The sequence below is a fragment of the Thermobia domestica genome, chromosome 2 (genome assembly GCF_964235325.1).
Source record: "Thermobia domestica chromosome 2, izTheDome1.hap1.1, whole genome shotgun sequence".
In the NCBI taxonomy this organism is placed as follows: domain Eukaryota; kingdom Metazoa; phylum Arthropoda; class Insecta; order Zygentoma; family Lepismatidae; genus Thermobia; species Thermobia domestica.
The window spans coordinates 368,083,103-368,155,191 of NC_137455.1; positions in this window are offsets into that span (position 1 = coordinate 368,083,103).

Sequence of the window (72,089 nt, forward strand, 5' to 3'; positions counted from 1 at the left end):
GAACGGAAAACCGTCGAGAAATACATTAAGCGTAATTCGTCAATATTCCAGTCTTCATTAGTTTCTAGTAATACGAATGTTGACCCGATGAATACGCATTCTTGCTCTCAGCCTACCACACAGTCCAGAGCTGTTGAGAAAATTTCTGCTCAGAAAAATGCTGACGCGCATGTAAACTCTCAGGTCCCTGACTCCAATGCATTGCAGCAAATACAGCAACAGTTAGAGAAACTTTCTTTAAATATTACGTCTTTCACTGCAAATCAAGGTCAATCGACCAACACAGGAAGTGCAAGTTCATCTTTTCGTGGTAATAATAGAGGAAGAAGAGGCCGACGTAGAGGCGGAAACCAAGTCCGCTACAACAACAACTATGCTCAAAATCAAGGGAGTAATGGTGACAGGGGTAACGCAATTGACAATTACTCGAGTGACCAGTGTTCAAGCCCCACTGTACAACGACTCACCAAAGGTAGTCATCAATCTGGTTCGGCTAATAATATAAGAAGATTTTGAGTGGTAGTAATTGTTTACACTTTATAATATCTTCCGTGATTACATTTACTAGTATTCTCACCTTTTATATTGAAATTACAAAACGATGATACGTATTAAACAATTTTATTCGTTGATACTCTTTTAACGAATATGCACATAGACTGTATTATAATCGTACATGTTTGTTAGGTATCTATCAACAACACCATAGCAACTAATTATACAATAATCACCATCTCTTATATATTAAAAACATTCTTCTTTTGTTATATTTAAATTAACATTCTATTAGGTATAGTGCTTGTGTATGAGCACTTTCTGCCCAAGGTACAAATAATTATTAAACGATACAAAGTATCTCGTTGTATAAAAATGTCGCCCGACGATGGGACTGAATATAAAAGTTACAAGATAGCTTGACTTTTATATTTAAGAACCACTGGTCCGTTTATAACAATGATATTCTATTAATGGTATTTATTACATTTTGATCGACCCTCGTATATAACTTTATTACGTTTCATATATATAAATACATTTACAATAAATCTTTTATCTAATTAATATTTATCTTTTATTATTAAAAACGTCGTCGTTTACTAATATCATCAACAAAGGGTACGAAGTCAAAATCGTAAGAGGCAATTACATTTTAAAACATAAATCAGAATAATCCACAGTATCAATCATCATTAAACGGTGATGTTAAGAAAAAAATGTTTGATCAATCCAGGGCGCATTATATAATAACTACATTAGATGACATTTTAAAATATACATTGTACCAATAAGGCGTCAAAAAAAAAAACAGAACAATCTTATGTGATTAACATATAAGTTGGCGCATGAAGACAGTCGTCGTATAATTAGCTCAATAGAATGAACATTATTCTTAACATAATCTTTGACAACAAATTTTCAACACAAATCCATATAATATAAATAATCTTTGCTTTTAATCAATTATGAATCGAATTATAATTCTTCACATTAACAAGAGAGAATTAAAATCATTTGAAAATTATCATTGGTTAATGAGAATTAAAGAAAATTAAATTGAATAAAAATAAGATAAATGTGCATGAGAATCTATAGCTGATATGAGTTTAACCCTTACTTCATCAACTGTAGTCAACTTAAATTCGTACTTGCATATGATTCTAATAAAGTACATTGTACTGCACAATCGTTATTATGTCTCACACTATTTTGTACATGAATTGCGTCATGACTGATTTTGATATGAAGTGCCCTCTCTCGCACTACGGTTATGTCTATCCCTAGGATTTATAGCATTCCTAGAATTTCGCCATGTACTTCTATAATAAAGTTAATGACTACGAACTCAACTATACTGAGAAGTGGTAGAATAATCACAAGAAAAATGAACGGTGAGGCAATAGAGAAAGAAACCAGTGACAGTGGTAATGACCAACAAAGTGCAGCACCAGGAATGACATTAGAAGACAGAATCCTGCTAGCTTTACAGCGTCAAGAACAATGCCGAAAAGACGATTCGGAAGCCATGAAGCGATTGGAACAAAATTTGGTTCAGATGTCCAACGAATCCAGCAGACAATATGAGGAATTAAAGCAGACGATGGAGCAGAAGTCCGAGGAATCCAACAAGCAATATGAGGAATTAAGTAGACGATTGGAGCAGAAGTCAGAAGAGACGAAACAATCAATTATCCAGGCGATGAATGACATCACCTCGCAGTTCGATGAAAAGTTAAAAAGAATATCTGAGGATTGCCAGGATAATCACCCCCTGCTTGGTCAGGATTTCTTATCATCCCATAATGTTTTCCCGGATTTTCAGAACAATATTTTTTCAGTGAATAGATTTGGGAAACCACCTCTAAACCAGCTTCCACGTAATAACAATGAGGGTGTAACTTCTGAAACTTTAAAAGAGAAATAAGCGTCTCTTTCTAAAGCAATTTACACACTTTCTGAACGAATAGTGTTTCCAGCGAAAACGCATTCTCGAGTTACTCTCAATAAACGTTACGAAATAGGAGGGAATAAAAACCTTTTAGTGCAAATATTTCTTTGAAGAATAAATTAGAAATTTTTATTCCTTTTTGTGTGTTGTCACCATCTCAGTCTTGTGTATGGATTTCGAATCCTACTATTAAAGGCATAACCTTTTAACGAGGGGCAAGCAATATTGTTAGCCGAAGAATTTGAAGAAATATCAGAGGAAGACTCTGCTTATCTAGTAGGTCAAAATCAGGAGGGATTGTCACCCGAAATTTTAGAAAAAAGAAAACTGTTTGACAGGTTACAAATTCAGGTTAACCCCAACCTTTCTGAAAGTGATAAAGAGAAATTTTATGATCTCGCTTATCGTTATAGTGATATTTTTATGTGGCACGATCAAGATTTGTCTTTTGCTAAGGATTATGAATATCAAATCCAGCTCAAAGACCACAAGCCTATTTGCAAAACAGCCCTACCTATACTGTATCATTTGCGCGCTGTAGTTAAAAAACAGCTGGACAATTTATTACAAAGAGGGATCATTTCGAGAACTATATCGCCATGGAACTCACCCATTCTCTTAGTTAAAAAACGAACAGGTGATTATCGTTTTGTTTCTGATTTTCGAGCTGTCAATGTTCAGTGTAGGGTGGATTATTATCCGATTCCTAGCATGGAGGACGTGTTAAGAGTCGGCGGGACTCAAGTGCCCTTGACAAATCGAAGATATCAGCTTTCTCAGTTTCTCTTGCAGTATAAAGTGTTTTCTTATTTTGGCAACAGATGGGGTTGTTGCTGAAATGCCGTCAAAGCAAATGGCACCCCTCCTTTTCCTTCTTTTCCCCTGCATGCGGTCAAAGTTGGACAGCGCAGGAGGGGGGTGGTTACGGTTGCAAATGGGACAGAAGAGTGAAATTCCTCGCTTTGGCTAAACGAGAAACTGAATTGAAGAAAAAATAAAGAGGGACCAATATGATATCAGCCCTCAGCCCCTTGTCTAGAGAACCACTCAAATATCTACAGCGATCGCAAACATACCATAGAGAACTAAAGCACTTGTCACCTGTCTCTTTCTCAAAGGATTCCACCTATGGTAAATAACAGAATAATGCGGGAAGAGTCTGATACAAAATGAAGAACCATGCCAATATTTAAACAAAACACGGGAGAGTCTATATTTTAATTTATTTAGAGCCTTCGTGGTTTAAAAAAACTTGGAATTGAAAGGCAGGAAACCCAGGCAAAGATCTGAAATGTATTGACAATGCGACTCTTTTTTAGTGGAATCCATTTCCTAATTTTTTTCAAAATATGACCACCAGGTCTACTCTCTCACCTTCACATTCGAATGGTTCTGGATTCTATACCAGTGGCTGACAATCCTCAGTTTTTTTCCTATTACAACAGGAAAGGGCAATGTTACATTCAGCCTTGGGAACCGGCTTAGAAGAACAGGAGGGAGCATATGCCCTGCTTGCTGTTGGTTTTTATTTGGGGAAATAGACCACTTCATTAACAATAGAATTAAAAGATGTGTCACCTTCTTCAGGAAGGTACACTCATGTCCAAAATTATTGTCGCATATATATAAATATGTTGTTGTAGGAATATAATTTGATAACGAATTCATCCGGTATTTTTTATAATGTTAGTGTGTGTAGAATCGGCAGAGACATGTATGTGGCAAATTTCATGTCAAAAAAGCAGTAAATAAGAACAATAAAACGAAAATAAAACTTTCGTGTACATTTAGCAACATTCCGTTTTACTCTTTCTAATTTTCGTATTTATAAATATTTTCCTATGAAATTTACCACATATACATTTCCCAATTGTACACATAGTATCAGTATTAAAAGTACGCAACAAAATCATTATTACATTATACTCTTACAAGAAGACAGCTATAGATATGCGACAATCATTTTGGACATGAGTGTACAATGACGTAACAGGTGTTTGTTTCAAACATTGAATAAGTGTTCGTATAAATTGAACTTATTTCCTAACGTCATAGAACTAAGAACTGTTGCAGAGCGACGTAAGTCTGGTGACAATACAACATTCCATTGTTACTTTCATACTTTGCAATATATCTATTTTAAAAGCAAATTTTAATATGTTTTTATTTTCAACTTCTTTATCCTAAAATAAATAATAGTTTTTAAGCAGCCCTGGTTTCCCTGGTTGCATATCACTTTAGGATTTGAAAAATGTGTCCAACAATAAAAAATGATAAAGCACCTTTTAAAGACATTCTTTTGTTAATCAATTCGCACTAAAAAGTTAAAAATAATTTTCTTTATGCAAGACTAAACAAAAAGAATGGGGCGCGTCATTTTAAGAATTTATAAACTAACTTTAAGCCTATATTAGAGTGCATCTCTTTTTTTTAGTCATGCATAAACAAAATTGTTTTTTACTTTTAAGTGCGACTTGATTAATGAAAGAATTTCTTTAAAATGTTTATTATTATCTTTCTTGTTATTGTTAATGTTTCTATCCTTGGCATAGGGTGTTTATTTTGGTAAGGTACCGTATGATGCGTTTCTATACTACTAGGATAGGCCTATATTAAAATTTAGTTTCCTATGCATTACTACATACATTAAACAGCACTTTTTTTAAGAATTACTACCGAATATAGAGTGTTTCTCCGCTAATAAGAGGGAGACAGATTGAGGGTACCAAACACCCCTACCGTTGATTGTGAAATATTTAGGTGTCGAAACTGATGAGCAACATCTACATTTGAATTTGGATGTTTTATGGGCTTTAGACAATTTATTCAGACCGGGATACATGGGGGACGAAATGTTGGAAGCAAGTAGTGCAGTCCCTAGTTTGAATACCTGGAATGAGTAAGGACTCTTCCCCCCTTGGTAAAACCTGCCAGAATTGGAAGCAATATCAAAGAAACACTGCTTCGAAAAGAGAGAGAGCAAACATGCATAAATAGATACTCAGAGTTAGATTTAGGTTTAGTGGGGCCCCATGCTGTTTAAGGTAATGGGACCCTTTATGTGTCCAGATGAACATAGGCACCCTACATACAGAAATAAAGAAACTAGAGATAATTTAGGAAGCAGACTAGCAGAAGAAGCCCCATTAATTACATGAATGTAGGCTACACCACAGGAAGCACTGTTGCTACGTATATTTAAATATAATTTTATTTTTTAGTTTTCTTATATTGTAGAAATGTGTATCCAGTTTTTCTTTAGATTTTGGAGCCCCTAAGAGAGCGGGGCCCTAAGCTATAGCTTGTTTATCTTATACGTAAATCCGGCATTGTAAATAGTATACATATACAGGCGCGGATCCAAGAGTGGCTATAGAGGCTATAGCAGCCCCTTCCCTTGACACTCAGGTATACACTGGATAAAATGGGCTTCGATTCTGTTTACTCTGGATAAAGAGGCAAACTATGGTTTAGCTCCTCCCTTGATCATATTCTGGATCCGCCACTGTATATATATATATATATATATATATATATATATATCAAGATCGGCCTTGGGCCGATTGCTCCCAATCGGGCCCCGCGCTAGAGTCGTCTACACTACTGTCCAGTCTAATCTACTCTCCAGTGCCGTTTTAACAGTATATTAGGCCCAAAGCAAACAAGTGTGTTGTGGTCCCTATGACTAAATTTTGCTCCTAATACATGCCATTATGTTCGCGAGGCCCCCAATCAAGTGAATTTGTTCTACTCTCGGTTATCAAGTACACACAAAAGCATATTACAATACAGGTATGTCCATGGACTCCACAAGGGAAGGTATTGCATCTCCCTAACAAGTAAATGAATAATTTATATTATGTTTCCGGACATGAGCAAATATTTTCTGACTTTAATGCTGCAGTAGTTTCTTTAGTATTTTTTGTTTATAACTTCTGTTGTAAAAATAGATATTATGTCTAGGGAGTATCTTGCACACCTTAACACTCCTCTAAATTTCCTTACACACATCTCTGGGCGTAAAAATATTGTTTTCTTTGAGTTTGTGTAAAACTGTATATTATTATTCTGGGTGCACACCCTTTTTATTTTCAACACCCCACTAAGTAAAAGTTCCTGGCATTTTTACCGATTACGTCATGTGATACTACCGAGATGGTATGAAATAAATCAGCCTCAGTGCGAGCTCTTTGCATATATTTTCTCTTATTATATTTATATTAAAAATTCGAAACCATAAGACAAACCTCTCCTGCGAAAAATCCCGTGGATTTTTTTTCTTTTGAAAAATGAAGTCAGGAAAAGCGAATGTATACTAGTGCATACTGAATAGGTGGCTGCTTATGAAGGTTTCTGTTCTAACTAGAAGAATCCAATGGAAAATATGTCATTCATCTGGAATCAGTTCCTTGAAGTTTGTAATCCTCTCATCACCATTTCATTTTGTCTACATTCGATGACGATTTCAAGGTGATTATACCTTTCATATGTACTGTAGCTACCCACGATGTTCTCACTAGCGTACATTAGGTTTTCCTGACTTCAATTGTTTTCAAAAAGATACAGCTGTTAACAGTGGCGTAGGGAAGGGGGCAGAGGGGCCGGATCCCCTCCAAAGAGGTCCAACAATGTACTTTGGAACTTTGATGTTTGTAATTTTTTATATATTTTTATATGTATATATTTTTTGTTTGTAATTTTTCTATATGTACCTGTAAAACCACTTGCCCCCCCAAACATACATCCTGGCTACGCTACTGGCTGTTAAGGAATCTTTGAACCAACTAATTTATATCAATGTGTATTTCAGTATGTCTTACAAATATAAACTTATGGAAACATATTCTGCACCACTTTATTTCTAATAAAGTCAATTATATATATAACATGTGACCACCTTCCTATTGAAAAGAAAATAGAAGTTAAGTGAGATACAAGATGGCAGCCATGATAAGCATACCCTCAAATAGATGTCTACTTCCCCCGGTGTCGGGTAATGTGGTTTTGGTTTTCATCCGTTTACCCGTTTTACAAATAACACGAAATTTTTAAATTTAAAACGCATTGTTATGGCTTGTTCTGGTCAGTCAGGTTTTTTGCCACTGCGGCCATCTTTATGGACAGAAGCACTTTAAATTTTGCTTACGCTCGTTTCTTGATATTCTACATTTCTCTGCCAAGTTGGTCAAGAAACTAGATTTCCACATCGATAAGTTTACTTGTAAGAGATGAAAACTATGAAATACTGGCACAGAACCTTCTTAAAAAATTGCGAAGCACAATGGTGAAACATGTATTTTAAAAATTCATTCACTATATGTATTGACAATAAGGTTAGACCCTATATATATATATATATATATATATATATATATATATATATATATATATATATATATATATGGTTCTACAGACCTTGGTGCAAATTAGTTATAAATCCGGTGCCACAAAATGTTCCCAATCGGGCCCTGCACCACCTAAGGCCGGTCTTAATTTGTGTCTAGTATTGTACGATGGAAGCTGATGAAAGAGCTCTATATTATTCTTGATTTTTTTAACGGGTAAACAAAGAATATTTCGGGGATTAATCTACCCTAAAGATTATAATAATGTATCTTATCTTTTCTCTTGCATGTATATTCTCAGTCCTGCAGGAAGTTATCATTTCTTTCTTGGAATACATAAACGAAGACTTTGGTTCGGCTTCTCCTTCACAAATCTTTGTCGAAAAGTTGATTTCCTAAATTACGTCTTCTCATAGAAACCATCTAGAAATACACTGTACTGCTGAAACAGAAACCATCAACTAAATAAGTCATAAATTTTGCCATTCCTCGTGTTTGAAGTTCGCGTTCTTCACGATGATTTCCTTTGTCCCGCCCCTGCTAAGAAGTTCAAAGTAGAACTGGCTCCCGCTGAGAAGAAAAGTGGGATGAGGAATGACTATAGTGTTATCTAGCAGTTAGACGGCCAAGTACGAGAACACGAAAAACTCTGATTTCTGATTTGTGTAGATTCAATGATGAAGGATATAATTTCTCATCGATTGTGTAACGGATGTATTTGGAAACAGCGAAAAAAATAGTACAGTAGCGCACAAATACAAAAATAGTATTCCGTTCTCAAAAAAGTCCGAAGTTTTTAGCTCTTTTCCTTACTGTAAAAAAACAGAAGACTTTTCCCTCTAATTTTGATCATTTTCTTATGGGAATTATTTTTGGATTATAATTATCTGTATTTATAAGAAGAAAATATCACGCACAGAGTTCAAATTGCATCTTTAAAATGAGATGCATCATATGGAGTGAGCTATTGAGACTTTTTGGAAAACAACGAAATGAAACTATGATTTGCCTAAAAATGGTTGAGATCCCATGTTAAATTGAACACCAATATTTCGGCCGCTGTTGCTCACTCCTTCTCCCTCTTAAACCGTGTTTCTGGAAAGAAATTCATTAGAACGTGTGATCAAAAAGATGCTTTCTTCCAAATTCGCATCACAGAAGATACCAAACCAATCACAGCATTCTCTGTTCCGGAGGAGGGATCCTTTCATTATAATGTGGTTCCCCAGGGATTACTTTGTTCTTCTGCGGCGTTGAACCGGCTCATAAAACTGACATTACCCGATATTCCATCGCCCAATATATTGATTTATCTAGATGACTATTTTATAGTAGCCGATACCATACCGGAAATGTTAGAATTATGCACATTACTTTTTGATGCTTTTCGCAAGCGAGGTTTAAAACTGTGTCCAAAGAAAACCAACTTTGCACAGACTTCTGTAGTCGTTCTTGGACATAAAGTAAATAAATATGGTATTTCTGTGTCTGACAAAGTGATTGACACTATAAAATGTTACAAACGTCCAAAAGCTAAAAAACAACTCATGTCATTTTTCGGCACTTGTAGTTTTGTGAGACGCTTTGTAAAAAATTTTAGTGACATTTCAGCTCCTCTCTTACAATTACTTAAGCGTGATGCTCAATATAGCTGGAAAAAGCCACAACAAGATGCTTTTGAAAAACTCAAAGAGGCAATAATAAATTCACCAACTTTAATGAACTATCAGCCCAACAGACCATTATTTCTGTACACGGACGGATGTAAATCTGGGGTGGGGGCGGTTGCTAAGCAAACAATTGATGATAACCCTGACAGTGAATAAGTTCATATTGTGTATTGTTCCCGGTCTCTAGACGCCACAGTAAAAAGTTACTCAATATATGAGATTGAACTTCTTGGAGTGCTGTATGCACTACGTTCTTTTCGTTACTGGCTCATCGGAAGACATTTTTTCTAAAAACAGACTGTAGAGTGATTACGTTCTGAAACAATCTAAAAACGTTAGTGGCAAGCTAGCTCGGTGGCTTTCTCAAATGGAACAATTTGACTTTTCAATATCCCATGTCTCCGGAACCGCCAATATAGAAGCTGATTATAACAGACGTTTTGCTCCCAACAAAAGAGATCTCGAAGATGAAAAGTTAAGTTTAGAGGACCCCTGTGTTTTTTTCTAGAAGATAACACCGACGTTAATATTAGCGAAGCTCAGAGAAAAGATAATGTTCTTAAGCACATTATTGACTGGCTTGAGGGCAAATCTAAAGACAATCAGTATGAAAGACAAGCTTTCTGTTACGAATTGCGCAATAACATTCTTTACAGAAAAAAACAAAACACCTATGGGTATGACCTACTTGCTTGCCATTCCTTTGTCATTGCGGGAAACCGTTTTTAAGAAGTGTCATGAGGAGATTTTGCTAGCCAATCACTCTGCTTTTAGTAAAACATATAAATTATTAGTTAACAGTGTATATTTTCCTGACATGAAAGGTTTTATATATAAACGATGTAGAGAATACCTTCACTGCCAAATGTTAAAGAAAAGAGTTGGTTTGAGTTATGGTAAGCTGCAAACTCATCCTAGTGTTATGCCCTTTTACCGCCTTTATTTGGATGTAGCTGGGTCTTATTGCACTAACAATATTTTGAAACACAAATATTTCGTAGTCTGTGTGGATGAAGCCACAAGATTTTGCATAACAGCTAGTATTCCAGACACTACTGCCAATACGTTGGCATCATTCCTTTCTAATAACGTCATTTTAAAATATGAGTTATTTTATGAACTTTGCCTAGATAGGGCAGCTGCTTTTGCAAGCGCCATATTTAAGGAATTGTGCAATATTTGTGGTGTTACGTTGAAATTTGCAGACGTGAAAGCACATTTTTCTATTGGGCTTGCTGAGGCAACAATACGTAAATTGGAACAAAAATTGAAGCCCAACATTGACCCAGATAATTCAGGAAACTGGGTGGAGTTACTTCCCAAGGTTACATTTAGAAAAAATATTTCTATTAACACAAGTATGGGATACTTCAGTTTTGAATTACTCCATGGTTTCAAACCAAGGTTAATACATCAAGCTATGTTTAACACACAATGTCAATTTCAAGACAACGCAGTCAGGCTATCTCATCTTAATGATATTCGAGAGCAGGCTGCTGAAAAATTATTCAAAAGGTTCCAAACTTCTGCAAAATAATATGACAAGCGTCATAAAAAAAAACTGCAATTTCAGAAGGGAGATCTTGTTTGGATATATGTAGATAACATGAAACGTGGCGAGACACGTGCTTTCATTGGGAAATACATTGGACCAGGTCAGATACAGGGCAAGAATAACGAAAATAGTTACTTCGTTAAATTCACTACTGGCACAGGAAGACAGAAAATAGACTCCATTACGGTTAACCGTCTTAAGAAATATTACCCTCCTTCGCCTTTGGACGAGTTACAAGATCACGACCATCAACGCAAGAAGCCTCCCACCAGTGACGTTACAGAAGCCAGAGACTCAGCCATTCAAGGAGAGAACGTACCCCTTGAAGGGAACTGTGCAGAAGATTAGGAGGAACGGAATCAGCGGAATAACGAAGACGAAACAGGCTTACCAACATCTAGGTTTATTATTGAATTGACTGGAAGGAAAGAGGGAGAGGAAGAAAAAGGTGATCAAACTGACAATTTCACGTGCCTAAATATCGTTAATGCCATTTCTATGCTTCATTTACCGGCCTGGGATGTCACAGCGAGACGAACGCTACATAATGCATCTAAAGTTCCTTCAAAATTTGGTGTGAACACTGAGATCAATTCTAAAGTAGCTTTGTACCATGGAAGCATTGTAGAACTCCAGGGTGATGCCATTGTAAACCAAAGCAACACGGATTTATTACCCATAGGAGGCGCAGACAGGGCGATACACTTAGCAGCAGGGCCACAATTAACTCAAGAATGTGCACGCATTGGGAAATTAAAATAAGGTTCGTGCATAATTACAGAAGGCTTCAATCTTCCAGCTAAACACGTAATACACACTTGTGGACCTAAAGGTGAAAATAGTAAATCATTACAGTCTTGTTACGAGAAAATCTTATTTAGTGTTTTAAGCAATGATTTTCGTACAGTTGCATTGCCCACCATTTCAACAGGTGCATTTTTATATCCTAAAACACCAGCTTGTCACATAGCCTTAAGAACTGTGAGAAATTTCTTGGAGGAAAATTTGGATTCAATAGATAAAATTATTTTTTGTGTTTACCATGTACAGAATAAACGAATCTATGAACATTTGATGCATGAATATCTTCCTGTGTAAAGAAAAAAAGCGAGCTTGAGCATATGAGTGAATAAGCTAATCTTATTATTACGATACATTAGTAATGTATAGTGAAGAATTGATACTCTATTTTTGATAATTTTGAAACTACTTTTTAGTTTCTATGGGATATTTTTATAATCCTTTCATTTGAGTATTATTTATTGCGTATGAGTAGTGGGTTGCATGACAAGTGTTCTTGAATATGCTTCATGTTCTTTCTTGACCTTTTTGTTGGTCGTTTTTTTTCACTGTCAATGAACCTTCAAGATAACATGAAAATAAAAAAAATAAAAATATATGTACATATTAGACAAAAATAATGAATGAAAATGAGGGAAAAAGCACTCAAATGCTTCTAGTGCTGTATATAGTAGATAATTTTAATATTGTTTTATTATTACTCATAGCTCTTCACCATGAAGTTAGGAAGTAAACACAGGAGTACTGCTTCAAATCTATATTTCATTGTAGAAATAGGCATCATTTCTATTCACTTGGCGTATCTAATGTTCCACTTTTCTCACTTTGTTGCCGGCAAAATATCTCATTCTGCTTTTTATGACGATAACTGCTGTCACTACAGTATCAACTTTAGAATTCAGTATTTCATCTGGATTTTATTTTAAAAAGTTAAGTAATATGGTCACCTATCAACACTCAGTACCATTAACTTTCAATATTAGTTTTGTGTTCCCGGAGAAATTAAACTCTTCTACGTTGTATAAATTTTTACACTGCAATACACAACAGTATTATCGCATTGATGTATACAAAGCCGCAGATACGCTTAAGCAATTACATGATCACATTTTGATTTTTTTTTTTTTTGCATATACCGAAACCTATGTCTCAAAAGCCGGCAACTAGGAAATCTAAGAGAGCGTTATTGGGTTTTATTGGCAATCTTCTAGGATATTGTTGTGATGTAGCTGAATCATCAACTGTAGTTGCTTTGCATCAAAAGGAAGAAAAGTTAGAAGAAACTGTATTGCAAGTTCAGAAACAATTAATGACAATTACATATTTTTACAGAATTCATGTCTAGAACTTTCAAATTTTCAGGCTTAAATTCAAAACGACTTCCAGAGAATTAGAAATTTTCCCCAACACATTGTAGAACAAGAAAAAAGATTAGGCAAATCTCTTAACACGCTAGATTCTAAAGTGACGGCTGAATCGTATGCTTTTATCTCCGAATTTAATGAAATCACTGCATAATTTTCGAAATTTTTGGAAATTTATAAATATGAGTTATTAGTAGAAAGCTGTAGAGATGGCAAACTCAATGCCAATACCATACCATATGATGTTCTTGATGCACAACTATTAGCTTTAGAATCTACTCTTATTAAATCTGTTAATTAAAATAAAACCTGTTAGTATGAGGTTGGATGATTGTGATGCCCATTGATATCGATGAGAATGAAACTGAGATGGGACAAGTTTCTTAAGTTTCTTAAAGGTCTATGAACTAGATTTCTGTCCAAGTCACTAATTCTTTTCTTTTTTTTCAATATTAATTTTGCATTATATGCATATTTTATGATTTCTTAAATTTGATAACTAATTAAAATATATATATATAACGCAATTTAGTGTTCATGAAGCTAGGGATATTTGAATAGGTTGAAGAATAAATCAGTTGATTAAAATAATGCCGATAAAAGTTCAGTTTATTTCAAAGAAAAGGCCCCAAATAAATCAATGAGCTAAAGCGTTATGGCTTAAGAGCGGACCGAGTGCCAAATTTTGTCGCGAGCAAGTTTTATCCAGGCCACGAATAAAAATGAATTTTCTTCACTCAACACGTAAGGTCAACAAGTAAGGGTGAAGAATATAGCTGGTCGTCTTAGTAAATGTTAATCGTGATTAGACCAATGGCTGTTTTGGCCGGTACCGTGGGCTGGCCTAGGTCCCACAGTTTTTTTAGTACGTACCTAAAATTAGACATTATTAATATATTTTTGAAAGTTATTGTAAACTCATGATATACCTATCATAATCTGGGTTTTGGCTACCAAATTCCCCCATTTTTTACCTTCTAGAACCGCTCCTGGATTAGAGTTTAACTCTAAAAAAATCTCTAAGATTTTTAGTTACCAAGAACACTCAGCAAGGCAAATTTATTTGCCGTTGATCCCATATTTAGTAAATTGTAGATTTCATAATCATTTTCGAATGGAACTTAAAAACACATTTTCCAGAAGTAATTTTTAATTTTCTAGAGTTTTTATAAATGTCGAATATCTTTTCCAGAAAAGTATGTACTTTAATTAAAATAATGTTATACATAATAAAGGAACTTTTTTCGGTTTCTTTATATCAGATGTTTAATATTGTAAGGTTCCGCATGTCTTCACATCATCCTCTAACAATGTGTGTACTACAAGTGTTGGCAGTAAACAAATACAACGCAGAAGACAATACCGAAGAGCAGTCGCCCACAATCGCCAGCAGTCGGCAAGACAAAGATCACTGAAGGTAGCCGACATTTTAGGATAAAAGTCAGCAGCACGCCTCAAGAAGCATCAATCTCTACAGGTTGATCAAACCACCAAAAGCCCTAAGGAGCCTGGCCATTAGGAACATTTAACCCTCTCACGACGCTTGGTCAATTAAGAGATACCTATCCTTAAACCCCTAGGACGCTTGGTCATTGGGTTCCCTTTTCTCTCTCAGGACGCCCGATCACCGAGAGACACGTAATTACACAAACTCATTCCCTTTCACGACGCCTAGTCAAAGAGAGTAACCTCAACTACAAAAGGTTATTAGGGGTTTCTTCCATTTTCTTACCTAAGATATTAGAGAAAACTAACTATTGTAATATATTTCAGTATTCAAGATGATCTTTTATAATAAAAGGTGTTGGGAAAGTCCAATCTCCTGAGTATGATAATTGCTCTACCTTACATACTCTGAGAGAATTTTACAATATATATAGTATACATTGTATATACGCTTTTAATGTTTAGATATTTATATCCTATTATTACAATAGTTCAAACCTGGATCCAACTCACTTTTAACGACAATATTATAAGTAATAACGATAAATTAATAACAATTTTTCATATCATCATTGCCAACCGGATAGCATTACTAATCCCACTTAACGGAATTATTCCCTAATTTATTAAAGAAAACTAACTAAAATTATTTTCAATATTTAATTTTTATGCATAGCGCCATCTATAGACAAGGAAATTCATATCATACTTATTATCATTTGATAACAATTCATTGAACTATCAGAAATTTTAAATTAATTCCTTTCATATATGAATATTTTAGTTATCAAAAAATTCATTTCTATAAGGGAAATTATACTATAAGGGAAATTAGGACATTGCTATTTATTAACATAGAAATGTTGGGAAATGGCTTACAACCTACTAATAGAATACATATTTTCCATGCATGTGCATTCATTTCTTTTAACAAAAAATTTTCTTTCTAAGCCGACAGTTCCACAATCTGAACAATTTTCTTCACTGATCGATCTACTATAGTTTCATCTAAATCAATTAGAGTAACCCATGGTGTTAAGATCACTACAAAGTACAGTAATTATAATTTAGTCATTAAATCTATCAAACAAACAACAGAAGAGGACGAGATCATCAAAGCTTACTTTGAATTGACATATTGTTACTTGCATTTAATTATAAATTACCATGCTTTTCAAATGTTATAATTATTAATTACTACATAGACAGTTGACGTGAGAAAGATCATTAAAACAAGGAGTTTACAGAAATTAAAGTTTACTAAGAATGTGCGGGAAGAATAAATATACCTCTAAAGTCGGAAACACACTTAATTGTTTGTATACTTCCGCAAAACATAGAAACACCAAATTTTCCATACTTGTTCATCATGTGATGTGAGGAATGGGAAAATTCCGATATCATGAAAAAAGCGACATTTTCCATGTAAATGAAGTGTCGAAATTTTTCGTCGTTTCGAAATGCTGGTTTTTAGAGTAGTTCCACACATGATAGAAACGTCATACTTTGTCAGACAGTGAAGATAGGAACATAGTTTATGCTAGAAAAAAGAGCATTAAAATTATTTTTGGTTTGGCGGCGCAAATCGAAAAAAATGTGAAATTTGTAATGGCTGTGTCTGGGACGTTGAAATACCGAGGTGGTGTTTATTCTGATGCGTAGTTTACGAATCCGCCCTTAAATTTGAAAATAATAGTAATTTTCGGTGTAAGATATAAAGGAATCACGAAATTGGGTTCAAGTGTGTAGATTACAGCCTAAGTAAGGGGAAAAATCGGACATGTTGGAAAAGTCGTTATCTTCGATTCAAGATTGCAAAATATCTCTCTCCCCTTTTATGTCCCTCGTTAAGATACATGCGTATACCAAATTTGAAGTGAATACCACAAGTGGAAAGTATAAAATATTAATTTTAAGGAAATACACACACACACAGGGACGTACGCAGGGGATGGGTCCTGGGGGTCCGGACCACCTCCGAAATTCCAACTTTTGTGTAAATTTAGCCTAATTTTAGGGACAAGTTTAGGAATTTCAATATGAAATACCCTGATATTGAGTTTGGACCCCTCCCGAAATAAATTCCTGCGTACGCTACTGCACACACAAGCTAATACACACACACAAATGAGCACCTCTTGAAAATTGTCTCGTCCGCAGCGTACATAGTTATAATATATAAGATACGTGAAAAAGTGCCCCTTTCGATTTAATAGTTTTAGTTGCGGGTCCGGTTGAAATGGAATGCCGTGTATAAGAGAGTCAAGCTTATTTTTAATCACCTATGCTATAAAAATAAACTTTCAAAGAAAGAAAAAGTAAGAGAAAAACTTCTTGGGAATCGAACCCAGGTCTCCTGCCCAGTAGACTTACGTCGTTCCTCTACACTGCTCAATTCCTTAGATTTTCGACTTCCTACTTACTGCTCACATAGTACTGGTACGTAGCAGGCCCGCGTCTGTGGAATTATATACCTCTAAAGTCGGAAACACACTTAATTGTTTGTATACTTTCGCAAAACATAGAAACACCAAGTTTTGCATACTTGTTCGTCATGTGATGTGAGGAATGGGAAAATTCCGATATCATTTAAAAAGGCGACATTTTCCATGTAAATGAAGTGTCAAAATTTTCCGTCGTTTCGAAATGCTGGTTTTTAGAGTAGTTCCACACATCATAGAAACGTCATACTTTGTCAGACAGTGAAGATAGGAACATAGTTTAACAGCATTAAAATTATTTTTGGTTTGGCGGCGCAAATCGAAAAAAATGTGAACTTTGTAATGGCTGTGTCTGGGACGTTGAAATTCCGAGGTGATGTTTATTCTGATGCGTAGTTTACGAATCCGCCCTTAAATTTGAAAATAATAGTAATTTTCGGTGTAAGAAAGTGCTAGGAATGTAATAAGGGCGCGTCTAATTCTGGACAACTTGTAGATATGGAGGAGTCACGAAATTGAGTTCAAGTGTGTAGATTACAGCCTAAGTAAGGGGAAAAATCGGACATGTTGGAAAAGTCGTTATCTTCGATTCAAGATGGCGGTTCAAAAGTTTGTAACCATGAAAATTGTAAGTTATTCTGACGAAAGGACAGTCATGTTTTGGTATACTCTTAAGGATGAAGGGCAGTTTCAATGGAGAAACAAATCATTAGAGAAGTCGCCATCTTGAATGCAAAGTTGCCATGTTGTTGAATTGGCTTGATCTGCCTTGTTATGAGCTATTTTAAGCATAATAGAACAAACAGAAATCAACGTATGAGCATGGCTCAGAGGTAATGTGTAAGCTTTCTAATTAGCAGGTCGGGGTTCTATTCCCGACTAAAAGGGTTGTATTTTTTCTTATCTCCATTTCCTCGTATTAGCAAACTACTTTCGGTTCGTATTGCGGGAACAAAATATTTTCATTATTAGATACGCAGAGGAAAAATATATATTTACACGGCAACTTTTCAGATGGTCCCGAAACGAGGCAGTATGTTCGTGTAAAGTTTCGAGACGATACTGAAGTATTTAAAATCAAACATATGTAGCTTTGGAAATGGAGTATCACCACTGTCTCTTTCGGACGCAGTGTTCGGGGGGAGGGATTATTAGCCCGGGGGCACTGCTGATAACATTCTATTTGTTATTGTATTATAAACGTATTATTTTGATCTCGCCAGGGCGATCTGAGGAGGCAGTGTCCCCGAAAAAGAGTCTGACAGAAACATTGGGCATCATTTCCACGATATAGTGTCCATACAAGACAACAATACATTTTGTCTCGCGACAACAGGGTCTGTTTCAAACCGGAAACGATTGCAAAATATATCTCTCCCCTTTTATGTCCCTCGTTAAGATACATGCGTATACCAAATTTGAAGTGAATACCACAAGTGGAAAGTATAAAATATTAATTTTAAGGAAATACACACACACACAGGGACGTACGCAGGGGGTGGGTCCTGGGGGTCCGGACCACCTCCGAAATTCCAACTTTTGTGTAAATTTAGCCTAATTTTAGGGACAAGTTCAGGAATGTCAATATGAAATACCCTGATATTGAGTTTGGACCCCTCCCGAAATAAATTCCTGCGTACGCTACTGCACACACACGCTCATACACACACACACACACACAAATGAGCACCGCTTGAAAATTGTCTCGTCCGCAGCGTACATAGTTATAATATATAAGATACGTGGAAAAGTGCCCCTTTCGATTTAATAGTTTTAGTTGCGGGTCAGGTTGAAATGGAATGCCGTGTATAAGAGAGTCAAGCTTATTTTCAATCACCTATGCTATTATTATATTCCCAAAATCATTAAACGATGAAAAGTTTAAAATTATTAAACACTCATATACTTCGTGATTTCTCCTTGTAAAAATTCTATTTAAGATCAAGATTAACAATACGATACAACCACGAAAAACAACACGTCCTACGCAAACGGTTTTTTCAGTGGCATCAAAATATAAAAACCTTCAAAGTGACAATATTAGCTTATTCAAGGTGATGGTGTCAAAACATATAAGTTAAAATCTTTCAAGGTGTCTATTTTAAATTGAAAAAACATATTTTCCAGCATAAACAGTGCCTTGCTAAAACTAAAACAGTTTTTGTGATACTATAAAACCAGGCATTTTTAAAAATTATTATCATTCGACCTACACCTGCTAAGAGTGTGGTATGGCATATTCATTCTGCATCCAAAGGAACCACCCAGGACTGACAGCGGTGAAGGAAGGCCTGTCTTTGTGAGTATATGCTTTGCGCTGATGAACTTTTGCATGACATAAATGTCGTGAAGGGAGGACTACGTGACATTAAGAACACACGAGAGTATCAGGGATTTCTCCTTGATAGACCCCAACCATTGTACTACTTATATTTCACATCATGATTTTGTAAATATTGTTATTATCTATATCGTTTGCTTTTATGGTGACGGTTTTAATAAATACCACAAATGTATGACACTTGTCCTTTTATTAGCATTCTGATTACTTAACGTGACAATTGATTGTTGCTATATTTAGTAACATATTAGTATCATATTATGGCTCCCCCAGAGGAATCTCTGTCGTGTGGTTCTTAGTGTTTGTGTTCCTCTTTTCACACATATAAGGCACTTTTTGCTTTGTTAACTCCATTGTGATCATTTCATTTCTCACATTCTCTTGTCATGCCCACGACTCGCAGCCAGGCTTCTTTCATTCCCTTAAACACACATCAAGTTCAAAATTCAAACAGTATGGCAGGCATTTCTTCCATCATTCCCGATATATACAGTGCGTCCAAGGAACAAAGCGCGGATTAATTTTTACAAAATTTCTTGAAGGTCGCACTGGTCAATAACTGGGATGACTCAAAATGCATAAAGATTTTCGAAAAGTCCGTTTCTGGACCCACTCAACATTGGTTCTCCACCCAAAATTTGTCTACCCTTCCCTGGTCAACCGTCCAACAAAAATTCCTATAACAATTTGGCGACGAGGAGGTTCCACGATCTCGCATTCATCGGTATAGGGCTCGAGTTCACCTCCCTAATGAACCAGATTCCATGTCACTGGTTCTCATGAACAGTTGACCATTGTACTTTATTAAAAGGGGGATTATTATATTCCCAAAATCATTAAACGATGAAAAGTTTAAAATTATTAAACACTCATGTACTTCGTGATTTCTCCTTGTAAAAATTCTATTTAAGATCAAGATTAACAATACGATACAACCACGAAAAACAATACGTCCTGCGCAAACGGTTTTTTCAGTGGCATCAAAATATAAAAACCTTCAAAGTGATAATATCAAGCTTATTCAAGGTGATGGTGTCAAAACATATAAGTTAAAATCTTTCAAAGTGTCTATTTTAAGTTGAAAAACATTTTCCAGCATAAACAGTGCCTTGCTAAAACTAAAACAGTTTTTGTGATACTATAAAACCAGGCATTTTTAAAAATTATTATCATTCGACCTACACCTGCTAAGAGTGTGGTATGGTATATTCATTCTGCATCCAAAGGAACCACCCAGGACTGACAGCGGTGATGGAAGGCCTGTGTTTGTGAGTATATGCTTTGCGCTGATGAACTTTTGCATGACATAAATGTCGTGAAGGGAGGACTACGTGACATTAAGAACACACGAGAGTATCAGGGATTTCTCCTTGATAGACCCCAACCATTGTACTACTTATATTTCACATCATGATTTTGTAAATATTGTTATTATCTATATCGTTTGCTTTTATGGTGACGGTTTTAATAAATACCACAAATGTATGACACTTGTCCTTTTATTAGCATTCTGATTACTTAACGTGTCAATTGATTGTTGCTATATTTAGTAACATATTAGTATCATATTACTATAAAAATAAACTTTCAAAGAAAGAAAAAGTAAGAGAACAACTTCTTGGGAATCGAACCCAGGTCTCCTGCCCACTAGAATTACGTCGTTCCCCTACACTGCTCAATTCCTTAGATTTTCGACTTCCTACTTACTGCTCACATAGTACTGGTACGTAGCAGGCCCGCGTCTATGGAATTACACCTCTAAAATCGGAATAGTAATCGTGTTATATGTGTGTTTTTTTAGGATGATTAAATAAATGATGTCTTGTTATTTGTTTGTAATAATAAATGAGAAAGACACGATTCTAATACACTGTTCTACTACAATGCAGAAAGTGGTATTGTTTAAGATGTTATAAACAATTTCTTAAAAGCCTCCAATAATATTGATATTCTAAATTACCTAGTAAATATTCGTCTTCATTGAAAATATAAGATTAAAGATACAGGAAGACTTTATGTAATTCTTCAGTATAAATAAACATTTCAATAAGTCTTGCTGCCCAATAATTACTTTTGTACCAAAGGACAGCATTGTAATACAGTGTACTACGTTACTGTGCAAAAACTGGTGTTCAATCAAATGTTATGAACTAATGTTTAAAAAGCCTTAACAAACTTCATATTTGTAAATCACCTACAAATTATAGTCTTCATTGAAAATACAAGAATAAATATACAGGGAGACTGCACGAATGTGTGCAGTATATATGAAACTGTTCAAGAAGTCTTGCTGAGGTAATATGTACAACTATGCCCAAGGTTTCCCTTATAATCCACTGTACTACATTATAGAACAAAACTAGTGTTCACTCAAATGCTATGAAAAAAATTTAAACAATCTCCAACAATATTCATATTTGTAAATTATCTAGCAAATTGTAGTCTTCATTGTAAATACGAGAATAAATGTGCAGGAAGCCTGAAATATTTTCCCACCCTTATATCACAGATATGAATTACTTTTCCTGCAGGTAATATGTACAATTAACTACAACGACACTATTATAATACAGTGTTCTAAATTACACTGCAAAACATAATATTAAAATAATGCTACGAATAAATATTTAAAAGGCTGCAAAAAACACATTTGTAAATAGTGAGTGTTTTCACAAAATGCAAGGTTTAATAGGTAGGCTATTGGAAGACAGTGTCCGCTGTTTATGTTTCAGAAAATAAATTCTGTTGTTGTCTCTAACATGTATAGATGTGCGCAAAGTGTACATAATAAGCAATGTACATGAATGCCAGAGTAGAAGTAGTAATAGAGTTCTTTCTAATAAATTGTGTGCTTGTTTTTCAAAGTTACATGGAAGGAATAATACCGGTTGAATTGAAGTATGCCTTGGTAAGAGGTGTCTCCTGTAAAGGGAAGTGAATTCCTGAAGGAATAGTTTCGTAGAACATGACACCTCATGGCAAAGGCATGACCGGTGGTCTGGTGAGCTTTAGTAAGTTTAGTTATAGTGGCATATTAAATCAGAATATGAATATAATAATTTTGTTGTACATTATTTGTTAATTATGACCTTCGGTGAGATACTAATGTTTGAGATGATGTATGTATGTAACATGATATTTCTAGGTTTTTTTTTCAATTTCCTTCAGCTATATTTTAATATTACTTGTGTTTAATTTTCAGGATATGAATATATGGCTAGAAAAAGTATGTTGCCCTAAGAAACTGGATTTTAGAAAAGACTAGGGCAAAAATATAAATCCTGTAATTATAAATTCCTTCACAACTGCTGCCCTCCGATTCGGGCGTTCGCTGGTTGATGCAACAATACAGTACGTAAATGCTCTTTTTTCGATACTCGTCACATATGAAAAAGTTTATTTAAGATTATAGTAGGGGAGCTTAAGGCACAAAAAGAGCCCAACTCTGCAGTTTGTGTTAAAAAGGTGCCACTCGGATATGTTGTTCCCCTGATCCAGCTAAGCAGGAATCGAAGTGCACCCCACACCGACAGGTGGACAGAATTCCATATGGCGGCTATCAAGCATGGCCGCCTCTGCGAATTCATAGTGTTGGTTTAGTGGCCTATATCTCCTTAACTAATAGTCCAATCATCACGATTCAAAAACTAAACGACGTAGAAGATAACAGGGTCTAATAAATTAGCAAAAGGTTTAATCTAACACTGAAATACCACCTACAGAAATTATTTAATTTGGAATTTTGCCTTTCTTATGATGTAGTTTACTCATATTTTGTTTAAATAACAAGTAAACGGCTGCGATTATCGAAAAAGATGTCGTATAACTTTTTACAAAGTGTTAAATTATCTTTCGTTTGGTGTATAGTTCATTCAGATTGGTTAATAAACAACGGAGTTGTGGCAATTTAAAGATTCACGTTGAGTCGATTGATTTTCCCAAATTTCGAACGAAAATTTATTTACCGTAATAAAACATCACTGATGGATGCTGGACTGTACGAAACAAATCATTCTCTTGTGATGTGAGAATGGTTCGGAATTATACAAAAAGGCGAAGTTTCAGGTGCTTACGCAAATCTTTTGTTACCAAGAAGTCGCCGATTAGCTTATTGTTTTGTCTCGATGAGTGGACTCACATCTACGATTGCGGTCAGATTAACTTCGTTGACGATAGTGAGTGTGTTGAAACTGCATTTGATCAGTACAAAGAAGTGACAAGTAAAGCTGTTCCTTCCTATTCCAGCTCTAATGGAATGGTTATTCAGGTAAGTTTTATCACTGCATATAATACAGATTGTTATTATCTAATGTACCGGTAATTAAGATTTCTTTTACTTTGTATGATTTCTTTATGCTTGGTGACTGAAAACGTCATTGGAGATACATACACTGAGTGGAGATTGAACCCGGCGTTTCACAAACAAACTCATTTTTTTTAGTATTGAAAGTGGAAGCACCAAGTAGTGTTGTTAAGATGCTTCGAAAAGATATGGGAAACCACAAGAGTCATTTTGTAGGAAAATTTCAGAATCACTGCTAGGAAGATTCTGTTCCTCCTTCACAAATAGCTGCTATTAACATGTCACTTTATGGTTCATCTGTCACCCCTGATAGCAACGCAAGTCAAGCAACTTCGATTATTAGTCAACATATATTTTATAACTTCCATCAGAAAGCAGGCGATATTGAAACAGAAGCAGCAAGGCATAAACGTAATCGCGAGCCACCTCTTCCTCTCTATGTTGGGCTGAGCGTGTTTGCTAAAACTCGTAAAAAATCTCTCATAAATGAATTCCATTCACTAGGCATTTGTATATCGTATATACGTGTACAGGAAATATCTTCAAGTCTTTCTCAGTGCTTGATAAATCAAAGTGACGAAATGGTGTGTCCTTCCACTCTTCGTCGAGGTATTTTAACCGTTGCAGCATTAGATAATATTGACTACAATCTTTCTAGCACGACAAAGGATTCTTTTTACGGTACGAGCATTTCTATTTCCCAGCATCCTTCTAAGGATAACCCTGGCATTCGACGTGGCCATGTCTCACTGGATAATGTGAATATAAAAATGAGAACTGCTCCTGCTCTCCCCGATAATTATGCTCTAGTACATCGTGTTTATATCACTAATAAGGAACCCGTTTTAACTGAAGAGAACCCGTAGTTTGTAGAGAAAGTTCTTTCAGGAAGTTGATTTTTGGCAGAAGAAAGAGAAAAAAAGAGGGGTGTTGTCTTGAAGCATCCTTAAAAACTGACACTACTTGCACTTGGTCTGTACACCATGCCTCAAAAACTAAAAACTCTGCAGGAATGCCAAGTATATGCTGCCTGCTTCCGTTGTTTAAGAAAGACCCTAAATCTGTTGCTATGATACGGCACGGAATGAATGTTGTACGAGAACTTACAAACTCCACAAATTACAAATTCCGAATCTTGTAATGGATTTACCACTATTTGCCTTGGGGAAACGAATTCAATGGAATTCGCCAGATTTAAATGGCGAAGATAATCAAATTCTGATGCTGGGAGGGATACACATCGAACAAGCCTTCCTGCGTCTTATAGGAAATGGTTAGATGGAAGTGGTCGGGTAGAAATGTTATGCAAGTCAGATGCAGCAACATCAGGAACCGCTGACAGTTTATTGAAAGCAAGTCACATTACGAAAGTTCGTTTTGCTCATGAGATTACTCTGACAGTTTTACATCATTTGATGCATGATACATGTCAGAATTCTTCATCAGAGCAATCTTTCAATGACTGGTAAACTGAAAATGAATCTTAGTGCCCAACGTTTAAGTTCTGGATAATATATTACCGTCTCGTGATTTTACTCTTAATTTACATCAGAGCCATACGTCAAGAAAATTTTAAGCTCTACGTTGAAACACTTAAACTAATGGCAGAATGGTTTTTCGCAGTGGACCACCTAAACTATGGTCATTGGCATCCCGCTCACATTTTAGATTTGAAGAAGTTGGAAGAAACATGCCCTGAGATTATGAATGCTTTAGAAATGGGTTACTTATTGATAAGAAATACATTAAGATCTTTCTCTGCAATAGTCAGGGAAGCCTGAGAATTCCCCACTTCTAAATTTTGACTTCCCTGTCTCTAGACTTAATTCAGTCTTCTCAGCCTGGGAAGATATTTTTCCACTCTCTTAAGCTATATACTGTTTTGAAGTACAATGATTCATGTTTTAGTAGCGATTCTTTATTTTTTTCAGTGTTTATTGTCTCTAGCTATTGTTGGTCATGTTTATTGTTGATCTTGTTTATAAAATTGCTTCCTGAAGAATTGTTCATAAAATTACTTTCAGTTTCTTCTGCAGAAAGTAAGAGAGGCTTTTCCAACTTAAACTTACACCATACCGACGCTAGAAACCATTTTTCTGTAAAAACCCTCGAATCCCTTCTTTCCATAAACGTTAATGGGCCAGACATTACTTCTTTCAATGCAGAAAAGTATGCCTTCAGCTATATAAAAAGTGGGCATCATGCTGCTACCGACAAACCAACTGAACAGGACGGTATCCGATGTAAACCAACCTCCTATTGCTTCACTATTCTAAAGTGAGATACGCTGTGAAAATATTGTTAATTTCCAAAGATACTGTTAGATAACAAGCCGTAAGTCATGCTTCAACACACTTAACTCAATCGGCAGTCAATCATTTCTTGTGATTTTGTTGTAAAAACTGTAAATATTGTAGGCTATACTGGCTGTTTCAATTTCGAGAGTAAAAGTTAAAGAAAAGGTAAAGTATATTTTTCCTAGGTAGCATCATATTGGTAATTGTTTAATACATGCTCATGATTCTTCGGAGACCAGATTACAGTCTTTGTTCAATTGTGGATTCGTTTTAATATCAGTATGTTTTGTTGAACAGAAGTTTATTTTCAACAGAACAATGCTAGGGTCACACACCCCTGAATCTAATTTTATTAAGTAGAAGGAGCAAGTGCCAAAACTCATTTATGATATGAGGAATGTCATTTAATACCGTCTTTCCCTTCTATTTAAAAAAATCAGTTTCAAGTGTATGTGCACCTATCATCGTTCTGCCCAAAGTAAACTCTTACCTTTTATCGTATTTATTGTTCGGGCGAGGAATTTGGGTTTCAAAGACCAAATTGGAAAGGACTAAAGAATTATTTCTCATAACAAAACTGTTTTACGTGGGAGAGCGACACTTGTTACGACAAGTTGTGCGGATTGCAATGTAACTATAGGGCTTTTACTGGATGCTGCACCCTTGTCTTCAGCAGTAGGACGAAAAGTAGCAAGGTAAGACATGTAAACTAATCTAACAAAATCTTATCTAACGTACCTACCCGTATTTATCATAAACTTGTTTTTAAAAGGTGAAAAAATGAGAAACTTGGTAACTGCCTATCAAGCTAATACCATAATTTTAAAGTAGGTAGGTTTAAAAATAACGTTGTCCCAACCCGACTTTAAAGTTGTTCTGTTACACGGAACACAATCTTGCATAAACATTCCCCCCTTCTACAAAATCCATAAATAAATCACTGACAATAGCTATAGATCAGGCTCACGAACAGAATAACAAAATTATAAAAGGGGATGGTGGGGCGATTGGTTTCTTACACGACGACAATGCTCTTGTCAAATGAATGACAGCGGGACCAGAAATTAGTAGACTAATTAATGAATTCAAAATGTCATATAATGAATATGATCCTGATAATAAGCACCATGAAGATTACTCGTCGATGCCAGAAAGATTTAAATCGTTTGTTGAAAACATGAAAAAAGTTTTCATCGAATTGTGGAATTCATTTGAAGAAAATAGTGGACCTCCAACATGGACATCCATTCCAGTTGTATACGAAGCATGTAGGAAACTCTTTTTGAAATGTCCCTGCAAGACATATACCACCAGATGTCCGTGTAAAAAATGCAAACGTCCCGTGCTGCTTTTTGTGTTCTGTGTGTAGGGGAACATGTGGAAAGGTGATAGAAACTGAAAGAGAAGCTCCAGACCAATAAAACCTTCATGTAAGTAGCACTCATTCTTTTTGAAAATTCAGTTGATCCACAGTACATTTACACCACGTTGGAAACATGCAAATAAATAGATAAACTGAAATGTATGATGCTTTTTGGAATAGCTTTTAACAAAGTAACATTAACTGTTCGTCGAAATCATAAAACTGTTTGTACACGTAGAAAATCCAAAAGATATATTATGAATTTCCAACTATCGAACCAAGTGTTTGTGTTTCTGTTCTTACAATACGAAAGAAATTATTTACTTTCTAATTTATAACGGTATATTGCTTTATGTAATTTCCTTATAATATTGTAGAAGATATAGAGCCAATGTCTATGGTTTAAAGATATAAACTTACTTCTTAGTCTTTCTGTGCAATTCTCGTTCAATTTAGATGAAACCATAAAGCTTCTCTATCGTGAAGCTACGCACGTAATTTCTTAAGATATTCTTAAACTTGATCCATGTGTAAAAGTGAATGGTAACAAAGTAGGTGACATTACTTTGTCTGTATTCGTTTACAAATCTAGATACTCGGGTCAATATTACGAAAGAAAATAATCTTTAAGGATCATAATTAATGGCCGCCATATTGAATTCATAACCTGGCTTGGTTAGGCTACTTTGTGCTTCTGGTGAAAGCGGGATTTATGAAGAACACAAAAGAATGATTTGTTTCGTACAATGCAGCATCCATCAGTGATGTTTTATTACGGTAAATGAATTCTCGTTCGAAATTTGAGAAATATAATGGACAAAACGTAAATCTTTAAATTGGCATAACTTTGTTCTTTATTAACCAATCTGAATGAACTATACACCAAACGAAAGATAATTTAACACTCTGTAAAACGTTATACGACATCTTTTTCGATAATCCCAGCCGTTCACTTGTTATTTTAAAAAAATATGAGTAAACTCAATCATAAGAAATGCAAAGTTCCAAATTAAATAATTTCTGTAGGTAATATTTCAGTGTTAGATAAAACCTTTTGCTGATTTATTAGATCCTGTTATCGTCTACGTCGTTTAGTTTTTGAATCGTTTTTGAACTATTAGTTAAGGAGATATAGGCCTCTAAAACCAACACTATGGTTCGCAGAGGCGGCCATTTTTGATAGCCGCCATATTGGATTCTGTCCACCTGTCGGAGTGGGGCCACTTCGATTCCTGCTTAGTTGGATCAGGGGAACAACATATCCGACTGGCACCTTTTTAACAAAAAGTGCAGTATACTTCCCGAAAGTTCCCCTACTATTATCAACAGGCAAGAAATAAATGCCATCACACCAAAAGGTATCGATATATAATTTGACTAAAATTATTTGAATAATTTTTACGTCTTCTCTCTACCATGCGTTTTTTCCTTTAGTTTATCAGACCATGATTATGTCTGAGGCTAAGGTTCGGTGCTGATGATGAGATAGAAATAGTGAACTTATGAAAATGGGGGGAAATGGAGACCCGCGAGAAGAACCAGTATTTGCCCACCACAAAGTCCACCTACTTGGTGCAAGCTGGGATCGAACCAGAGATTTAGACATTATCGCTCTACCATTGATACACCGTGGTCGACTGTGCGTTGTGTTTCTTTCGAAGCCGTTATCGCAGTGGGTTATTGGTAACGGCTGTAGAACTTGGTATGAGAAGAAACTGGTTAGGTTGCCTAAAAGATAAATTTAGGAATGGAATACATAAAATTAGTTTGGCCACCCCTCGAGATTTTGATGAAAATGATCCGACATGGCTAAGTCGGTATTTTATCATGTCCCAAATTCATATTTATTGAAGAACATTTTAACAATTATTATTATTATTATTATTATTATTATTATTATTATTATTATTATTATTATTTAGTTTTCATATTATTCAGAGCCTTTAAAATAAGAGGAAACTTCACAACATTGGGAGGTTGGTAACAATGTGCTTGGCAACATAAAGTCTCAGCTCATTTTGTTAGTGGTAAAAATTGGCTTCTCAAATGTGGGCAGCAGGAGTAAACCTGGGAGAGGAAGCAGCTGAAGGAGTATCAATTGTAAATAGTACTGTTTCTGCAACAAAATTTTAGAAAGTCTTGATAATTAACTATTTATATTTATAACTATTTATTTTTTAAAACTTGGGATGTGTTTAGATACCTAGTATGTAGGTTTATAGATAAACTATACACTGCTTTAATTTGTCCACATATTTATTATGGAATATAGTTTATACGGTCTCTATATGGTTTCAATTGTCTCACTTTTGTTTTATGATTTGAATATATATAGTACGCGCGTACGCGCCTTTGGCATGGGAGTTCCGGGTTCCATTCCCGGCGGGAAGTCATGTGGTTCGGATACTACGTTAATGAGTAGGTCCCGTTTTATATAGCTTCGCTGTTGAAAGGGAAGTTTAACCCAAAATCAACTCAACTCTTTCAGTTTTAAAGTTTTATTGGCATATAATTCGTGTACTGGACGTTGATAGATTTTATAACAATAGGAATAAGAAAAAATGATTAATAAAATGAAAAAAAATCTAATTTGAATTTGCCTGTTGGTGGTCATAGGTCTTAATACAAAAAATCAAGATTTTCATCAGGAACTTCTTATCGATATCGTGTTTCTGGTTTCACGGATGGACATTTCTGACTACTTCCAATGTACCACAATCAATTGAACTTCCCTCTGCAATAACAAGGGAAGTGAGAAATGGAGGATCTGAGTTATAAAGCTTATAAACTTAAAGTCCAACGTCTAATTAACAGGAGTAAATCTGTGTATATATGCTCATGGAGAAAAGTTATGTTGTACCTAATCTGTGTTTTGGATCATAAAATGGCGAATAGTGAAAATGAGGAATAATGAAAAATGAAGGTGGAGAAGTGAGCATTTACATTGTTATTGCATAACCTAAATTAACGATGGATAGAAAAATGACAGTAGGATCACATAACGACGTGTGTGACAACGCAACACACGAGAATACAAAATATTAGTAATACAAGCGTTGTAGGCAACAAAATCTGGAAACTTCAAGATCCTGAGTCCATTTTACATTGAGAATCCGGGAGCACATATACAAATAATAATAACAATAATCGGCTGTGTTCCATTTGTTCTCCTAAAACTGCTGCTTGGCAATAGTAGCAAATCAGAGCGGAGCATCCATATCCTTCATTGGATTCTTAATTCCTAGCTTGGCTTTTTATTGAGAATAACATTGTGGTGTCCAGTGTCGGTGCCTGCACTCACTAAGCTTTTTCTCCTACACAATTAGTACGATATTTACGAAACTGAAACAGATCTATGTAGGGGTTTCATCCACTTCCCCCTTGCCCGATTTACTAGTAACAACAAAAACCGGATTCGGGTTAGATATCCGCTTTAGAAATCATGACTTTTGATTTTGAAAACTCAAATCTGAAATCCAAATTTAAATCTCAATCCGGAATTCGAATTTTTCAAAACCCGAACATTTCAATAACCGGATATTTTAAGAGCACTGTTTCAATGTTCATATTAGCATGGAAGAAAAAAACAAAACCCTGCATTTCGCCCTGATTTTGCTATATTCTTTTTGTTAGAGTTTACGATTTATATTTCTATTTCATCCCTTTCACTTCTGTAATTCTGATTCAACTCCTTCGATTTTGTGCATTTCAAAACAAAATGGTCAAGTATGTGTTCGTACCAGTCCTTTCACTTGAACCGATCCTTGGAATCAAGGTTACAGGCATGTCGCGTCGCCTCCTCGCATCTACCAGTGCTTGCTTCACTAACCACACATAGAAGCGCCCTCTGTTATCCGCATTCGGAAATGGTGGCTTGATGGAGATTAATAGTTTTTTTTTCTCACAACAGATGATTCAAATATAAAACTTAACCTTGTTGTTGCAGAGAGCCATTCAATTACATTTAATCTAGCTACACTCCTCGGCATTAAAATTGCAGAAGGAGATGAGGTAGAAATGTGAAACTTTGCAAACACAGAGGTACTAATAACCGAAGAAAATTATTATACTTACAGGTCGGTGATGTGATTTGTGTCGCAAGGTTCCAGAACCTCTAGGAGTTAGTAGTGCGTAGGTCATCGACGGAGTGTGTAGAGCCATAACTGCTGCAACACGATAAGGCATGGGGAGAATGAGTCCGTCGACGCCTGCTTTATGTCCACTGATGAAGGAGACTTTCGGTGCAGGAAACCTGTGTTGAGAGAGCCGGTGTCCCACCATGGAGCACATGTTCAAGCGGCGGGAGATCAGGGGAAGAGCGGGCCGCGGAAGCAGGGACAACTTCAGAAATACGAAGACATTGCTTTCGATATTGGGTTGCGCGTTATTCTGCTGTTTATTTTCATTTAGAGTTAAGTGCCGTATCGCCGGAAGAATTTTAGGAAATTTACAGGGTCAATCGGAGAATTTATTTAAGTTTGTGTGGAGGTATGAGTGAAAGTGAGATAGGTGAAAAAGATAAAGTGAAGAAAGTTGTTTTGTTGGTTGTTTTTGATGTTGTAAGCAGCACAGTATGTGGAGGCGGAAGGGCTATTTCGCAGAGAGGTACATTTCTTATGATATAGTAGCACGAAAGGCATGGCGTTGGGGAAGTAGGAAGAGCATTTCGAGGGTTATTTACCGAAATATTTATTTAAGGAAAAGAAACCCGAGGACATTCTTTTACACCATTTTCTTCCTGAAATTGAAAAAGTTTACAATCCTTTTGAAGGTAAGTGACTTCTAACTGAACGGAATTGTATTCCTGCACAGTGTACAGAAGCTGTAGTGTATGTTAACAAGTGAAGCGTTGCAACTAAGAAATCATGACAAGTGCTATGGAAATCTTTATGATAGCCAAAATCCACATGTTGTCATTACCCACGTTTACGCGTATACCCACCGTTGCTGACGCGCATGCTTCCTTCGGACAAACCCCCTCTTTCTTCTGCGCTCCTGCTACGCTCTGATGTGCTCCTGCTCTGACTCGGTTGGATAGCATTCGTGATTTTGGTGACCACCTAGCAGAGGTTGCTTTGTGTTTTTGGACTAGTTTATATGCCCCGAACGTAAAGTAACGTCATATATCGTAACTTAATGTAATCCAACAGAATATAACCAAATGCAGTAAATATTGTGCTTTTTTCAGTTTTCAAAGTGGTCCGGCGATTCGGCACTAATGCCTTCATTTAGGCAGTATATCTACTACATTTTGGTGGTCATATTTTAATGTATTTAACGGTAGTATCATTCAACTTAAATACTTCAAAATTACTCCGTAACTAATCTTTCTTTCAATAAGTAACAAATTTTTGTCATTGTCTGCATTAGGATAAAACAGATGTTCACCAGGGTGCACATTATTCTGAAATATACAAAATTAATGCCAGGTGGTATTTTGCTCTACATTATTTCAAATACTTTGAAAGGAAAATTTGTAAATCTTAAAGTAATCCTTAAAAATGAAACTACCATAGCTCATGCACATAAAAGAAGGTAATAAGTTGTCAATATTTTAGTCGATCCGATAAAATTACTGTAGCCTTTTAGTAGAAAACAGTGTCAACAGCACAAGTTGTATATTCACAAAAATATCAAGAAAAATACAGACATTTCTTTGAGAAAAGTATTACATACAAGTACTATACCTGTAGTATATTGTTCCTAGCACTTCCAACCTTCTCCATGTTGTAAACGTGACAATTACCTAGTATTATTATGATTGGTTCATAAACTCCGGACATTTCCCGAATTTAAACCGTTTTGCAGTAGTTATACTGACTGGAAATAAAACATAACTTGCTCGAAAACTACGTTTACGTGTTGCTAGGGTTGTAACTCTCAATTATTCGCCGCAAACTTGCATAAATTCATATTCATAATCGTTCGGAATAATATAAATCAGTCCTTATATTCCATAAAAAAAAGTGCGAGAAACTGGCCTATCTCAACTCAGAGCATTTTTTAAACTTACTAACCATAAAATGTTTCAAAATTACAAAATTTAAAAATTGTGCTCTTCAAATTAGCGAGAAATTAGATGAATCATTGCTAAAAATGTGCTTCCAGAAAAGCATCAAAACAAAAAATGTGCTCAATTCTTTACCATAGAATCAGGGTTGAAAATTAAGGGAATAGTGTGAAGCTAGCCTCGTCCACCCAAGAGGTGGCCACCAAATAAATGTGCTATAAATGTGCTCCCAGAGAAGCGTCAAAACAAAAACATGTGTTTTAATTACTTAGCGTAGAAACAAGGTTGAAAAATTGAAGGGGAACCTGAAGATAGCGCTGCCCACCCAAGGGGGCTCCCAAAGTAGTTCCAATTAATAGTTCTAACATTACGCTACCAGAAAATAATCAAAACAAAAACTGCTCAATTATTTTCCGTTCAAAAAGGTTTCAGCCCTGTTTGTTGACAGTCCTGACAACCTTGTTTCGACGGTAAATAATTGAGCACATTTTTCGTTTTCATGCTTTTAACAGAGCATGAACATTTTTTAGCACTAGTAGTTGGTACAAGTTAAGGGCCCCCACCATTGGGTGTGTAAGGCTAGTTTCACACCAGCCACCAAATTCGCAACCAGTTTCTGCGGTAAATAATTGACCACATTTTTTCTTTTGTGATGAACTTCTGGGAGCACATTTTTAGCACCATTATTTCGCACTAGTTTGGTTTACCCCCAATGAGTGTGGGAGCTAGCTTCCCGCTGGCCCCCAACTTGGCACTACTATTTCTACTGTAAGTGAGCATTTTTTGTTGTTGTTTTGATGCTTTTCTAGGAGCACGTTTTTAGCACCAATATTTGGCACTCGTTAAGTGCGTCCCCCAACCTGGCAAGTGGGTTGAGTTACCTACACCCAGTCCCCAGCTTGAAAACCCTGTTTCTACGATAATCACAGTTCTGCGACCAAAATAGTTCACGGGGCACTTTGGTCGTTTCTTATGGATTTTAGATTATTGAGTCTGAAAAAAGTCAGAGTTTTAGCATCATGTCTCATAGATTTTCACGTTGGAACCTCTGGCGACGTCCTTAATTGTCACAGGGGTAGAAGTTATACCTTATGGGAAATCTTGTAGAACACACATTCCAACGACGTATAATTCATGCCCCTCTATTCCATATCCTTAGAGGAAGGGGAAGAAAAATATTGTCTCCCTTGGGTGTTTCTACTTTTAGGCTCTTTCAACACTGATCATTGGAGTACACACGCAAACAATTCTTACATGTAGATCAGACATAGTGACCATTACATAAAAAAAATAAAAGGCGTAGGTTCAATAGCAAAGAAGAAAAATTCGGAACCTCGATCTTACTATGGTCACCATGTTTTCCCCCGTTTGGCACCCTTGACAACGCCAATAATTGTCACAGGGACATGAATCATACCTCGTTGGTAAGGTTATAGAACGCGGATTGCTGCAAAGTATCGCTTATGTCTCGTCGTCCCATGCCCTTATAAAAGTAGAACAAACCCGTAAAGTAGTGGTGCCAATGATAAAAAAATACAGTTTTGAAAAATATTTTTCTTCTTCTTCTAAGAGTATGGGACTAGAGGAATGAGTAATATCTCGCTGGAATCTGTGTTCCATAAGCTTTCCAACAAGGTATTATTAATGTCCTTGTAACAACTTGGAATGTCGCCAGGGCTTCCAACGTGAAAGTCTACTTCGTTTTGAAATTCCTATTCGGTGTCTAGGATAGCAGTATTAATGATAGTCTTTTTAGGCAAACGTGACGAGATAGCAAATTGTGAATTTACTTTTCGACCTCAACGCTGCAAAGCGTATAAGAAACGACCAACATAGGATAGACTACCCCAACTGAAATGGAGAAAAATAATTTTGTGGGAACCAATAATAAAATCGGTAGAGCCAGCTTTCTGATAATATCAGTTTTCCTTCATGCTTATCAGTATAAGCAATCATGACAATTGTTGACGAAACTGCTTTAATTTAGTTTTAACTCGTAGCAACTGAAACAGCTTCGGTGATCCATTTCTATCATTACTTGCTGGTAAATGTTGTCAGTCCGTATTGTGAAACGTTTAAGTGCGCCATGGCAAGAAGAATATGTGTTCATTCACCAAACAATTTCTGTTACAGCTGCGGTGAGTATGTATTGAAGAAGCAAAAGGGAAATGTATCGGGATTTTGTGATAAAAGTTATACTTTACTTATTTCAGTATAAAACCGGAGATCCAAGACTTGCCTTGGGCACCTCATAAAATGTGTAAATGTTGCGTTGAAAATCTGCAACTCTGGTTGAAAGCTGGTAATCGTGTCTTTCGATTTGGAGTGCCAATGGTGTGGCATGAACAGGAAAACTATAGTTCTGACTGTTATTTTTGTACATGTGTTGGGACAGGATTCGGTAAATAGAACAATAAATCTATCGTCTATCTGAACCTTTCCTCTGCAATACGACCAGTTGCCCTCAGTGCTAATATACCTGTGCACTAGTACTGACATACCTGTACACTGATGTTCTTCTAATCTATGAAGAAATGACGCAAGCAAAACACTTCCTTACACCCAGTGTACGAATTAGCTAATTTATACTTGGGGGGAGTAAAATTAAGCCAACAGGATGTAGCGTCTGAAAGTGCAATAATCCTAAATGAGAGAATAATGCATACCCCCCCCCCACACACATATACACACACTTACAAAAATATGACATGTGATCTGTAATAAATAAAAGATTTCTTAATTCAACAATCTACCAACAATGACTATGTAGAACCGACAATGTGTCTGACGTGCCCGCACAATACCTAACCTTTCTTAACTTGTTTCTATGTTGTACTCACTCGTGTGCCCGCTACTCTCTAAGGTTTATTTCCTTAATAGTTCAGCCCATTTAGTTACCTAGCCGTTTGTGTACACCCAATGCAAAATTTTCGTTCTAGTTTGCTGTAATAAGCATAGTATTTACGTTTTTTAATGTTATGCCTTGCTATGCTGTATGCAAAGTTTGTGGAAGTGTGAATCGGATATGCCTGTAGAAATAGCTATTCAGCAAATTCTTCAAATAAAGAAAATAATTGGCACAGACATGTCAGTTCGAAGTGCCTGAATAAGATGATTATGATGTACGGGCACATTCCATATGGGTGCCCGTAATAATTGTGCATCGCAACCAAACAACGTAGCTACCCATTATAATTACTGTGCCAATTACGACAAATTAAATGAAACGTTTAAGTTGCGTAGACGCAAACAAGGGAATGAGGACCATTGCTACCAAAAATACACTGGAAAATAAAATATAACAAGCATTAAAACAAGATGATAATTGATACAAATGTAGAGATTGAATACGACATGTCCGATCTTCGCCAACCCTAGTAGCAAGAAAACTTTCGGCCAGTGGACGCGTGCGTCGCTTTTGGCTTTCTACGCTTGCACTTGAAACAAATGCTTACATATAACCTGCCTTTTGTTGTAATACTTGTAAGCGATGCTTTAGATCCTTCATAGAGCGTCATAACATAACCTTCCGTATCTTGGATATTGACTTGACTTGTTTTGTAAAACGCTTGTCTCAAGCTTGAATGGAACACTGAATTCAAGGTTGCCCCCATGGAACTTCGTTACTGGAATCCAGTTTGAAACATGCTTGCACGTTTTCCAACCAAGCTGGATGCCAGCTTGGCCGACTTGCAAATCAAGCTTACAACAAACTGTTTGCTGCTACTAGGGAAGTTGTTTTCGGTCATAGCTAAAAGTATTTATAAATCTTTATGTGACTGTTATGCGCAATTAATACATTCAAAGTCCTAAAGAATGACGAACTGAAGGGTATGAACATACGTTTGCAAGTAACAACTGTAGGCAGAATAACCCCATACAGTAAACGTCGCCAAAGTAGCCCCCTCGCCGGTAAATGTCAATTGTCGATATAGCGACGTGTCGAAGGATAGCAGCAAATTTGCCACTGGCGGCAGGGTTTTGTCTTGTTGAAACATATATCTAGAGTCGGGGTATTGAAGTTACCACCGCGTAGCAGCAAGGACTTCATTTTGGTCCGCGCTCCTTGGATTCGTCGCTGAGAATCGTGAAGCGACCAATACGAACTATCGAGATTCAAGTACATGAGGTTATTGTTACGGGATATGAGGTAAGGACAAGTTAGGACAAGTTCTTTATTTTATGTGGAAATTCAACCAGCCATCAATGGAAGCCAAGCAGCCTTCAAGAGTTCACTCCCTGATGTTATTAACACCAATATTCTGTTGTACGTCGTTAGCTGACTTTACATTGAAAGGTTAATTAACTATTGCTTTGCTGTTATTGAGGAAGTTCTTTTACTTATAATTTGTATTAAGCACTGGTAGGAACTTCCTATTACCTTTTGCCTACCAAACAGTCTCACACGCGACGCTTTTAATTTGCTTTGTTAGATCAATTGCTTCTCTCAATTGGCTCGACCTCATTGGCCCCTCATAGTCAGGCTACTACAAGACATTGTCCGTTTCGTTCGTTTACCCACGACACGATGTTACAACAAGGAAGTAATAAATACAGAAGTAAGTACCTTGAATCAGGTGAGTCTCTTCTTCGTTCATTTACCTGTCAACGTTAGCAGTCTCAGAAGCTAGTTTGAGAACTTTGTGTTGAGTCGACGACATGTAGAAACATGGACTTGTTCAATGCCAGTTTTGGGTATTCGACCACGCAAGGAAACTCTGTGGTGTCACAATCATCTCATTCTGACGTCAAAGGGACAGTCAGGTCAAAAGCAATTGAGAGCATGATCTGGGTCTTTGGATCTCAACCACGAGGCGAGACACATCGGAATCTTCCTGCCTTTGGGACCAGCATTCAATGCCATGCTTGTTTGTCGGACAAGGTTTCATCATGGACTTCATCAAGACAACCCAACCTGGAGGTCACTCGAACTTCGAAGACAGCGCCTAAACATCACCTATGAGTAAGAGGGAGGAGATTAGAACTACTTCGAATTAGGGTGAGACTGTTCAAAATTATTTGCTATTCCTTTGCTCTACCATCTATTCCTTGAAGCACTTATTGCTAACAATTCTCAATGAAAATCCATTGGTTATTTTCAAATTATTTTAACACTAAATTCATATTCGTTACCCTGTCTAATTTTGCTCATGGTTCTAGTCGCTTAAGGCTAGTGGTGGGGACGCCCCCATTTAGCATGTGCTTTACTGCTATAAATTTGGTATTTTTATCTAGCACCTTGTAGGTGCCTCTCGTTTCTATCCCGATATTTAAGTTGTGACGGAACATTATTATTATCCAGTATATTATTTTTTCCTCATGAATCTTTCCTAAAGTGAGCTCCGGGGGTCAATAGTAACCTCTGCCTCTACACCATGAAGTGAAAAATCTTGAGATGAGTGCGAATAATTGTATGAATTTAAATGGCAACTGTCATCAATCATTAGAAACTGCATTTCGAAGAACTATGAAATAAAGTAAATAGATGCGTGTCATTTTGTTACAGAGTTACATAGGGAACGCATGTTATCTGATCCCAAACGGTTATCGTCGAACATACACGGTTAAGGAGGTACTCTGATTCACCAAACTAAAAAGATCTCAACGATTTATCCCTCTGCCAGCAAGGTTTTCTTCAATGCCTCCGTGGCTTAGTCAGAAGAATACGGGCATACTAATCGTAAATTTCGTGGTTCCCGCCCACTTCGGGGTCCTTTTTTTGTACTTCTTTGAGTGTTTTTTAGACTCACTTTAATGTAAACAAATCACACATATAGACGATTTAATTCATTTTAGGCGAGTAATTTTTTGTGGTTCCTTAGCGTTTCGTCCCATCTCTGCCGCTGGTGGTATAATTTTCAACACGGAAGTGGGGCCACTGCGGATCGCGCTGCGGGGCCAATAATTTTTGGAGAGGGGTCACAAGTTACCCATTGGTTGTCCACCGCCGCTTGCAGCATGGGGAATATAGTTCAACTGAACAACAATGAAATAGTGGGGAAATTAGAAATGACCAAAACTAAAAAGTTTACATCGCTCATTTCGAAATACAGCTAGCAGATTAAATTTACAAGGAATGACAAAAGTTAGTGAAATTTGCACTATACAAAGCATAGATTGGGGGTAAAGCGAATATCCCTGGTAGGGATACTTCAGTTGATTTTTAAGGGGGAACAAAATGTGATAGAAGGGAAAATCCCCCTCACCATTCTCGGTAATTCGCACCCTGCTCAACATCATGGAGATTTTATATGTGCAATTGCGTTGAATCTGTCAAGGGAACAGTTCGCATCAGCAAAGCGAAAAGCAAATTCGATAGGTGATTCAAAATGTGCAAAATTTATTCAATGGATCATTTCTTTAGAGAACAGAAGAACAACAGTGTTCACTTTTTATCTCTATTATTATTGTAAACAGTATAATGACTAAATTTAACTAACAAACCCGTTAGGTATTGCAAAATGTTTTTTTTTTTTTTGTTTTACTACAACAGATTTCAATTCGTATGTCAATATTCGTTCATAATAAAGTAAACTTTCAAGTTGTGTCTCTAACAGTTATCAACCGTACAAAAAAAGACTTTTGACTTGTTGTAATCAGTATGCATTGGTCTTTCAAATAGCATGCTTAGTTTCTCTGCAGGCGACTGCTATCACCCTAATTTCTCGTGTCAGTAGAGTACAAAATTAAGTTCAAATATTGACTATTTATTTAATTCTTGAAGCTCGATTGGTAATCGATTATAGAACCATAGCACCCTGATTAAAGATCGCTTCTAGCTCTATCGGTGACGGATTATAGAATGTGGTGAACCATAGAATGCCGGATTAAAGAGCATTTACTGCATTCAGAATACCTTGAAAAACTATCTATTCTGTGAAATTGTGCAAAATTATTATTTATTGACTAAAATGTCTAAAAATGATGCATACATCATACCGGTTGGTATATCTTATTGAGTTGAACATAATCATATTGGTGAATGTATTGAAAAAAGAAAATATTTTTAAAAACATATTAATTGTTTATTACAATTACCATGCTATTTTTTAAAACGAAATTGATAATGAAGTACACAATATCCAAGTGTTTCATTACGACAGTAATAAGACTGCAGTGTACACAAAGTGTGGCTAATATAATGTAGCTCAAAATTAGGTTTACCTCTTGAAGTTTAATTCAAAATTTTTCAAAGATAATACGTATCTATCGACCTGAACAAACTGACGTGTATGAGGTGAGGTGTATTTTTCGAGATAATCGAGACAAAATATTTTATGGAGTTGAAAAGAGTATGGTTCGTTGCCAATGCTTCTTTTATTATTATCATTACTATTATTATTGTTAATATTATTATTGAGCTGGAATAGATTCATGATTTACTAACCTTCGCCTGGAATAGTTTGCTGATTTTCTTGCCTTCGCCTGGAATATATTGTTGATTTACTAACCTTCGCCTGGAATAAATTCCTGATTTACCTGCCTTCGGCTGGAATATATTACCGATTTACTGCACAGAGAAAAATTCGTTCTCCGGACAGCGGTATATTGTACAAATATACGGTAACCTCTTGCTTACTATAGAAATCAGTACGGAACATACGTTATCCGTATGCTACATAGGCACTGCCTTTAGATGTTACACCATGCTGTTGCAGTATGTCTGATATCTAACAGTTTTCCGTATATTACATGCATATACTTATGTTACCTTCGTCAGCAATATTGTATATACGTCCATTTGTATGTGAGATCCTGACCACCTACATTGTTTTATACGGAAAGTACGTATAGATGGAACACTTATCAGAAAGTATTATAAAACATGCGTTTTCAGTTATACGTCTGTTATACGTTAAGTCCAAAAACTACATGAATTACGCATGTAACCTATCTTTCTAAGTACGCCACCTACATTTTTTTCCTCAGTGTGGATTTGGCTGAAATAGATTGATGTTTACTAGCCTTCGACTGGAACAAATTACTTATTTACTGGACTGGCTGGATGATATTGCTCAATTAATAGCATTCGCCTGGAATAGATTGCTGACATACTAACCTTGGGCAGAAATAGAATGCTGATTCCATTTCCATTGGATGGTATAAATTACATAATTACCAGCCTTAGACTGAATAAGATGGGTGATTTACTAGTCTTCGACTAGATAGAATCTTTGCCCCCAGATCTACGCACGTTTAGTTCAGATTTCGAAACCTAAATATCTAATTTCACATTTTCAACATAAAGTCCCAAAGACGTGTTCCTAGAGTAGGAAAAACATTTATGCATCATAGGTACCACTTTGGTTCCCTCTTACCCAACTTTAAAAAAATATTTTTAGACTAACACGCTATATATATATATATACATATATATATATATATATATATATATATACAATAGTAAAGCACACTTTGATTCTAGTGGTCTACTGGTCCACACTTAGTTGCATGCATGGGGAGCATGCCTGCGACCGTTCGGTCTATTTGATGAACAGGTACCACCAAACAAGTCACACCGCCCGTAGTTCCTCAATATGCTATTGAATGCTCGTGCACATGGTGCACCGTCAGAATTTGTCCCCTAATTCTGACTCGCCTAAGCGATGTAACCCCCATTCTCTGAGGGAGTGGGATACGCCTACTGTGCGGCCAGACCGAAGTCCTGATTGTCTCCCAGTTAACCTACTGGTCGAGGCAGACTGCTAGGGAGTCAGTCCTAGGATGCTCTGCAGGCATGGTGCCGAAGCGTTTCAACGCAAGCTCACCTGTCCAATACTCTCACCGTTTCCCAGCTTCCTCCGCATATTACCGAATCCCACGGTATGACCACAGCAAGGCTGATTCCAACCTCTTTGCTTTGTCCAAGTAAAGCACAGTAATACATCATAATAGAAATCTGTATACTGTAACGTTTATTTTTGCCAACTTAGTAGACCAGAAATGGCGGGTATTTCAAAAGTTGCGTTCTTTACGGTTAAGGTTGAGATTCCCTTTCCTGATACTGTTTGAGGTTTCCAGTTTTGACTTGCTTTCACCAACGCTCCTGTTTTAACTGTAGCAAACAGAGCGATACAAGAAAAAACACTCTCTGACACGTTACCCCTTCCTTTTGTTGTCTCGATTCGCAAAGAGTAGAAATAAAGTTCAATGCCACGGGAAAAACGTTTTGTTTATCATTATGTAAATAATACTTTCCAATGAGACCTTACCACATAATAATAAATTAGTAGGAAAATCAATGAAATGAAATGAAATCTTTAAGTTTTACATCCCACGGATATGCCAGTTAGGCTAAATGGGACGGTGATTGATGAGAAATGAATGAAATGCTGGAATGAAGAAAGTAGGAGGAAATGGGAGAACCCCGAGAAAACCCATGAGCACGGTGTTTGTCCACCACAAAATCCACACTAAATTAGTATGAAATTCCATTCTTAAATAAAATGGTAAATAATCTAAATTTTGTGTACTTGGCTACCCTTCTCTGACAAATTGCTGCTTAGGTCCTAAGAGAAACCTAACCAACCTCCGATTGGTATTGCTCACTCTTTTTGTTTTCTATGAACGGTATAAGAATCAATTTTCTTGAGAGTGTAAGTTAGATTCGTCTTTTCATACTATTTGCTTTCAACAAAACAAAGTAGACAATTAGACATTATATTTGGATTATTTACATTATACTTAATAATATGGGTTATTTATCATACGTATTGTCGATAAATATATCTGAATTTTGTCCGCTATATTCCAGCATGATTTCTCTTCTATTTATATTTAAAGGTGTGCATTCCTACTATGTGTAATTGTTGTCACTTCTATTTAAATGTAACACATATCAAGTTTGTTACGTACATATAAGTGTCACATTGTGCTCAGCTCATACTTAACATGAGACCTTCCGTTTATAAGTAACAACATTACATTTATCTTATATGCAAAAAACACGTAGTTTTTTAAACTTATTTAAGCGTCACAGTTTTTAGAGTATATAATTGTTTATCCTTAGTACGACTAAAGCACGGAAATGATTGAGAATTACAAAAATTTTATACACCACCAGCATTTTCTACATAAAATTTGATTTTTGAAACATTCAGAAACCTAATATGTTAAAATTAAAAGTTTCTTTTGTAGAATAGTCTAGAACAGACTTGCACTTTCAAGTAAGATAAATTCGGAATTCTTTACCATAATTTGAAGAATGTTTTTAACAAGGGAAAAATCATACACTAGCGACCATAGTCCACGCCAGGATGATTGAAATACATCTTGACCCGCCGTTGTACGCGCCACGGAGTCACACTCCATGGATAGAGAAATTTTAGTTTTCTTATAAGTGTTAAAGGAGTTTGTGCTGTTAAATATACGTTCGCAATTATCAAAAACATTGCAAAGAGAATACTAAAAAAATTAATATCGCTTCAAAACAAAATAGATATTAAAATAAGATAAATAAATATTGCGGAGTTAAAGTTTTCGACTAGCCGAAAATGTTCCGCATATAACGTACGATGAGCAAAGTTTATCAAGTGACGGCGTCGCAGAGTCAGTAGCACCTGTGATTCACGTGCCAAGGGTCACGGCTTTGATTCCGGCTGCAGTCAACTCTTTTATTCAACCAATAAAGTAGCCACTTGTAGCTACAAATAAAATGTTAATTCATCACATGTTTGTAATGAAATAAAACAATAGGAATATCCAAATCAATTGTAAAATATTTCAATGTTCCCTATTAACTACCAACGAAATTTAACCTATTTCGTAAATATATTGATGTCGTGAGTTATGGTTATGACATTCATCGTGTAAAAAATGTTCTTGACGCTTCGTGCTACATCTGTTGACAGTGTTATATTACAAGCACTGCAACAAATGGCACGTGGGATGACAGCGGACATGTGCCCTCCAATCTTGGAACTGAGGGACTCTCCTCCAATAATCCAATTTAAAATGTGTTTTCTTGGGGAGAAATATGATGGTTTGTTTCCGATTGCCACAAAGGAAACTGAGATGAAATTCTTGTCTTCCCAGAATAAGCCTCAAATCTACCAACCTCCCATTTTTTAAAGACAACTCTGCTCCCATTATCCTCCAGAGTATTGTTTTTCAAGTTCATAAATATTTTGAACATCGCTTTAAAAAATATGGGAACGATCTTACCCGTCCTCTCCGCCGATGTTGAAGACAGATTTTTGCCACTTATTTCAAGGTTATAGTAGCATTCAGTATTACCGAAAAGGATTCTCCACTGTAATTCTCACACTGTCAACAGATGTAGACACGAAGTGTCAAGAACATTTTTTTTTACACAACGACTGTGGTAACCATAATATAACTCGCGATATCAATATATTTACGAAATGGATTACATTTGTTTGCTAGTTAACATGTAACATTGAATGATTTTACAATTGATTTGAATATTTCTGTTGTTTTTATTCATTATAAACTATAACAAAATACTTTGGATAGTGTAATAATTACCTGTACCTTGGGCAGAAAGTGCTTATTCATATGCACTATACTTCATAGAATGTTAATGTAATAATAACAGAAGAAGAATGTTTTTAAGATATGTATGATATTATTATGGGATAGTTGTTGCTATGTACATGTTTATGGATACCGAGTCAGCAAGTTTGTGTGCTTGGCAATGTTAAGGTAAATTTAGTATAAAGTATAGCAACTAATAAACCATTTTAACACTGTTTATCGACGTTATCATTCGGATAGAAAAGGTGAGAATAAATAGTCTCTAATTATTAAAGATTACTACCACTCGAGATTTGTATATCTTACTCAGCCGAACCAGGTTGACGACTACTCTTCGTAAGTCGTTATAAAAATTTTGGTGCCGGAACCCGGGACATATTGTAAATTCTCATCCCGAAGCATAGTAGGAGTGAATTTACTTTTCCAATTTATTAATGAATACAAATTTGACCGTATTGAGAAGTGGTAGAATAATTGTAAGAAAAATGGACAATGAAACAATGGAAAAGGAATCCCATAATAGTGACAATGGTGAACATAATGTAGCACCAGAAATGACATCATCAGAAGATCGAATCTTGCTAGTCTTGCAGCAGCAATTGATGCAGATGTCTACTGAATTAAAGCAGACGATGAAGCATAACTCTGAAGAAACTAACAAGCAATATGAAGAATTAAGTAGACGAATAGAACAGAAGTCTGATGAATCTAACAAGCAATATGAAGAATTAAAGCAGACGATGAAGCATAACTCTGAAGAATTAAGTAGACGAATAGAACAGAAGTCTGATGAATCTAACAAGCAATATGAAGAATTAAGTAGACGGATAGAACAGAAATCAGACGAAACGAAACAGACAATTGTCCAGGTAGTGAATGATATCTCCTCACAGTTTGAGGAAAAGTTAAAAAGAGTATCCGAGGGTTGTCTAGAGAAGCACAATCACCAAAGCCAAGAAATCAGTGATATAAAAAAGGATTTAGAAGTAACAGAATCTTCCGTTCAACAACAAAAGATCCAGGTCATCAGTAATGCTAACAACATACGTGCAAATAACCAATTGATAGCCACGTTACAGGAAGAAATTAGAATGCTACAGGTTAAGGACAACACTTACCACAAGAACCCGTGTGATGATCGCTTGGAGTTTCCACACTCACCAGAGATGAACCCAACTTCGCCGATATCTGATGAGGATATCATCTTAGAAGAAATTCATCCGAAGAGTACAGATGGACGAAACATAGATGGTGTAACGACACATCACGTCATGAATAGGAACTGTCACCCAATGGGTACATGGAATGATAAAAGGAAGGTAAAATTAAGTGTTAAGATGAGTGAAATACGAGCCATGAGTAAATTCAGTGGTAAGTGTAACGAGAATGCTACTTCTTTCTTAGAGAAATTCCAGGACGAGTGCAATATTATGTGTATAGATAGATCACAATATATGAAATTAATCCCTCATGTATTACTCCCACCTTGTTCATTATGGTTTAAAGCAGTACGTGATCACATCAGTACATATGAGGAATTCAAAGCGGCATTGATCGCGAATTATGAAAATGACTTTTTGCTGGCAAATAGAGATGCCACCATCAGAAATCAACACTTCAATTCTCGATTGCATAAATCTGTTGTAGAGTTTGTTGTTAATACATACAACGAATTAAAGGTCGTTAATCCATTGCAATCGGAATCGAGAATAATAGCATCGATTCGAAATTTGCTTCCATTTAAGTTAAACAGATCTTATTTTCCACACAGTGTATTAGTTTCAACCATTTATTGATGCTTGTTCAATGCTATGAAACTCAATACCATGCTATGAATCAACAAGCAGGAATGGGTAAAAATAAGAATAATTCAGATCATTTTGTGCCTGTTCGGAATTTGAATATCCGAAGTGTGAACAATACGGAACATAACCTAAGCCGAGTAAATTCTAGAAGTCAAAATGAGCAAAATAGACAAAGTTATGTAGGGAATCCGCCTACCTAATTAATCGTAGAAATCCATATGTTAGACCATATAATCAAAATAGGTTTAATAATAGACGTAATGTATGGCAAAATTCCAGGAATACAGTAAACTATGCGGATAGACGTAATGGGAGATCAAGAGATGGCACTTCACATCCGAATCCAGGTATTGAAGTAATCCCTGTACAGAACAGTAATAGGAGACATAATAATGATTGTGCAGTACAATGTACTTTATTAGATTCATATGCAAGTACGAACGTAACCTGATTACCGTTAATGAAATTAGGTTAAATTCATATCAGTTATAGATTCTTGTGAATTTTTATTTTTAAGTTTATGTGTTAATATCAATAATGAAAACGATTCTTATAAATACTTGAAGTGCTTAAATAGAGTTTTAGGTAGACTGAAAAGCTAATTTTCAAATGATTTTTATTCTTTCTTGTTAATGTTTTTAATATATGTAAGAATTATAATTCGATTCATAAATGATTAAAAACAAAGGTTATTTATATTAGATTGATTTGTGTAAAAAAATTAACTGTCAAAGATTATGTTAAGAAGAAGATCTATTCTATAAAACTAAATATTCGACAACTATCTTGAATGAGATTCTTCTATGTTGTGATGCCTTATTAATCTAATGTTTATTTTAAAATATCACCTAAAATGATTATCATATAATGCGCCCTGACTATTTGTAACTCATGTTTGTCCCTTACGATTTTTGAATTCGCACCCTTCAACGATTAAGTAATTGAGCGACGATATTTTTAATAAGAAAATATAATAATAATATAATGAATGTAATTAAAAATAAGTATTGATGAAGTGTAATATTTGTTATAAATATATATATATGAAATGTAATGAAGATATATATATGAGGTGCAATCAAAATGTGATGGACATATGCATGTAAGAACAGTATTGTAAACGGACCAGTGGTTCTTGAACATAAAAGCCAAACTCGCTTATGACTTTTATATTCAGTCCATTTGTCGGGCGACATTTTATATAACAAAATACTTTGGATAGTGTAATAATTACCTGTACCTTGGGCAGAAAGTGCTTATTCATATGCACTATACTTCATAGAATGTTAATGTAATAATAACAGAAGAAGAATGTTTTTAAGATATGTATGATATTATTATGGGATAGTTGTTGCTATGTACATGTTTATGGATACCGAGTCAGCAAGTTTGTGTGCTTGGCAATGTTAAGGAAAATTTAGTATAAAGTATAGCAACTAATAAACCATTTTAACACTGTTTATCGACGTTATCATTCGGATAGAAAAGGTGAGAATAAATAGTCTATAATTATTAAAGATTACTACCACTCGAGATTTGTATATCTTACTCAGCCGAACCAGGTTGACGACTACTCTTCGTAAGTAGTTATAAAACATATGGTGAATTAACATTTTACATGTAGCTACAAGTGGCTAGTTTATTAGTTGAAGAAAAAAGGTGACTGCAACGGGAATCGAACCCTTGAAATTTGCCACGTGAGTAAGAGATGCTACTTATTCTGCCTCGCTCTTACTTGATAAATTTAGTCAACGGACGACATATGCGGTGAGTCGAAAACTTTAAGACGCTTTTTCTCTGCTATATTACGTCATTACGCTCTCCCAGTTCGTAATATGAACGCTTTAAGTGCGCATTATCGCTTTTCCAACAAATGACCCGGAAGTTCCTTTACCAAAGTTTCCTTTCTTCTTATAGGTTTGTCTGTCTTTTGTTGAAGAAGATTAGAAATATATTATTAAGCGACCCGCAAATCATGTACATGAATATTGTAATAATGCAATAATGCGAATTAATTTATCACTGATGTTATAATTCGTGGGAATAAAGCAATGGAATGCGGTGTTGCTTGAGAGTAACTGTGCCAAATAAAGGGTTAAGTACATTTTCCGTTATTCATGTAATATATATAAGCAAATAAAAAAGCACGCAAAATCATATCGAAACTGAAGGACACTCTTGTGGAAGAACATTGAAAGGATTGTTCGTCACAACAATGTTCCTTCACATACTGCTTTGAAGATTAAGTACTTTCTAGTAGCTAAGAAAACGTTAGTATTGGAACAGCCACCTTATTCTCCGGACGTGGCACCGCGCGATTGTGTTTTTCTTCGAAAACGAATTTCACCCTAAAGGGAACTAATTTTTAGTCTGTAAGAAATGAAACAGAATATGGCAGCAATACTCAAACGGTAGTGTCTGAAGATTTGAACAAGTGCCAAATTAAATTCATATTTTACGTTTTTCATATTTTTTATATTACTTTGATTCTTTTTACTACAATATATCATCATTGTAAATGCGACAAATGAGGTACAGTTGGGCGAAACGAATCAAACGGTTAATTGATTTATACTTACGTAATATTTCAGCAATTAATATATATAACTTAAAATCATAACGGCTTTTAAAATAAGATCTGGCAAATGTAGTGAGTTCAAAACAGCATCTAGAGAACCAATAGCGATCACTCTGGCCACTAGACTAAAAATACTATTTAGAAATTTTAAAAAATACAGTAGAATTTGTGACTGTAAGCATGTGTTGATTATGCATTTTAGTAGTAGAGCACATTTTTATTAGTATGATCTAGCTTCCGGTGTTTTTGAATAAGCGTGTCTCTTCAAAATGTAACTTTAATACCGATATTTTATTCAAAAGACGGGAAAAGAAACAATTTACAACACCAAAGGCTTACCTATAGACGGTGTTCTTACAGGAGCCCTTGGAGAAATATCTCATATTTACGCTCTGAATAAAACTCTTATTGTAAGTCAGTTTCAATATTTTTACATATGATTTTTAATACAATTTTCTCCATCCCTTTGGCAGTTATCTATTAAGTTGATAGCTTCAGTCGAAATGCTTAACTTAGAACTTATAAAACATTCATGATTATTACAAATATATTATTTTGCACGTGTTTTACAATTTTAAAATAGAATATGTATGCTGTTGGGAAATGCTGCAGCATTGAAAAAAGTTATCCTATATAAGCTGCGACACACGTGTTAACATTTTCAGAATACGCTACTATTAGGACGAAATTGTACAGTTATTTACGTTTGATTCTAAATTGTCAAAGCCAATAAAGTGCAAAGAAAAATCCTTGTGACGTTATTATCTCTTGCATTTACCTATATAGTCAAAGGATAATAGCTGAAAAAAATCCGGAGATGGAAAAATGATCACTCAAAAGAAGTTTCAATTTCACCCTGTAGATGTCAACACTCTCAAGAAAATTTGTTCTCTTCTAATGTGATATGTGTGACGTCTGCTACCTTAGTTTAAATAGTAGAATAATACGATATGGGTGGTTTCGGATAAATTATCTGTACAAATAAATGTATTTACGGATTTTCTTAATTAACGAAGTAAAGCAAGATTCTTGATGTATCTAGCTATGGACATAAACGGAATTTAAAAATGCATTTTCTCGTTAGAGGGGCCGAGATGGCTCAGTGGTGTAGTGGTGTGTTAGCTGCCCAAGAGGTAACACGTCTTTCGCTGGTCGTCCGTCCAGTGTAGTACCGTGCGAGAGGCATTAAATGCGCCCAGTGTACTTTGTGTTTGCTTGGCATTTACGCTGACTAGATTCTAATATATTTCAGTTAGTGGTGACTAGTGAGTTTATTTAGAATTATAAAATGTCTATCAAACGTGTCAATACATTAAAACTAGGATTTCGTGCGATTCCTAACCGTCCATCCACAATAAAAATCCATGAGTTTATTCAAAATACGTTTAAGTTAAAGGAAGAACAAATACTAAGTATTGAGTTAGATATTTATCGTAAATGTGTGTATATTAAGTTATTGTCTCACTTGTTGTGTGACAAATTGTTAAGAGATCATGGTGATAGTGTTAAATTTCAAGATGATAGTGGAACATACCCAGTGATATTAGAATTAGCTGATCGGCCTTTAACCTATGTGCGAATACATGCTATTCCCACGGAATATAGTAATAATGATGCCACGCGTGCCTTGTCTCTCTATGGAGAGTGTAAAAGTATAAAAGACGAAATTTATGACGATACTCATATTTATAAAGTTAGATCTGGACGAAAGATCGTGACTATGTATTTGTTTATACCTATACCGTCCTTCCTGGATATTCGTAACCAGAAGTTCCTAGTAACTTATTTCGGTTAGGACCGCACTTGTTATTACTGCCAATCTCGAGATCATTTACAAGATCAATGTTTTCAGCGTCAAAAACGGGCCTTTGTTTCAACAACAACCATAGAACATACTGAAAGTGATAAGAAACGCTCTCGGGTTTCGCCACCCCCCAGAAATTCATGTGGTTAAACCTGCTAATTTGCCTACTTTAACTTCAGATTTTGACTTTCCAAAGTTAATGACTGAGCTTACTACCCCTGTGATACAGGGCCGTTCTATGACCAATACTCCGATAGTGCCTAACGACAATGTTCCTACCCGACCATGTTCCGGAGCAAGTTCGGAAAACGTATCTCCCAAGGATATTAGTGATAGTCAGGACAGGACGTCCTCTGCAGCCCCTCCACCTTTACATGGTACTTGTTCACTGGCTGAGTCAGATCTTCCACGGGAACATCAAGTTGTCATTGAACAAGATACAAAGATGCTTTTGATAGACAGTGATTCCTCCTCCCCTAGTGTTGTTGATGGTGATCAGAATCTTGAGTGCAATCCTAGTGTATCGGAAGTTTACTCTGTAAGTCCCATTTTCCCAGTTCAGTCCAAGAAAAAAGATCATCTATTTTCCCCTGTGAGTTGTCCTAGTGGGAGAAAAGGATCTGATGCCCGGAATTCCCAGGAAGCCTCCCAAGACAAGAAACGGAAGAAAGCAGGAACGGCTATAGCTCAAGTAAAACAACCTAAGAAGACGGATCAGAGACCCTTAGAAGCACCACCTAAGATCACACGGTCGTCTGTAGCGAAATTAGTGAGTACTGAATATCTACCTGATACCGCAGTTCCTACTTCAGGTGAGTCACCAACAGTTTGTACTCCTACCTAAATATTCCGAAACACAGTGCTTGTATACAAACAGTGGTGTGGTATTATGAAGTGTGTTGCAAACATTAGACAAGTTCCTATTACAATCTTTATGTGTACTCTCTTAAAACTAGCAACTATAAATATAAACGGAATACAATCGACAGTAAAAATTGAAGTTCTCAATGACTTTCTACTCAAATCTGAAATAGATGTAGCTTTTCTGCAAGAAGTTGGTCCAAAGATTGTAAACGTACATCCCTCATAAAGTGTATATAATAATTGTACATATAATAGCCTTGGTACTGCAATTTTGGTTAAAGAAGGCATCCCGCTTACAAATGTAGAATTACATCCTAATGGTCGAATTATCAAAGGTCAGGTTAATGATATAACTCTAATAAATGTTTATGCGCCCAGTGGAAGCCATAATAGAAAAGAGCGGAATAACTTTTATGCAAATGAGGTAGCGCCATTTTTTAGTGGCCCAAATAATGTTATATTTGGCGGCGATCATAATTCAAGTATAACCCACACAACGAAACCAACTTACAATTATTGCCCTACCTTAAATGAATTGGTACAGAATTTGTCTTTGGTAGATGTGTGGGACTTCAAACATCCTGATTTACGGGGTGACACTTTTATTACAAAAACTTCGAGCTCAAGGATAGACAGGATTTATGTAAATGCTAACTTCAAATCCCAGGTTGTTTCTGTATACCGATATCCCACGTGTTTCACTGATCATCTCTGTTTAACAATGGAAATTAAAATTAATGACCAGAAAATTGCTCGGGGACGTGGGTATTATCACATGAATGAGAGTCTGCTAAATGATGAGTCATTTTGTCAGCTTTTTTCTCAAAAGTGGGCTTATTAGCTTAAACAAAAGAAGTGGTTTAAAACATATCTTGAGTGGTGGAATCAATACTGTAAGGATAAAATCCGAAGCTTTTGTAGCTGGTATTCCTCTGAAATTTATGCTGATAAGCGAAAACTTTATAATTTCTATTACAGATGTTTATTAGAGGCACAAACTGAAGCGATGACAAATCGCTCAGCACTTATCTCTGTACGTAAATACAAAGCCAAATTATTACAAATCCATAAACAGAAAATGGAAGGGATTAAGTTACGTAGTAAAGTTCCAGGGTTTCCGAAAGAAGAACAATGCTCTCTTACACATGTGTTAAAAGAAGCCAAACGTGGACGGAGAAAACTTATCACGTCACTCACAGATGCTCAAGGCTCTATTAAAACTACTCAGGACACTATTCGTAACACACTGTATGATTATTACTACCAGTTATTTGGGATTGATACTGCTACTGGCTACGACAATAAATTACTTGACAGTGTGCCTGCAGTGATAAATGATGAAGACAATCAAAATTTATTTGCTCCGTTTACTAAAAATGAAGTACAAAGAGCTGCGAGTGCTGCAAAAAGAGGAAAATCTCCTGGCCCCGACTCTATATCTGGCCGCTTATATGTTAAATTTTGGGATATAATATTCGATACACTAACATTGATTGTAAATGAATGGTTCTTTGCTTCAGAGACTATCAAGCGCCCTAATACAGCCGTCACGGTATTTATCCCTAAAACCATCGGCGCAAATCTGTCTTCAACATTAAGACCGTTCCCATATTATATATATATATATAATATAAAAGCAATGGCGATGTTCAAAATATTTATGAAGTTGAAAAAGAATGCTGTGAAGGAACACGGGAGCAGAATTGTCTTCAGTGGCGTATTTAGGAGGCTATCGGGCTCAAGCTACCCCGAAATAAATTTGTTAGTTTTTCGCATTCCACGTACGATAATAATCCTTCTTACCATTTCTGAGAATGTCATTAATTTTCCATTTTCTTATGCTCTTTGTTCAGAAATAATACTGTATTTGTCAAATTTCATTTCATGTAAGAATTGCGTCCTTTTGTTCTTTCTTTCGTCCTTTATACTTTTCTGTTTCTTTTTCTTGACGTTACTTTCTTTCATTTGGCCTATCATACATTAAGGACCGTTGTCAGTTGTGATTCAAGTCGGCCGTTATCAGTAACACCTAAACTAAGAGGAATTGATAAGCGAAACTGGTGTTCCACACCAACTTGCGCGGATATCAACATGAAAGGACTTAAGTTATTAAAACAAAAGAAAAATTATATCGTTCAGTTATTTTTTAAAAAAGAAAATGTTTGAATTAAAGAAAATCAAAACGGGCGAATAATTAGCCCGGGAAATTAGGAAGGCCAAGAGGATGTTTTCTTTTTCTTGTATGAATAGAATAAAGGGTTAGATTCACTCCTAAATTTTTGTATCACATCATATAGGATTTATCGAACTGCAATTTTTGCCATTATAACTTCAATTTATGCATAAATTAAAATACATTTAATTCTCAGACTCAGGTGGGCAATTGCCCACTTCCTTCCTTGTGTTGGGCATAGCCCCTCGAAACAAAATCCTAAATACGCCATTGGCTGTCTTCAACATTGGGAGATGGGCAGATTTGTGGCTTATTCTAGAGAAGGGAGATGAAACGATGAATCTGATCAACTGTTGTAGAGTATATTATATATTAGGTGATGTAGATGAAATGAAATGAAATGAAATCTTTGAGTTTTACGTCCCACGATTATGTCGGTTAGGAGAAAGGAGACGTTGATGATGAGTAATGAATGAAATGGTGGAATGAAGAAAGCGGGATGAAACGGGACAATCCCGAGAAAACCCAGCATACGGTTTTTGTCTACCACAAAGGTCACTTGGCGGGGGCTGGGATCGAACCCGGGACCCCAAGCACCAGAGGTGGACGCTCTACCACTGAACCCCCGCGATGTAGATGAAGTAATAGTACATATCAGTATTACAAATCACTGCCGTAAACATATTCTGAAATCTAAATACATGCATATTTATAATTGTTATGTTTCTAATTAGGCATCCACAAAGATCCATCTTAAAATTGTTTTATAATAATATAAATAATGACTTCCCCAAAACTACGAAGAAAGAATATCAATTATGTATGACGCAACAATACTCTTTGAGCAAAATGATGATAATCTCAATAGCATTACAGGAATCGTTACAGAAATCTAACGCATGTTATATATTCTTTAGTTAACACATGTAACCTTAAGATTATGGAGAAAAAAATCCAGCAATTGAATTATTTTCTTTGCTTATTAAGGATCCTCTCTGAAAAGAAAAATTGGGACACGCGGAAATACGTAGGAACAAACTATGGTTCGAACTAGCAGAAAAGAGAAAACAGGCAAAATTACGTTGGCTACAAAATCCGAATAACTACACAAAATTTCGTAGACATCAGACGGGAAACTTCCAAAACTCTTAGAACAAAGAAACGCGATTTTTTGAAAGCTAAAATTTAGGAACTTGAAAATAATAGTAAAAATAGAAACAATCGGTACATGTATAAAGGGATCAATGAATTTCTCGTGTTTATGTTAAAGAAAGCTGATAGAACAGTTCTCACTGATACAGATAGCATTCTAAATAGATGGAAAGATTCTTTGACGATTAGCTTAACACGCAGCCAAAAACTAATGTGCGTGGAGAAAGGGAGATACACACCGCAGAACCGTATATTCGAGAACCCAACCGAATAGAAGTGGAAATCGCTATAAAGAAATTAAAGAAATACAAATCTTCCGGCTGAGTTAATTTTAGCTAGAGGCGAAAAATTGTGGAGCAAGACACACAAACTCATTCTCCTTATCTGGAACAAGGAAGGATTGCTACAAGAGTGGAAAGAATCCATCATTGTTCCAATCCACAAGAAAGGCGACGAAACTGACCGTAATAATTATTAAGTCATCTCTCTTCTGTCAACATCCTATAAAAGCCTTTCAAACATTCTATTTGCAAGATTGACCCCATACGCAGATGAAATGATTGGAGATTATCAGTGTGGATTTAGACGAAATCGATCAACTACGGATCAAATATTTACCGTTCACCAAATACTCGAAAAGATGTGGGAATACAGTAGCAAGGTACATCAACTATTTATTGATTTTAGAAAGGCTTACGATTCGGTTAGGAGAGAAACATTGTACAACGTTCTTACAGAATTTGGAATACCGAAAAAGCTAATTAGATCCATTAAAGCATGTTTAAATGGATCCCAAAGTAAAGTCTGGGTAGCTTTTTTTTTTTTACACGAGCTTTCACGTCGAGAGGGCTTAAAACAAGGTGATGCGTTGTCGCCATTATTATTCAACTTTGTCCTGGAATACGCTATAAGGAAAATCAAAGATAGCAACCAGGGCCTAGAGCTGAACGGTGTTCACCAGGTTATGGGTAGGCTGATGTAAATTTAATAGGGGATGATAGGAGAACAATAGAAATAAATGTGGAGGTCTTATTAAACGCTTGCATTGACAAGGGTTTAGACGTAAATGCAGAGAAAACTAAATATATGGAAGTGCGTTGAGACCGTAATACGGAAAAATTATGAATGCGTTAAAATATTAAATAATACTTTTGATAAAGAGGATACTTTCAAATATTTAGGATCAATATTAACAGACGAAAATCATATTCACGAAGAAATTAAATGCCGACTAAAAACAGGGAATTCGTGTTATCATTCAGTTCAAAATCTCTTGTCGTCGCGAATTCTGTCGAGGAATTTGAAGCTTAAAATATATAAAACGATAATCATATCTGTTGTTCTGTATGGTTTCGAAACATGGTCGCTTACTCTGAGGGAAGAACATAGACTAAAAGTATTTGAGAACAAGATCTTGAGACGAATATTCGGACCCAAGAGGAACGGGAATGGGGAATGGCGGAAACTTCATAACGAGGAACTACATAATTTATATGGAGTATCCCAACATTGTTAGGGTCATCAAGCTTAGGAGGCTTAGGTGGGCAGGACATATAGCCATGATGGAAGAAAGTAGGAACACTTTCAAATTGTTAGCGGTAAGACCAATCGGAAAACAACCATTAGGAAGGCCTAGACACAGATGGGAAGACAATATTAAGATGGATCTCGCAGAGATAGGAATACAAAGTAGAAACTGGATAGAAGTCAGTGGAGAGCTTTTGTGAACGCGGGAATGAACCTCCGGGTTCCATAGGCTACAGAGTTAGTTAGCTTACGAAGCATGAGCAGATGCCTAGGCTGATACTACAAATAGATGAAATGCGCACTTACTGAAAAGATGGATTCTACTGACATTGGATAGTCTATATACTCTTCGTGTGCTAGGGCCTAGGGGAGAGGAGGAGATAAGATTTCATATCAGGTTACGTCACGCACAGTCGCACGCCTTCATTTTCATTAAAAATTTAAAAGCCAAGAGAAACAGATTTCATCTCACTTTCCTTTTTGGCTGTTGGATACAAATTATCACACTTATGTGCAAAAAGCACTTTTCAAATCGGATTCTTGGGAAATCCTCCAGTTCCAATGTTGGGGGGGACGTCTCCCCATTTCCCCGGAATTTGTGTCCGTACCTACAGCTGTGACAACTTTCCAGCATGAGGAGAGGGGCATATCCTCCTCTGGGATTTATTGTAATTTGTGCCCAAGTAGCGGAAGTGGAATTAATACATATTGATGAGACTACTAAACGCACTACAGCACAAGGTTCAGTTTGAAATACTACAGAATACGATTCTTTTTAAAAAGCCAAGATAAATAAATTTCATCTCACATTCCTTTGTGGCAGTCGGACACAAATCATAACACTTATCCCAAAAAGCACATTTTAAGTCAGATTATTGGGGGGGACAGTCCCCCCTAGGTCCAACATTGGGGGAGACATGTCCCCCTCGTCCCCCCGGGATTTGCGCCAGTGCCTAAAACTGCTCAACCATCTCATGTTAGCCATTGTAGACCTATATCCCTTCTTAATACAGATATCAAAATTTTTAGTAGATGTATTAAAAACCGACTAATGGAATACATGGATAAGTTATTACAAAATTTGCAATATGTGGCTGTTAAAAAGAAAACCATCTATCACCTTTTATTAACTATTAGAGATAGTATTACTATTTGTAACGATTGCGCGCTTAAAGCGGCTCTGATGAATTTAGATTTTAAAAATGCCTTTGATAATATTGAATACTCGTACTTATGGTCTGTTTTCCGAAAATTCGGTTTTAATGAACAATTTGTTACATGGATGAAATATTTTTATAAAGACGCTCATACGAAGTTAAATGTTAACGGTCACCTATCCAACAACATTCCCATCAAACGTTTAATAAGACAAGATGATTCCCTTTCAGTGTTGAGTTTTGCTATTAGCCTTTCTCCCCTGTTATATGCTATGAATGACCGCCTAACTGGTCTAAATATTATTACCCTGCTATAAAGGTGGCTAGTTATGCACATTGTGTAACAGATTTTGTCTCTTCTAAACTAGATCATTCTCTTATGATGGAATGTGTTCGTGAATATGAGGTAGCATCTGGGGCTAGATTAAATGTTTGTAAATCACATATGTTAAACATAAACAATAGTATTGATTTTACTGATATAGATACCGTCCCTCAGGACGACAGTATCAAAATTTTAGGAATTACCTTTTATTAAAACATAATGCACACTATTGATCATAACTATAAAAATATTGTAAACACACTGCGTCATTCAGGTTATGTAAATCAATTAAGAAATCTATGTTTATATTCTAGAGGTAAATTTATAAATGTTTATCTATTAAGCAAAATCTGGTATTTGGCAAATGTATTACCTATGCCTCAACTCATAGGAAAACAAATTCAAAGTTTATGTGGTTGGTTTCTATGGAAACATCAGGTCTTTCGTGTTAAATGTGATGTAATGTGTTGTTTACATTCACAAGGTGGAATCAGTCTGATCAATGTGAAAGAAAAAGCTGCCAGTGTGTATGTTACTCGCTCACTGACCTTGTACACAGACGAAGCTAATAGTGTAACACAACAACTGCTCAATTACGTATTAGCACGAACAGACAGGAGTCTAACCCTGTGTCTGGCTTACCTCCCTCAAAGCTGTAAGTACTTGGAACCTGTTTTGTGTGATTATATATATCTCTCTCAGCTTTTTTATTTTAAAACTTTAAGTAGTAAAAAGCTGTATGTTTTTAAAATGAATAGATTATATGTCCCACCTAAAATTGTGTTAGATGATTGCTGGTGTAATTGGTCCAATATTTGGGACAATATCAATGACTCGACCTTGAGTGTTGCCAGCAAATCTATCTGGTTTATGATCCTCCATGACGTTATTGATACTAAAGAAAAGAGAAACAAGTATGGTTTTAGTCCTGATCCTCTTTGCCATAGCTGTAACAATATAGATAGGCATTTCATAGAATCACGACATGTCTGGAATCCACAAAAATCTGGTCTCAGTTACGTCACTTTTTAGCCATTCTCACTCGTAGCTCGGAACACAATATAAACATTAGCATAGTTTTAAGGCCAGATTATCGTTTTTATCCCGTTAGTAAACAACGTAGTGTCAATTGGTATATAGGAACGACCGTCAAATATATTTTTACTTCCAATTTAGAAGCAGGGGGAGCCTTCTATGTACAGTATTTACAAAATGAATACTCAAAATTAGCAAAGGATGTACGTAATTAGCAATTTGCAAATTTTATAGCCAACTCGTTGTTCTCGTAACTTCCACTACGTTTTGTTATCTTGTGGCAAAGGCATAACCATTTCAATGTAATTGATTCTTGAGTACAATAAATTTTAAAAAAGTGGTAGAGCGTTCACCTCTGGTGCTTGGGGTCCCGGGTTCGATCCCAGCCTCCGTCAAGTGAACTTTGTGGTGTACAAACAAGCATGGGTTTTCTCGGGGTTCTCCCACTTTCTTCATTCCACCATTTCATTCATTACTCATCATCACCGTCTCCTTTAGCCTAACCGGCATAAGCGTGGGACGTAAAACTCAAAGATTTCATTTCATTTTCATTTTCTCGTTAGAGTTATCGCGTAGAATGATGCATGGGCATAAGTCACCGTTACCTGTTAAGATGTTAACGGATAGACTTCTTTAACGAACTCTACCGAGATAATCTCCTTACTTATCTATTCCATTATAGTTTGAAGTAACGTAGGGAATGAACGAATATTACAATATTATAAGTCCGTTTTGCGTGTTCCTAATAATAGCCTTAAAGCATTTTCATTATTTAATTTCATTCTATTTTACATCTTGTATAAAGGTAATATACATAGACCCAGGAGTAAAAGACGCCTTCTGCCTCATCCTTCTACCACACATATCGAAGGCATCATACATTGTCAGTGCAGCAATCTTTGTTGATTTTGCGCAGGGTCGGGTATATGGCACGGATGATAGCTTGTCTTGTGTCATAATAGCGGTTCTCGCGAAGTTGTTCCTTAATTTCTGCGAAAATGTAACCGCCAAATCAATGAAAATATTTTCGTGCACTGTGAACATGTGTAATTTCAATTGAGGTCTATGTACGTTGCTCGGCTTTCAAACCATACTGCTATGGCACTTCCACTTTCCTTCTCTACTTAGGGGACTGCTGCTTTAGACTGAGTAACACACAGTGATTAGCATTCACCACACTTAACTGCATCACATTCCCTTATCATAAGATATAATCTCTCTGACATGAGAAAATCTTCATACAAAACTACTTCTTATCCATTCTATGTAGTAAACAAGTTGAGAATACTCCAAGAGCATTGCCAGAACGAACATAAAAAGAATAAAGAGATGGAGCGGGAAGGATAACTGTCATTGCTCCTGGATGTAAAACTTAATCATTTTATCCGTACCTTCTCTTTCTCACAAAAATTAGCAAATTACCATCTCTCTATGAATTAAAGTTCTCGAGATATTGGTGCTTAAATATCTAGAAATTCGAACTTTTTTACCCAATATCTGGGGAATGGTGGTTTAGTTGGCTAGTAGTCAGACAATCAGTGGCCACTGATTATTATTTGGTACCAAACCGTTTACCAGACTCTTAGGTAGTGATCGACAACAATATGATCTCTGTGTGATTTACGATTCCCGATATTTGGCTCCTTAAATCTCCCGAAATCGGAACTGTCTTTTGGCCAATATCACGGAAAGGTAAGTCATAGAGTGAGATGATATCGGTGTTAAACAATCTCTAATAGAATGTTAAACATTCTCGTACCGATATTAATTGATGGCCACTATACAACTGCAGAATGGCCAAACCAGTGGCCAGTTGAACAGTTGTTTCCGGTTACTATTGAGTACCAAAATATTGACCATAGTCTTAGGTATTGAAGAACATCAATATAATCTCTCTACAGCTTATGGTTCCCGAGCTATGGCTACTTAAATATCTAGAAATTTTCCATTTTTGGCCAATATCACGGGAACGGTAACTCATAGGGAGATGATTTTCGTGTTAGTCAATACCTAAGAGAATATTAAACATTTTGGTACCAATATTAATTGGTGACCACTGTCCAGCTGGCCATTGGCCAAACCAGTGGGCAATTAATAGTGGACACCGGTTACTATTTGATACCAAAATATTTACCATCCTTTTAGATATAGTTCAACACTAATATGGTCTCTATGAGTTACGGTTCCCGAATTTGGCTCCTTGAATCTCTGGAAGTCGGCCATTTTTGGCCAATATCTCGGGAACGGTAAATCATAGAGAGATTATATTAGTAGTAGTCAATCCCTAATAGAATGCTAAACATTTTCGTACCGATATTAATAGATGGCCACTATACAATTGGCCAGTGGTCAGCGGCCAGTTGGAAAGTGGCTAACAGTTACTATTTGGTACAAAAATATTTACCATCCTCTTAAGTATTGGTCAACATCAATATCATCTCTCTACAACTTATGGTTCCCGAGCTATGGCCCCTGAACATCTAGAAATTGGCCATTTTGTGGCTAATATCACGGGAATGGGAACTCATAGAGAGATGATTTTGGTGTTAGTCAATACGTAAGAGAATATTAAACATTTTGGTACCAATATTAATTGATGGCCAATTAAATAGTGGCCACCGGTTAGTATTTCGTACCAAAATATTTACCATCCTTTTAGATATTGATCAACACCAATATGATCCCTCTATGACTTACGGTTCCAGAAATATGGCTCCATGAATCTCCGGCAGGCGGCCATTTTTTTGCGAAAAATTTAATCACTTTCTGTGATAGTTTCTGATGCTGTATCGAATATAGGATTCAAAATTGAACAAATCGCAAATAACAGACATACGGACACACAGACATAGAGAATTCAGTAGCGAACTTTTTAAGTTCGTTGAAAATTAATAATAATAATTTTCAAATATGGTAATATGATTATTCCAAACTATACTCTTACCTAAGTAAAACATCCAAAAGGAAGGATTAAGTTACTTAAGCCTTCTTCCTAAATGTATTATACAGAAACTAATAACATGTTTACATAGGCAAGCCCTGGGGTTGGCGTAGGGTTGTTAGCTCTACCTGCACCACAGACTCTTAGTGAGACAGAAGACTGAGAACCTTTCAACGCCCCTTCGCTCCCCAGACGTCATTCTTGGATTCGCTTGTGACTGCTTGATTTTAAAAATGAACACGAAGAAAGAAAAGAGTTATAACTGGAAGATTGAGTAAACTTACCTGAATTAAAATCGTTGATAACTTAAGCTAAAGTTATTATAATGACGACTAACAGATACACCCTAATTTAAACAGAGGTAACTAGTAAATTGATCTTAAGTAGTAAAATTTGTAATTTATATTCCCTCTTAAGAAATAGGAAATCAGTACAATATTTGACCATTCAAGGGGAAATAATTGCCCTAGCCACGAGCTAGATATATCTATATATTGTAGTCAATAATATAATTAGTCTATTATAATTAGGGTGGATAATTTCATGAAAGTTTTAAAATTGAACTATTTAATTGAAATATTTCGTGGGGGGGATTTAAAACTAAAAAGAAAGAAAACGTGGTTTCTCGTACCTGATAGCCTCTTTTGTACAGAGGAGGTACAACTCTTTCTATGGGTACAAACAGTGCTCTACTCATACTTTTACATTTGTATCAATATGTGTACAATACAATAACAATTGTACTCAGGTTAATGTAATTTATTACTAAATAATGATACAACTAAATAAATAATGATTACTACAACCAAATAATGATACAATTTTATCATGCAATAACAAGGCATGGATTTCTTTAGCTTTGTTTTGCACTGCGCCGCCATAACAGAATTTTAAATGGTTAGTTAATCTAAATTCGTACATACACTGAACACCATGATGTGCATAGTACACTATCCTACTAACTCACTAACCGTTATTGCTTTGTTCGGATTTTGAACAGAATTAATATAAAGTTGGCAGATTGATTTTTCAAAAGTAATTTATCGGTATTAGTATGTGGATGAATGTGATAATAAAAACTTGCAACCACAAGCAAAACCCGGAGACTGGAGATAAGATGTTCCAATTTGGTGAAGTGGTCACTCTGAGTAGTTATCTAGGTAATGCTTCAAACATCAATAATGCTTCAAAATTATCAACTAAAAATATACATAGCTGCTTCATTGACATTTGAACTACCATTCACTGTAAAAAAATGTTTTTTCAAGCCTGGCGTTCTAGCCATTAGCATTATAGTCTATGCCTGTCTTTTTATTGTTGATTTTGAAACATTATAGAAGCTTGAAGCATTTTCTAATGTTTAGATTATAGCATATTTGAGTATTTATCCAATTGGTTCACAAACTATTTTATTTTGCCTTTGAAGAATGGGCTTATGCGCGCTACGTGGTTTAAGCATTTCCAACTCCAGTCCAGGTCCAGTAGATGGCTTGGTAGTTGTTGTTGGAACTGAACGTCTTCCTAATTCTGAGGAATTGTATTTCATTGCATGGGAAACATATTGAGGCTCCACTGACGCACGTAATTTTGCAATGATCGTATCACTAGTAGGATTTTCAACAACCTCTGCATTGCTGTTACTGTCAGTTCATTTTGAAATATTTCATTTGAAATATTTCAAATTCAAATGTCTAAATTGAAATATTTCATGCTGACAACTCTTAATTATAATAGACCAATAAAAACATGAGCATTTACTAATATCGTAGGGTATTTCTTCCCTTCACAAGCAAAACCTGAAATGACGATATCTTACGAAATAACCCAAGGATGATCGTGTTTTGTTGATGTTCACATGTTAAACATAAAGTAACCCTCTGCTTCACTTACAACGTTATTCAGAGGCACGACCATTCAAGTCTTCCTTTAAAACATTACCAGTTAAAAAGTCATCATGTAAAGAACAAACGAATCAAGCACGATACAAATGTCACTAAAAATGAATATAGCGTATGCCATTTCTTAACCTCTACTATTTTATTTGACCATTCCGTGTCTGTATATATTTTCCAAGTGGCACTCATAAAATTAATGTGTACCAAACAACATTAACATGACAACCGAGTAAGCTTCCAATCTTCTTTAATTATACAAGTATCCAATTCTACACCAAATAATGTATCCGCATTCATAACTATTATTCATTCCTTCCTTCTTCACTATTGATAGAAGTAGAAGGAAAAAACTCCATACTACAAATCTCTAACAGTTAAAACCTGGGGGGCGCGGTGGCTCAGTGGTAAAGCGTTCACCTCCGGTGCTTGGAGTTCCTGGTTCGATCCCAGCTTGCGCCGTGTGGACTTTGTGGTGGACAAACACCGTGCTCGTGCGTTTCCTCCCGCTTTCTTAATTCCACCATTTCACCCATTTCTCATTATCACCGTCTCCTTTAGTCTAACCGGCATAATCGTGGGACGTTAAACGTAAAGGTTTCATTTCATTTTCTATCTGTTATAACTGTAAAAGTAGTGAAATATATTAATTTCTTTATGTCATTATCTAGGCTGTTCAGGTTGATGGGGTGTAGGAATATTTCGGTGGTATTCTTATTCTTCATCTTGACTTTTTATTCACCAATATAGTTCTATTGTTTGTTAACACGTATGATAACAGTATTTAATTAAAAATCGTTATTCTATTTAGTCAGGTTAATTATGTAATGATTGATACCTCGCATGTAAACCGTTTGGGTCTTTTATGTATTATAAGATTTATAGACATTATAATTTATAGTGTCATACCGGACGAAATCAAGCACTTTCTCATCAGTTTTATAGTATTGTCCATAAGTAGAAGCTTTGCTTTGCATATACTTAAACACAAACAACTATTTGCTGAGCAAAACAATATATTCACATACTAAACTACATACGTGTTAAAGTTTCGACAACTAACACTTTGGCATCATCAGACTATCAGGCTTGATAATGTCTGATAAAGCCAAAGTGTTAGTTGGCGAAACTGTATCACGTATGAAGTTTACTATGTGAATATATTGTGTTGCTCAGCAAATAGTTTGTTTGTGTTTAAGTTTTATAGTTTTCCAGTTATATTCTGCCCATATATATATTTGTATGAGAAATGACCTATTTCAAGTAATTGATGTAGATGGAGTACAAAAGTGTTTCGGTAATTTTTGGAAGAGTTCACAGTCAAAAAATCATATGATTTATGGTTTCAATTCATTTATCACACTAGCAACGAGATTTATTCTTTTTTTTCTAATTTGACATAATTTAGAAGATGCAAGCTCAGTGCCGAAGAGTATTCTAAAAAACAGAATAATTTATCTTCGACACTAATTATTAAAATACGTATATGGTTTAAATCGTTTATCTTTTCATACACATCACATCATTTTCGTGTAATTCCTGGTCTCCTTTTTATTGTGCCTCTACAATATAATTGAAGTTATTATAAGGTATTTTAATTAGCTATCTTATTCCATTTTGGAATGCACTTTTGACAACTAAGTTAATAATATCACTATGTTTTATTTTGTTTGGTGTCATAATTTTGTACAAATATTTTATTTTAAAATTGTCCATGTTGATATATCATATCTTTTATCTCTTAATATAAAGAAATGTCTTCGAATGGGTTTATACTTAAGACTCCATAAAATGCCCGAGTTGCGATAAATTTCTATTTATGATCTTTGTCCTAATTTGAGGATGGAAAATCTAATGAGAATATTTAAAAACATATTTGTTTAAAAATAGTTGTTGCTTTAGTCCTGTAACGTACCGTTACACTTTCAAAAAAAGTAATTTTGTTTGTTGTCATTTGTATTACGTATTTAAACACACACTCAGGTAATTAACTACTGTTAATTAACGTGACCAAGGTTTACAAAAAAACAAAAACTCTAAAAAGATTTCCTTTCTCCCGTGCGATCTTACGATCGAGTTAATTTTTCCCGTGCGACCTTACGGTCGAGTTACGGTTGCTAGGTGTGACCTTTGGTTCTTTGCGCATGACCGCAGCTGACTTCTCCAAGCTCCCACCTTTGTGTGTTAACTTGAATGGAACCTGCCCTGCGGCTCGGTAATATTAGCACTGACATTTCATTTCTTCTGTTTATATGATTGCTTCTAAAGGAAGGAAAATCTGTTTTCAATATTTGAAATTAATCATATCGTAAAAATTCAAGCTACGTGCGAATGGCAAGGCTACCTTGCACTATAGTAACTGTTAAGAAACTGGGGAATCTCAATTTGGCGATAACATACATGTTGGTTTCGGAATAGAGAATTATTTTAAGAAATCTAAGTACTGATTTTACTTTCAATAAAATATTTCATCTTTTATTGGTGTGTCGTCAAACTGGAAGATTTTTTCGATTGTTAATTTAAAGACACGTGATAGTCTTCCATTCTGAACGAAAGCATTTTAGAAAACTTATAATATTTAAAGTGAAGGTTAAGAAAAATAAAATAATAAAACAAATATTTCGTTATGGATTTTCTTTAACTTCTATAACCTACGTTATTGAATAAGTTAATTCCTTTCTAGTATAATATATATATACATATATATATATTCGTTAAGCTGTAAAGTATCACTACTTACTGAAGCTATAAGAATTCATCCATATCATCAACGAGAATGTGGTAAGTTTTCTGGTAAATTAGGTTGCGCAGAAGGTTTGATTAATCGTAGAAACTAATAGAAAGTAGACTTGCTATTAGTATTGTAGATTTTTTGTTTCTTTCCTTGCTTCCTTCCGTGCTGCTTGTGTTTCGTACGACGAAGCTCACCCTTTGTTAGTCAAAATCCAAGTAAGCCGTATCAAGAGGCTTAACACTGGAGTTACAAACTAGAATAAGCATTCTGAGACAGTTACTCGGTGCCGGTTATCCCCTACAACAGTAGTTACTTTGTAATAAATCTCCATGATTACACTTTCCATCTCGTGAGGATGTAGGGTGAGTATAGACAATTTTCATTCTTACTCTCCGTCGTCACGGTCCCTTTCTATCAAGCGTATTCCATCACGAGCCGCAAGAAGGAAACGACTGTCATATTTACCTTCAATGTTGTCAGTGGTCAATAGACAGGGTGCAAGCAACTTGTCGTGTATCTTGTTTTCTTACGAAGCAACATTTATTAATCAATTAAGGTAAGTCTCGTGCATTAGTTTCCTGTTAATAATATTCGTTGTATATGTCAAAAGACCGACAGTGTCCCTCGAAAATAAATAGGTGGTATGGGATAGTGAACCAAAGGAACTTTTTTCATTGAAGCTATATTAAGTTCCTGAAAGTTTGTCTACTTACTAAGGAAGAACCTTCCATCGATGTTAATAGACATAACACTAAAAATGGTGATCAACCACGCCGATTTCTCAGCCTACAGTTTAAGCTTCACAGATGTCTGTTTAATGAAAAGATTCCTTATTATTAGATTAGCTCATATAGGCCTACTTGTCACGTACTGGTAAAGGATGCATTAGTAATTTTCCTTTGTTTCCTTTGACGAATTTTTCTGATGAATTTGGACTAAACACGACCAATAAACACCGTTGCAATTTTCCTCACTAATATTTTTCTTTAAAGGAAATTCTCAAACATTGTTGTTCACAAAACTACATGTGAATATGTATTTCAAAATTGGACTACCAATTCAACTCTGCGGAATTAGAGTATCCATTTTCGAACTGTTTCCATTGCAAATTCAAATCAGACCACTATGAATATTGGAAAATTTTATAATACCACAAGAATTGTAGAAGCAGGTTGATATTGCTTTTTTTAAAAAACGAAATACGAGCGTTTTCTATGTTCCAAAATAATTTCTGTTGTCTCTTCAGCAAACAGGAATGCTAATAAGTTGTTCTAATCTCTAGCTCTAAACGTTAGTTCGCTCCTACCTTGACACATAAGTAAACGGAAAGTAATTACACTGTCCAACAACGAAAATGTAAATTGAAAAAAGTCAGCTAATTCTTATTGATTTTGTGGTGCTGATCACGAATTTGAAAGTTATTTTCGATTATTAGCTCTACTTTTCGTTTTACAGGCATGTCTAATAATAACGCTTTAAAAATAAATTTATTAACTTCGTTTGGGGTAAAATGTTACACTGATCCAGCAACACTGGAGAAACATATGAACGCTTGGTTTCATTGTGTTCCTTATCTCAGTAGGGTTCTGCTATTGTTAGAAAAGACACGTTTAGTGCAGTTATCAGAGTTTTGGGTGTGACGTTTGTGTAGTGCAGGACAGAAAAATACAACTAGAAGTACGCAAAAATACTGGTATTTCGAATGTATATTTTTAAATAGTTGTCGGAACTATTTCAAGTGACATTTTGAGAATTTCAATAAACAAAAATGCCGCGAAATTGTGTAAACAGTGCGGATAGCTTCTGCTACGTCTGTGGGGAAGTGACATTTTCCTCACAAAAGCAGACTATAACACCACTAATTAGAAAAGCCTATCAATATTACTCTGGTTGTAAAATTGGAGACCAAGATAAATCTTGGGCACCTCACATTGTGTGTAACACTTGTGCCAGCAATCTGAGAATTTGGATTAATGTTAAGGGGCTCTGAATGCCTTTTGCAGTTCCCATGATTTAAAGGGAGCCAAGCGACCACATCAGAGACTGTTATTTTTGTATGGTTCCTTCCGTCAATAAGGGGATTTCCACGAAGAAGAAGCGGGCCTTGATCTATCCTAACATTCCTTCTGCAATGCGCCCTGTTCCACATGCAGAAGGACTACCTGTTGCTGACCCTCCTGACCCACGATCTTTTTTCTCATGATGATCAAGAAATTGAAGATCCCGAATCAAGTACTCGATCAAGAATCGAAGGACCCTACGTTTGTTGTAGAAGAACCTCCATGTGAACCACATAGACTTACTCAAGAGGAACTAAGTGATCTAATCAGAGACTTGGACCTCTCGAGAAGCAAAGCCGAAATTTTAGCCTCACGCTTAAAGCAATGGAATTTATTGCAGGAAAAAGTAAATATTACAGTGTATCGGAATACGGAGAAGATGTTCACTTCATTTTTTACTATGGAAGACACACTTGTGGCATGTACAGATGTAAATGGTCTCATGAGTGCACTTAAAATTAATTACGAACCTACGGAGTGGAGGCTCTTTATACATTCGTCCAAGGTGAGTGTAAAAGCAGTGCTTTTACATATTGGAAATGAACTTTCTTCAATTCCTGTAGATTACGCAGTTCATATGATGGAATCTTATGAAAACTTTAAACGTTTACTTCGAACCATTAAATATTACGATTTTCAGTGGCTCATTTGTGGTGACCTTAAAGTAATAGCACTATTGCTAGGTATGCAGTTAGGGTATACAAAGTATTGTTGCTTTATATGTGAATGGGACACTAGAGATCGTGGATTTCATTACCGCAAAAGTGACTGGAGTACCAGAGAAACTCTTCAGCCGGGAGTGAGAAATGTGCAGCATGAACCACTGGTAGATCGTAACCGAATTTTGCTTCCCCCTCTACATATTAAATTAGGTCTTATGAAAAGTTTTGTTAAGAGCATGAACCAACAGGATGATGCCTATAAGTACCTAAGAGGACAATTCCCTCGATTAAGTGATGCCAAAGTTAAAGAGGGTGTTTTCATAGGGCCACAGATTAGGCAACTATTCAAAGATACAAGTTCGACGAAATTCTCCAAGGGGAGCAGAAAGCTGCGTGGGAAAGCTTGAAGAGTGTTTGTTCACAGTTCTTGGGAAGACACCGAGCAACAAATTACAAACAACTGGTAGCAAAGTTGTTATTGTGCTATGAAAATCTTGGTTGCTTTATGTCTCTGAAACTCCACTTTCTTCATTCACATCTAGACTTCTTTCCCGAAGATTGTGGAGCAGTTAGTGACGAACATGGTGAGCGTTTCCATCACGATATTGCAGCCATGGAGAAAAGATATAAGGGAAAGTGGAGTTCTAACCTATTGGCCGTCTACTGTTGGACTATTGCAAGGGATGCTCCGGATGTAACCTACAAAAGGTGCTCAAAATAGAATTACCTTAATCCTGTACAAGGGATCACTTGAAACTTTTTTGTCTGCATTGCAGCGTATTTCTTGCACTAAAAGGTATTTGTACACATTTTTCATGTTTTGATGTTAATACTGATTTTTATTACGGAATTGTTAATGTTTAACTTGACCACGGTTACTTTATTTTCTGTATCGCTGTGAAACTGGTATTTGTGCAATTTTGAAAAAGGAAGTACAAGGGTATAGAAAGCTATATGTTAGGGTACTTCTTAACTCCCCAGCTTATCACGTCACAGTGAAATAGATAAACAAAAAGTGAAATGTAGGTTTTTACAAGGATTTTGCTTAAATGTTCTATAAATATTAATACATTTGTATATATACAGCTATTGTTGTACAAGGACGTTTTTTTCACAACCTGAGCTAACAAAATTCTTCTATTATCATTTCCTTTCATATTATGCTTAAATGAATATAAAAATCGCAATTTCAAAGAATGTACATACTTTCGATCACAGTGAACAGTGAACTTTACGTTTTCCAAGCGGAGCTTAGCAAACATGTAGGGAATTTGTTAGCTAAGAATTTACACCTTCTTAAGCGTTAACTCGGTATGAAATGTGAATGCATATACTAACGCTTTCTGTAAGAGAGAAATAATTATTTTACATCCATATGTTGCACGGCAGATATTATTTTTTGTTGAATCTAACTAAATGAATTTCTGGACAGAAACCAGACGCGTTTTGTTACAATAAATTACTGAAAATGTTTTGGTGTGACATCTAGAAACAAACGCCTAAACCACGCGTACTAAAAAAAAAGATGAATCATTGTGAAAAAACCAACAGAACATTTAGCAGAGTGATGAAAAACCATGTTCCATCACCATGTAAAATCATCCAATAAAATTGTGATGCAAAAATGTATCACTACCTGCACTATGCTACATGCACTAGGGACGTATCTGTTTTTTCCGAACTATAAGATCTCGACCAAGTTAGCAAACCAGGAACTTCCGCCTCAGGAGGCACATATTTTATCCGTAGCCCCGCAATAGATATTTTAGAAAGTGATTAGGAAAAATTTATGCAAGGATTCGGATAAAGTCATTTCCTCTTTGTTAAGTTGAATGGAATAAAGGTTTGAGTTTGATTTATTACAATTACTTATTTCTATTTAACTTAATGGTAAAGACAACTTAGAAAAAGCAATGATTAAAATGTAGCTGACAGAATGATAATGCAGAAGAGAGCGGGAGAATTTCGTGAAGAAACACGGGACGTTTTCTACCAAAAACACACCTGCCCTGGGATGCAACAAGGAACAAATTACAACAGAAATAATAGTTTTACAACTCAGCCAACTCGTCCCCTCCTCTCGGAAGAATGGTGAATAAGACAAGAACGTTGAAGTTTCCACGGATGCTGTGAAGCTGTAAATAGGACCTTACAATTGCGTCTTTGCATATCCTATCAAAATCGCGTCATGGTGAGTGCGTTAATAGAGGCCATCTCAAGTTCCGTGTGAAACGTAGCAGCGTGCAATGCATTATAAAATCACTATTTTTATTTCAAATCCTTAATAGGACTAAATAAAGGAAAGAGACACGTAAACATATATTTATAGCAACTGTTTCGTATTAAAAATTAAAATTTTATAACTGCCTGGTGATAAAATCATCCAATACAAATACATGGTTCGTAAAATGATGCTGTAATACATAGACAATATGTTGCAATATATATTCTCTTTTAATCTACAATAGTCACCTTACTTCTTATTCGAGATGTATTAACCAC